This window comes from Alosa alosa, chromosome 13 (assembly GCF_017589495.1).
Source record: "Alosa alosa isolate M-15738 ecotype Scorff River chromosome 13, AALO_Geno_1.1, whole genome shotgun sequence".
In the NCBI taxonomy this organism is placed as follows: Eukaryota; Metazoa; Chordata; class Actinopteri; order Clupeiformes; family Clupeidae; genus Alosa; species Alosa alosa.
In genome coordinates, this window is record NC_063201.1 from 15,710,086 (window position 1) to 15,781,685 (window position 71,600).

Below are 71,600 nucleotides of genomic sequence, written 5' to 3' on the forward strand. Positions count from 1 at the left end.
ATTTGCTGATCTACTATCTTTTATGGCCTCTCGCTCTGACAATTTCATGATTTTAGGGGATTTTAACATTCACATCTGTTGCCCATCAAAACCTTTGGTTAAGGACTTTTTATGCCTTGTGGACTCTTTCAATCTTGTGCAATCTGTTATGGCCCCGACGCATCAGAAAGGCCACACATTAGACCTAGTATTGTCTTATGGTTTCAATGTTTCCAACTTAGAAATTATGGATGTTGGGGTCTCTGATCATTTTTGATTTTATTTGAATCTATTTTGTTTGGTCCCCTGTATCTCCCCTAAGTCCTATTCCTTTGCCCGTTCTATTAATTCCACCACAGCCACAACATTCTCTAATACTTTCATCCTCTCTCACTCACCTACTATCTCTGTTGCTATTTCCACCTGCTCTGACATTGAAAAATTAGTCACTCTCTTTAATGCATCATGTCTTGAGACCTTAGACTGTGTTGCCCCACTAAAACAAAAGCGTGTCAAAACTATCACCACTCCATGGTTAAATGCCACGACCCGCTCTGTCAGAAAATCTTGCAGGAAAGCAGAGCCCAAATGGAAAAAAGAGAAGCTTCAGGTCTTCTATGACCTTTTCAGAGATTCTCTAAAGACCTACCAAAACTCTGTTAAGGCAGCAAAGGTTGAGTATTATGCTCAGCTTATCAACAATAATGCTCATAGGCCAAAAGTTTTATTTAATACCATTAACTCTATTATAAATCCTGCCTCTGCGTCATCTACTCTTGCCCCTTCAACAGAAATCTGTGAGAAGTTCCTCAACTTCTTCATCGATAAAATTGACAAAATAAAATCTCAAATCTCACCTCCAGATTCGATCCCTCAGTGATAGAACTTTCACCTAGCTGCCTCCAACAGTTTCAGGCTATATCTTCCTCCCAGCTTTCTGAGGTTGTCTCCCATATGAAATCTACATCCTGCCACTTAGATGTTTTTTACCTGCACTTTTTTTAAAGAAGTTTTTACCATCATCTGCCCTCTTGTATTGGCCATAATTAATCACTCACTAACCAATGGAGTGGTCCCCTCAGGTTTTAAACGTGCAATTGTGCAACCTTTACTTAAGAAACCTAACCTTGAGCCCAGTGACCTGAAGAATTATAGGCCTATTTCTAAATTACCTTTTCTGTCAAAGATACTAGAAAAGGTTGTCCTCTCTCAGGTTTCTTCTTATCTGAGTGAGTTCAATATATGTGATAAATTCCAATCAGGTTTTAGATCTCTGCACAGCACTGAATCGGCCTTGCTTAAAGTCCAAAAAAGACATCCTCTTAGCAGTTGATTCTGGATCTTGCTCCCTCTTGGTGCTTCTTGATCTGAGTGCAGCATTTGACACCATTGACCATAACATCCTATTAAAACGAGGTTAAAGTTGGTCTCCAGGGTTCTGTTCTGCAATGGTTCTCTTCTTATCTTAGTGATAGATCATTTTCAGTTAGTTTAGGCAATTTCTCCTCTTCCTCTGCCCTTATAAAGTGTGGTGTTCCTCAGGGTTCCATTTTGGGCCCTCTTTTATTCTCTCTTTATATGCTACCCCTTGGCTCAATTTTTTTTAAAAGTATAACATTCAGTATCACTGCTATGCAGATGACACTCAGTTTTACCTGCCTGTTAACACTAATGGCATTTGTTCTTTGGAGAATATTTTTAACTGTCTCAGTGACATCAAATGCTGGATGGCAAGAAATTTTCTTCAACTGAACGAAAAGTAAAACTGATATAATTATTTTTTTGCCCTCCAAGTGATGTTTCTATCTTGAAAAATGCACTAGGACCTCTCTCTGCAAACTGCCACAGTGAAGTAAAGAATCTTGGGGTTTTCTTTGACTCCTCTTTAAATTTTAATAAGCAAATAAATAGTGTGGTCAAAGGCAGCTTTTTCCAGTTAAGAACCATTGCAAAACTGAAGCCCTTTTTGTCCTTCTCCGATCTTGAAACTCTTATACATGCTTTCATAACTTCTAGACTAGATTATTGTAATTCATTATATGCAGGCCTGACCCACTCCACTCTCAACAGACTTCAGCTAGTTCAAAATGCAGCAGCTAGATTATTAAGTGGCTCTAAGAAACGTGAGCATATAACTCCTGTGTTGGCTAAGCTGCACTGGTTACCTGTGGAGCACAGAGTTAAGTTTAAAATTTTACTTTTTGTCTTCAAAGCCCTCAGTGGTTTGGCACCTAGTTACATAGGTGACCTACTAATTCCTTACAGCACTCCAAGATCACTTAGGTCTTCATCTCAGAATCTTCTCTATATCCCCAAAACACGCCTTAAGACTAAGGGTGATGGAGCCTTCTCTGTTGTTGCCCCCCAACTCTGGAATAGCCTACCTGTACATATTAAGTCCTCTCCAACCATTGACTGCTTTAAGTCTAACTTAAAGACTTTCATTTTCTCCCAAGCTTTTAATCTACCTTAATACCCCCCACACACACACACACACTCTTTATTCTTTATTTTATTTTTGACCAATTTGTGTATTATTTCAATTATTTATTTATTTTCCCCCCATGTTATATTGTTGTTGTACCATTGTCATTGTTTTATGTTTGTTTGTAAGCACTTTGGTTCAACTCAGTTGTTTTTAAATGTGCTATAGAAATAAAGTTGACTTGACTTGACTTGACTTACATTTCCCATTATCATGAAATGTTTTGAAAAATTGACACACATTAAATCCCGTCTCCCTATCAACTTTGACCAGCCCCAATACGACTACAGAGCACACAAATCCACAGAGGATGCTACTGCCCTCCACATAGCACTCACACACCTTGACAAGAAGGGGACTTATGTGAGAATGCCTTTTATCGACTACAGCTCGGCATTTAACATCATCATCCCCGGCAGACTGGTCAACAACCTGCTTGATTTGGGTTTATGTATGTGGATTAAAGACTTTCTTTCCAACCGTCCACAGGCAGTCAGACTTGGTACACAGCTCTCTCCCAGTCTTATCATCAGTACTGGGGCACTGCAGGGCTGTGTCCTGTGCCCAATGCTTTATTCATTGTACATTTTGACTGTATTTCCACATACTCAACAAACACAATAATTGGCAGATGACACAACAGTGGTGGGTCTGATTTCAAACAGCAATGAAACTCACCGTGAGGAAATGAACAGGCTGAATGACTGGTGCATGGACAATACCCTCACAAAATAACTCGGAGACACCGTGTAAATAAATAGGAGACACCGTGAGGACCACACTCCTCTTGCCATCAGGGAAGAGGAGGTGGAAAGGGTTGGCTACTTCAAGTTTCTAGGGACTTACATTAGTGATGACCTCATATGGATAATTAACACCTCTGCCCTTGTCAAAAACAAGGGCAGAGGTGTTAATGACACTGAAGAAGAACCACCTGTCTGACTAGAGCTGCTCAGATCCTTCTTCCAATGCTGCATAGAAAGTGTCCTAACATACTGTCTGACAGCCTGGTATGCAAACTGCATTGAGGCAGATCGCAAAAGACTCCAAAAGATCATAAAAACATCTGAAAAAATAACTGGTCTTCCACTGCACTCTGTGGACGATGCATCCCATCCTTGTCATTCCCTGTTCTCTTTGTTACCCTCTGGGAGGTGATACAAAGCAAAGCATTGAATATGCGCACATCCAGACTGAAAAACAATTTCTTTGCAAGGGCTATCAGTGAACTGAACAAAATCAAATGTTAATGTTCAATAATGGGACATTTTGGGCAATAATGGGACTACTTATGTTTTAATGCTGCTGATATTTTATACTGATACCTTGACTGGATGCTAGGACAATGTGTGTGGGTGTGTGTGTTGTGTTCACACATCACAGCAAATTTTGTTGTATTTTTAGGTACAATGACAATAAAACCTATTCCTCCTGGTATAGGAACTGCACTACTCACAGCCATAGAACAACACAAAGGATTGTGAGCACAGCTCAGAAGATCTGTGGCTGTGAGCTTCCCTGTATACAGGACATTTATGATAACCGGTGTAGGAAAAAAGAACTGAGAGTCATCAAGGACCCAGACACCCCAACAATGGTCTGTTTCAACTGCTGCCTTTTGGAAAAATCATCACTTCGTTGGGTGTAAGACAGGAAGATGTCACGCTTGACGCCACAATTTGCCGGGTATAAGATAGAGCCCTTTGTGATAATTTTTCTTATGTTTTCATGGATTCTTTCTTTGGTCTAAACAAGGGACTATAACAGTAAATTCAGTTTTCGTGGACTCTCTCTCGCTGCGACCTTGAGCTCTGAGTCTATCCTCTTCCGCCTGTTCCCCCGTGGCCAAAGCAACATGGAAAGCCGACCTGACGCATTTTTCACCTCCACTCCTGTTTTCCTGGGCCAGCTCATAGTGTGGAAAAGACCAAGATCACAGCTGGCTGTTGGTACCACAGCTTGACCGATGTTTTTCCCTCTTAGGGTTTTTGTACCAATTAGTGTTAATCTAGTAGCAACTGAGTGTCCTTCTCTGATGTACCCTTGCTCAACTGTTTATTTATTTATTTATATTTATGTTGCGCGCCAGACACATTGTGTTTGTCGTGGCCTGCTACTGTATTTGCAAGGTGTAGTAATGTGCCCTAGTCCTGAAGATCATATGTTATCTCATATGTGAGATCATATGTTAGCAACAAGTTAACATGTAAATTCACATGGTAGACTGTTACTCCTAGGCCATAATGGTCTAGGCCTCAGAAATATTAGTTCATATTAGGTTCACGGTAACCCCTGCTACCCAGTGTATCCATATCGGCAGCATTCCTCTGATTAGTGTGCGTCTGCTTTGTCTTGATGCTTTATTGAGGGCCCCAATCCACCTGGCCAGTGTGGCCTGCAAGATCAGCTGTGCAACAGAGCTAAGGTAACTGCAGTAACTGCAAGTAAAGACTGCTGCCTTACTGTGAGCACATCCTAGTGGTGGAGCGAGTACTAAGAGACTCCTATTTATACACGTGTGGTTTAACTTGCTTTTAAAAGTTGAGTATTATACTGGTGTGAGAGTGTATCTAGATCACTTCCGGCTAGGCAGCCATCTGAAAGTTACTTATCCGTGTTATTTCAGGCCTCATAGCAACTACAAATTGACGGGGAATCTCAATGTATTGTTAAGCATATGTTACGTTTTCTTTTGGTTATATTGTGATGTATACTGTGTGTCTGTCCAATTGTTTTGCTTCTTGCTCACCCCTATCATTGGTTTTAAACAAAGAAAATAAATAATAAATACATAATTTTTTATGCTACTGCCTCTGTCTGTGTCCATTAGTTGGATAACTGGAGTGGGCCTGCCATATGCTTTGAAGGAGGCAACAGGTGTGCATAAGGCAGAACTCATCTGTGCCAATTGGATTTACTGATACTGTACCTCTAAGGCCTTTGACAGAGTCAATCACCACAAGCTATTAAAAAAATGAGCCAAAGGGGTGCCCCTGACAGCATTATAAGAATCCTGGCTTATTGGTATGCCAACCAGAGTATGTAAGTTAAATGGGGTAATACAGTCTCTGCCTCCTTTGGTGTAAGTAATGGGGTACAACAGGGGGAGCTACTCTCACCAGCACCCTTCAACTTGTACATGGATGAGGTATCCAATCAACTGACAGGCTCCAAAACTGGCTGTATGATTGTAAATCATTTCATTTATGCTGATGATCTGGCCGTTCTCTCTTCCAGCAGTGCTCGCTTTCAGCAGCTTTGTGCTCTGAATATGGGGTGAAATTTGATGTGCTGGATAATGCTAAAAAGAGTGCTGTCTTGATATGTAGGACAAAAGGGGACAAAGATCTTTGTTTTCCAGACTTCTATCTATCAGGACAAGTGATGAGTGTCTGTAATAAAACAACATATCTGGGTCACTACATTACAGATCAGTTATCTGATGATGATGATACAGGCAGAGTTGCATATATGCCCATGCTAACATGTTGGTAAAAAAATGTCCACGAGCACCGATGATGTCAAAATTAGACTATTTAAAGCATACTGCACTCCTTTGTATACTGCTCCCTTATTGACTAAGTTTAAAAGGCAAGGACACAGAAACTTAAGATTGCTTATAATGACTGTATGAGGATACTGCTCAAGAAACCCAGGTGCTCTAGTGCAAGTGACCTGTTCTGTAATGCAGGGGTCAACAGCACCTTCCAGGCATTATTGAGGACTCTGATCTACAAATTCATGTCACCTGAACGTCTCCCAAAACAACATTGTTGCGCTCAGTGGCCATACAGACGGAACAAGCTGATGACATCAACAACTCAGCTAAACCAAAACACTCTGTGCAGGCTGAAACAGAGATATGCCCAACCCCCCACTGTGGGGCCCTCTGGTAACCACCCGCTAGCCTCCACTGAAATGCAGACCTTGGAGAAACATAAACAACCAGCTCAACAATGCCCAGCCATGTCCACTGGACAAGATAAGATGGGTGCTGCTAAAATGACTCAAAGTCAATCACTGGCGTCAAATTCCCTGGAATCTCAGCAAACAAATGGATGTAATGAGCATGAGGAGATAGCACCTACCAAAGCTGCTGGGAGGCTATCAGAAAGGAAGGGTCATGTTGTAAGGGACTGTTCGTTATTTATTTAAGGGGCCACCGGAGGAGTTTTGGGAGCGCTAGTCAAAAAAGACGTGACCCTCCCTCGCCAGCAAGATTTTTTTCTATGACCCTCCAAAGTGATTGAGAAAAAACGCATGACCCTCCCCAACAATTTATTGATGCCTTCTGTAGGCTACTGTTTCAATTAGGGAGCTTCCATGCTACCACTCCTTCCTTGAAATGCCTTGAAAAGGCTGTCGTTTGCACAATTTCACAAATAATCACTGGGACCGAAACATAGGCTACCTGTCAACTTTTGCCGGGTTTATCACGTATTTGAACTTTTTTTCCCGCTGTCTTAGGAGGAGCTGCAGGGCCGTCGCGAACTTGACAGGAGTGAGGCCCTTTTCACTTACGTGCATGAAATCATGCGATAGCCTAGGCCAGTGGTTTTCAAAGTGGGGGCCGCGAGAGGGTGCCAGGGGGGCCTCAGCAAGTTGGAGGGAAAAATAAAAGCAACAAATAAATACATTTGAAAAATGTAAAATATACCTATTACTATGAGGGTTGTTATACAATGCCATTATAATAATGTGACGCATATCTGAACATTATACTGTATTTACTGGGAATAATAGTAGTGATAGCTCTCATATAGCAGAAAGCCCCAAATACAATTTTTATGCACTATATGCTACATCGCAAAGTGTTTGTGGCTAAAATAATTTTTAGGATTAGCTTAATGTATTTTTACATTTGCCGTAGTATTGTCGATGGGTTTAATAAGGGGGTCCTTGGCCAGATGCTAGTGGTATTTGGGGGGCCTTGTCTTGGAAAAGTTTGGGAACCCCTGGCCTAGGCTACTACACGTAGCTTAGGCCTACCTGTCAGTGCATTTTAATAGCAGGCTAATAGGCTACACCAGCTTGTCTAAGAGGAGGAATTGTATAGCCTATAACATTAGCTGAGTCACATAGGCTATTTGGCCATAATCCGTTTATCATAGACTAGCCTACATCACAAAACCAAACTAGTGTAACAAAGCACTTTAACAGGGGGAATTAATTGGACATGAATCATTGTGCTGAACGCTATAAGTCAATGAGCAATTTTCTTGCTTAGGGACCGTTCGGTATTTATGGAATGGACCACTGGAGGAAAATAGGGGAGGGTCATGTCTTTTTATTCTTTGTTGAGTGGAGGGTCACCCATTTTTTTTATTCTAGGAGGGAGGGTCACCCAACTTTTGTATTCATGAAAACAGCAATATTTGGGCCGTCGCCCATGGCCTCGCGTCTGATGGGCCTCGCACCTGGCCAAAGAGGACACTAAGCATTCATTCTTCATTAACGCCTATTGTAGCCTAAGCAAAAAGCTTAACGTGGCTTAATGTCCTAAAACAACAATCAGTGATCACCAAATTTCTCTCATTTACATGGATTTCTATGCAACGTCACGAAAACATGCGTGCAACCAAGAGGCAGAAAGCACCATAGAACAGCATAAAGCAATGCAAAAGGGAAAAATAATAAAATGAGTTTTTGTGCTGAAAACTGCACCAATTCAAAATCACGATGGTTAGAGAATGTTAAATATGTTCAACATCCCTAACGGCATGACGGCGGTTAACGGAATGCATGTCTTCGCCAAAAATGACAAAATACGATGTTATATTAATAATGCAAATGAACGGCAAACTTTGAAATATAATCTGAAATGCGATGTTATTATCATTGAGACAACAGGGGTATACAATAAAATCCGATTAGTTTACAGTAATTTCCCCCATTCATTCTCTATGGCGAGTCTTAACAATACACGTGAAATACTGTTTTTGTCCACTGGTTGTTTTGGCGCTGTTTCGCGTTTGCCATCGAAAACCGAATTAAATGTAGGCCTACCTGCAAACAATGTAAGAGGCCTATGCTGACTGCATCAGTGCTAAAAGTATTCTTAAAGGTTTATCAATTAATTGTTAAAGAAGCCCTATGCAGGTCTGGTTATTTCTTCGCTGTTTCTGGGTTTTCGCCTGATATGGGCTCAAGATTTTTCACCTATTATATAGCTCCCCCTGCAGCTTCGGTAGCAAGTGACTGCTACGCGAAACCCCCACTAGCTGAGCGAGCTAGCCATCAATAAACCAAGCTAAACACATAGGGCTCACAATAAAACGGTCGAGCAAACACATTGTTGAAGAGACTATCAAATCACAAAAACAAAGTTCACCCAAGGGTAGGCTACTTACAATTTCAACAGCAACAAAGCCATGTCGGAGTCCGTTTTGCAGTCTTCTTAGAAACTACAATCTGACTGCATTTTCGAGTATTTCCACCGAGTTACATCCGGATGTGTTTCGACCGCCACCAGAAAGTTGCATATTCGGTTTTTCCGCGGAGAAGCACTAGGGGAGATCGGGCACCCACCAAACGACCCAAAAAGTGTTGTAGAACCATCAGAGCGACTCTCAACCATAAGTCATTTTTGCTAAAATTGTTGCATAGGGCCTCTTTAATAACCATGGGCGGATTATGAACTTTCGGGCCCCTGGGCCCAGGTGTATTAAGGGCCCCCAACTTATTGTCTTATATGTGGGAGGGAGGGGGGTATTGGGGGTCCTCCCCCAGAACATTTTTAATTTGTTTGATGTGATTTCCTGTATTCTGGTGCATTTTGGGGAGGGCCAATACTAAATTCAATCAGATTCATAGTCTACATCCTGATTTGTTGATATTGAGGCAATGATTCCATGCAAAGGCTTGGGCATCAGGGCCCCATGACCCCTTGGGCCCCTGGGCCTGGTAGGCCTGTGCAGTAATCCATCCCTGTTAATAACTAACTAACTTCTATTTAAGTCATATTTATGGGACTTTCTGGGATAATTATTTCTATTTTTTTATTCAAAACAAAAAAACAAAGTTTAGGCTACGTAGCCTAGGCATACCTGTCGGTGCATTTTAATAGCAGGCTAATAGGCACCAGCTTGTCTAAGAGGGGGAATTGTATAGCCCAGTGGTCCCCAAACTTTTTCTTCCGAGGGCCAGCTCACTATGCCTGGCTCTAAGAGAGGCATGATGAGGCTATCGCATGATTTCATGCACGTAAGTGAAAAGGGCCTCGCACCTGTCAAGTTTGCGACGGCCCTGCAGCTCCTAGGAAAAAAAGTTCAAATACGTGATAAACCTGGAAAAAGTTGACAGGTAGCCTATGTTTCGGTCCCAGTGATTATTTGTGAAATTGTTGAAACTGTTGTGTGCGTGTGTCAAGGTAAAGCCTAGGCCTACTGTGCGCATATACTGCGCAAAAGCGCCACTCGCGCCTAGGCTATTTAATTTTATTATACGGCTCTTCACAATGCTAGTAGAACGCTCCATTGACTTGAATGGGATTTCCCAAAGTAATTACCGCTGCAAACATATAATTACCGCTGTCAATGGCAACGGGTTTTGTGCTTCTGATACGTCTTTCATATCACTACGCAAGGACTGGAACTTCATTCAAACGTGAAAGCAGACGGTTGATCAGCTGTGTTCTAAAGAATGTTTGATTCAAGTTCAGCAGCGTGTGTTGTTGCGAACTATTTGTTTCTCAGCAAATGCCATGATGAACGGTAACAAATAGGCTAGGTTATGTAGGCTAAAGTGATATCGTGGGGAGTTTATTATTTTGTTTCGGCAAGTAGCCGGATAATAAGCGGGATAATGTATAGAACGCCGGTCATTACTGTGAAAACTAGATGTACCGCATAGCGGTACAAAATATGACAGCCGCTCAGTCCTGGTCCCTGGTCACCAGACCAAGCGCAATCTTTTAAGAAATCAAAAAATAAATAGCGGGCAGATCAGGCTGGGTTCACCCACCCTAGTCCATAGGCGCCCGATATTGTTTAATTTTCCGATTGAGATATCCACGCTCTGGCTATTCTAGCCTAAATGCAAAAATGCATCAGGGAGTTATGACAAAACTGTAACTAACAAACTAGATCCTAATAGAAAGTTGTTAGCTTCCCTAAGCTACAGCTAGGCCTATAAGGTAGGCCTATTTACAACATAAATTGTCAATAGGCTATGCTGGCGACACAAATAAAATCTCCTTTGGAAACCAATGGCTTACGCCTTACAGTATCAAGCGGACTTAAACTGCCATATCGTGCGAAAAGTTGTAATAAAATTCACGCAGCTCCATGAGGAAAGCGCAAATGAACTAGCCACTTCTAAATGGGACCCACTACACAGCTTAAGGTGTGTTTCTAAAGCAGCCATAATGAAATGAAGGTGTCATTGTTTGGATACTTCACACACGCGTGCTTTTTAATCTCACAGACTACAACTACCAAGCTGGAATCAAAGCACATCGATTCCCCTCTCACACTTCAAACAAATAAACAGGCGTCTCAGTCTCACGCATGTATAGGCAAAACTGTATCAGACCGGTGTAACGTTGGTAAATCTTCCATTGCACAGAATGATTTTTGTAGCACATGCAACAAATGACGGTCGAAAGATACAATTACAGTGCTGCTATCAATTTGCTTGGTATAACCGCATTTATAGTTTTCTACAAATGCAATCAAATTGGCCTCCATCACTCAACCAACGCTAACGGTAACATTATTGTACCTAGGTCCTTATTGGTATTTTAAGATTAACGTACCTGCAGTAAAAACCAAGCATGTCCGATAAACATTCTCAGAGATCTTCCTATCCTTATTAGACGTTCTCTGCGGTAAACTACAGTCCTTGTAGGAAGCGTCCATTGTTTTTCCAACCCACTTTTAACTTCCAACAAAATTACGTCTCACTGCAACGATGCGCCATCTAGTGGACAAACGACTATTTATCGCCAATACTGGAAATGCAGCCATGATGATGAATACTTGCCTTTCTTTTAATCCTACTGAATTTGTAATTATGTATCGGCCGTTCTAATACCGATAGTATGTGCGTACCTGTGTGTGTGTGCATGTGTATATGTGTGCACCGCCATCTACAGGCCAATGAGTGTACAGTCACTAAATGTACAAAACTTAAGGTTACTCACGTAACTCACGTAACCCCGGTTCTCTGATAGCATGAGTGAGGTATCTCACTATGGGGACACGCCCCCTCGCGAGTTCCCCAGAAGCCATTATTTCATTACGCCAGCCACCATTGGCTGGACGACTGACGTATGCGACGTGGAGGAGGTAATTCTCGCCGGGGTTACGTGAGTAACCTTAAGTTCTCTTTCAAGCATTCATTCGGTATCTCACTATGGGATATCGTGACTCCTGGATTGCCAGACAAGCTTGCGATCCCCAACAACATCAGTGCGCCCCCGGCGTCCCAGTGCCTAACACTGAATGTGCCAAAGTCGGGGCAGTGACATCAAGTCTGTAAAATCTGACAAACGTTGTCGGGTTTGCCCAACACGCTGCCAAGCATACATCCTCTATGGGGAAGCCCTGAAATAAAGCCCATGATGTCGACATTCCTCGAGTGGAATGGGCTCAGAAACCCGACTGGGGTTGTAACCCCTAGTCGATATAGGCCAGGGCAATAGCCGCCACAATCCATTGTGATAGACGCTGCTTAGTGAGCGGTCTACCCAGATGTGACTTTGCACAAGACACAAACAGCTGTTCCGCTTTTTCTTAACTCCGCTGTTTGTCCACACACAACCCTGACCGGACAGAGCGCATTCAGCCGCTCCTGGTCCGAGGGCGAAAAGATGGGTTAAATAATAGTTCAATCAGCCGACCACGACAGTGACGGGTTGAAAACCTTCGAATGAACTGGGTTGGGTTTTAATACAACCCTCGAGTCACCCGGGAAAAATTGCATACAGGCTGTATTCACAGATAGGGCATGAATATAAACTACGCCGTTTAGCAGTAGCCAAAGCCACCAACAAAGCCGTCTTGAGTGAGAGCACTTTAAGATCCAACTGTTGTAATGGCTCGAAGGGAGGGCGAGACAGAACATCCAAAACCATCGGCAGATCCCATGAAGGGGCCAGTGGTTTAGAAACCGGGCGGAGGCGTCGAGCCCCTTTCATAAATTGACGTATGAGAGGGTGCTGGCCCGCTGTTTTGTCCCCAAAGCCTACATGGCAGGCCGAGATGGCAGCCAGGTAAACTTTGACAGTGGAGAAGGACTTGTTTTTATCCAGTAAGTCTTGCAGAAACGTGGGATAACGTCTACAGAGCACTGGAAGGCTATCGTCCCTGTTTTAATACACCAGTCATTAAATACACGCCATTTGCTATCATACAACGTCCTAGTTGATGACGCCCTAGCGCTCTGAATGGTCGCTATGACATTGCAGGGCAGTCCTGCAGCTGTCAGATTCAGCCTTTCACGGGCCAGACCCAGAGGGCCAGGCGCTCTGGATGAGGGTGAAATATTTCCCGTTAAGCTTGGGACAGCAGGTCCCCTGCGGGGCAGCGGCCACGGTGGGGAGTGGAGTAACAGGATTATTTCTGCTAGCCAGGGTTTCCCTGGCCAGTGCGGGGCTACGAGAATGAGTGCGAGGCTCTGTTCCCGCACCCTGGCGAGCGTTGGAGTGATCAGTTGCAACGGAGGGAAGGCATAGAGCAGGACTGGTGTGCCAAAGCATCTATCCCTAACAGGGCTTTCTGATCGCGCAGGGAGAAAAACATCGGACATTGCGCATTCTCCTCTGAGGCCCGAATAAGTCCACTTTAAACCGAATCGACCGTTCGAACCAGATTTGAGCCACCACATGGCTGTGGAGTTTCCAGTCTCCGTGGCGGGGTTGCCCCCTGGATAATAAATCTGCACCCAAATTCAATACACCGGCGACGTGTGTGGCTTTCAACGACAGGAGCCGTGTGCTGCTCCATGAGATCAGTCTGTGTGCCAATGTGTGCATATGACGAGACCTCAGTCTCTTCTTGTGTCTTATGCTTGTTGACATAAGCCACCACAGTGGTGTTGTCTGTTCTGACCAAGACATGATGCCCTCTCAGGATGGGCAGAAAATGTCTGAGTGCGAGCCAAACCGCCATCAGTTCTAGACGGTTTATGTGCAAAGATTGCATGTGTGAGTCCCACACCCCGTTTATCGACCTGTCCTCGTGAGTAGCTCCCCAGCCGCTCAGCGAGGCATCCGTCGTCACTACTTTCCTGTGTAGGACAGCACCCATCGTAGTTCCCTCTGTGAGGAAGAGTGGGCGTTTCCAGGGCCTTAGCGCTGCGCAGCAGGCTGATGAGATTGCGACAAGGTGATGGCAGTGACGCGAGGGATTCAATCCCAGCGACGCCACCCATCGCTGAACAGCCCTCATGTATAAACGGCCGAGGGGAACGACCACCAAGGCTGACGCCATGAGGCCCAGGAGTCTGAGGCAGACCCTGAATTTCACAGTAGCCCCCTGCGGGCGCTGAGGCATCGCGCGAACGCTTTGACTTCGTTCGCTGACGAGGCGCTCTGAATGAGACGGAGTTTAGAGACAGCCCTATAAAGGTGGTGATCTGACACGGGCGCAGCACGCTTTTCTCCCAGTTTATTCTGAAGCCTAGTAACAACAGGTGCTCCGTTAGGAGAGCCGTGTGCTGCTGCGCTTCCTGGTATGAGTGCGCGGCCACCAGCCAGTCGTCGATAACAGTAGCCCGACGGAAACCTTTTTCCCGGAGCGGCGCGATAGCCGCTTCGGTGACCTTGACGAAGACTATGGGGCTGAGCGCAAGGCCAAATGGGAGGGCAAGCCACTCGTAGGCCACACCTCGAAAGGCAAACCTGAGGAACTTTCTGTGGGGCGGATAGATCGGGAATAGCGGAACGCGATCGGTCAGATCCACTGAGGTGAACCAATCGCCCGGGCGCACGAAGCGCATTAATGCGTCGTTGGTTAGCATCCTGAACCTGTACTTTCTTAGGTATCTGTTCAGTGCACGCAGGTCCAATATCGGGCGCAAGCCCCCCCCTTTCTTTGGGACCAGAAAATACCTCGAGTAAAAACCGTGACGGCTTTGCTCGAAGGGGACTACCCTGATCGCTTGTTTGTTTAACAGGGAAATTATTTCCCCCTGTAGAACACGGGCAGATTCCCCTGTAGCGTGGGATTGTACAATCCCATTGAACGGGGGTGGGGTTGTAGCGAACTGTAGGCGGTAGCCTTTCGCTATAATCTTTATTATCCAGTCTGACTTCACGTGCATCCGCCAGTACTGGATGCGCTCGGTCAGTGGCGAAATGACGCCATCTAGTGGCGCTAACTGGCGCGACCGAGCTGGCGTGGGCTGCAACGCTAGCGTGCTTATGTTGCCCATCGTCCCCGGTGGAGCTTTGGCTCCTCCTGGTTGCGTTATTAGGGAGTGATTGCACGCCATTGCCACTGAACATGGCTCGTGACTTTTTGTGAGAGCTTTTTTGTTCATTTGACAATTTTTTGCATTCTTTTGACGGATACGCCCTCGGCCCTCGGCCTGGCTGCGCACCGAAACATTTATTTTTGAAGGGGGGCACTGGTGTGTGCTTGTGAGACTCTGTTGGGGCTCGAACTGGCACTCCAGGTCTCTTCTCCGCTTCAGTGGGCTGTGAACTGTGAGCGCCTCTGTGGCCTCTGCACGCCTCTTGGGGGGCAGTGAACATGCCTCTTTGAACAGGCCCAGGAACGGGGCCGGTGTGAGTCGAGGAGGGGGGAGCGTCTGGCTGGACCCGCCCCCCCTCGCCTGCAAGGCGCGTACTAGGCGCGCTTCTTCTTCCTCGCTCCCTGCGCGGGTGGGGGGTTTTGCTGACCTCCCTGTGTCGCGTTAGGGTTAAAGGGCTTTTTAACCCAGGCACCTTTGAGCTCGGGGGTCTTACCAAGGCGGTACATCTCGGTATCCGGTACTGCGGCGGGCGTGCCGCTGCCTCGGAAAACGTCTGTCTGGGTGCTTTGGGAGCGGGGGCTTGTGCCTTTCTGGGGAGGCACAGCTGCAGCGCTTCACCGTCCCGTTTCTTTTCCTCACACCGCTTTTGCATAGTGGCCACGGCTGGTCCAAAGAGGCCTTTGGGGTCCACGGGCACATCTAGCAGCTGGGTCTTCTCCTTGTGGGAGAGGCTGGAGAGGTTGAGCCAGCGAGCTCTCTCTTGAGAGACCATGAGGGCCATAGCCCGTGCTACTGTCCAACTTGATCTAACTGTATACTGTGTAGCCTACATAATCTGATTTTAACATGTACAGATATGCAGGCTATATTTAACATTTAACTTTTTTTTTCTATTTGGTCTGTTATGAAATCATGTATTGACCCCATTTAAGCACAGCTCAGTTTTAAGAAACTTGAATACATGCATGCTTAGCATTTTGTGAAAAGAAATCATTAAGGCTACATTGACAAACTCTTAACCGTGAGCTGCCTGTATATTCTCTGATTCTAATAATTACAGATATCTAGGCGATGTAAGCACAGCTCAGTTTTAAGAAATGCTTAAAGCCGAAAGACCATGTTGAATTTTGCTACAATTTATTATCAAAACCGGATTACTCTGGAACAGCTAACTATACACGGGAATGCATTACACCTTTGTGTTCGGTAAGGTCTGCTGTGTATTCTGATATATGGTTTGTCGTGTTGCGTAAAGTGTGTAGGCCTACGATATTCCACCGAGACGAATGGATGTGGAGATGGGCGCAGAGAATAATTATTAAATCTCTTGAAGTTATTTTTCTCGCAAACTGTTTATCCAGAAAATAGTGGCTAGCTAGCACTGTTTAAAAGCTGAGAAAAGGCTCTATCATGTGACACATGTGTGATGAGTAGCCTACTTCTAGAGGAGTTCAACAGAGAAGAATGGGTGAATTTGGACGCACTTCATATGCCTTGTAGTGAAGTGAAGCTGAAGCGCTGCGCAGGAGACTGCGGCTTACTGGTAGTTATTATATGTAGGCCTAACTTCAAATCAGCGCGTTTTATCCTTATAGGCTAATGCACATTACAAGATCTGTACGAGATGATCCGCAGTCCTGAAGTGAGAAATGATTTAACTCTTTGTGTAGCGCATCTGAGCACTTTTTCCTCATTTCCACCTGAATATTGGTGGGGACATTTCAGTCGTAATTTGACATTGGTGTGGACACGTCCTTCGGTCCCCACGCAAATCTACGCCCCTGCTAAATACATTGCACTGCTGTTTTGGTTGTCCCAACCTTTTAGATGATAGGCAAGGACTTTTAACACCCGCACCAACCCGACTCGTCATGACGTGCCTTAGCACTATGGTTTCCATGCACACCATATTCCGGTTTTATTCGGAATAATGCCAATATTCAGATTACACATGAGTCAATAAATATAGGCTAGTTGTCACACCAAGTTTTTGTTTTATTGTTGTAGGCTAATATTGAATGATTTCACAAATAAAGCCGTGAAAATTTTTACGCACAGTGCGTACAGGATTACGCCTGCCGGCGCCACTGGATGCAACAACTAATGTAAGAGGCCTAAATGGGATAATTTCTGACATTACTATATGATGCATTATTTCTGATATTATGATGCATTATTTATGTTGTGAAAGACAATGTGAAAGAAATCAATAAATTACACATGCACGCACACATTTATCATTTAAGATAATTGGGAGCAAGTTTCACTTTCGCTATTGCGAGGAAAATATGATACAGTGTGGAAAATGAAGAAACGTTCCCTTTGAATATCGGCTCCAGAAAATAATGGGGTTTCCTTAGCCTCCATATGCTACACCTTTCCAACAACATTTGTGAGAATTGGACCGTAGCTTTTGCGATATTGTTGACAGCCTTACCAGTGTCTCTGTGTGTGTGTGTGTGTGTGTTTATCTGGTCCATCTAATGTTCCACTGAAAATTCATCATCGAATGACACACTTCTTAACGCCCATGGAGGGTAGCGCCAATTCCCGTCAGTGACGCAGATTCCGACTCGGAAGAAAAACACAAACAATCTCGCACAGAGGGCTACTGCCGCTGATCATAGCCACACGGAATCTTTATTTTCATTCTACTTTCAATTAGAAATCATCTCAAGTAAGTCAGTTATGCCTTTTTGGTTTGTTTGTTAATTCATTTGTTTGTTTGACTAGTAGACCTAGGCGTTTAGCTTACTATCGAATGAGTTTTTTTTCTGAATAATAAGTTATCACTAGTGGCGTCTGTTGATAGTGTGACGTATTGCGACAACGATTATTAGGTGTAGTCTATTGTGACAACGATTATTAGGTGTAGTCTATGTTATGCTTTCTCCACACGTAGCTAGCCGGTTATGTTCAAAATCGGGTAGGATATATTTTTTAACAATTTATTTTGTAGTTTATTTGTTAGGTGGGGAAATGTAACGGTAGGCTACGGCATTAAATAGGTTAGATCTATGACCTGTTAGCGCAGTCAAGTTGAAAGTGCGCCTGAACGAAGCCACATAAGACATGCATTTAGGAATAAAGGCATTTAAAAGAGATGCTGACAGGTTTTTCGGAACGTAGGCTATTGATATTCTGTCTCACTTCCAATAGCATGGCCAACTCTGCTTCCTCCACCAATGGCTTTGTGGTGCTCACTCGTGTGTTCCACCAACGAGGAGCCCAACATTTCACTTCACTCCAGAGTGGAGTCGTTTCAACTCCGCCCTCTTTTCTTGGGAAATTCCTTAAAGGGGAACCAACTGCCATGGGGGTGAGTTTACAATTACTCAAATTCCAAATAACCCAGATGACTTAACATTAAAAAAAAGAAAAAAATGTTTGAGTTTGCACACAGCTTACAGCAGTCACACTTCCTTCATTTAGCCTATAAATTGTGATGTAATATGAAGGTATATTTTTTCATGTATAGATAGATAGATAGATAGATAGATAGATAGATAGATAGATACTTTATTGATCCCCAGGGGATACTTCATATTACATCACAATTTATAAATGAACGAAGTTTAAAAAGAAAAACACAATATATCAGAGGGATTACTCGAATAATTAGTAAGAAAAAACAACATTTCTAATGTAATTTCCTGTTAAATTAAATATTTCATGGCACTTTTGCCTGCATGGCCACCAGATGACGCATTTTCACTGCTTGCTGTTACATCCAAAAAAGGATGAAGTGCAGTGAAATGCCGCCATCTAGTGGCCTGAAATATGTAATGTAGCCCATGTAGCCTATTTCTCCTCACTGCTTAAGCTAAATTCTGTTATTCCTGCTGTATATATCTTGTACCAAAATGTAGTTTATTATCTGTAACGTCCTGGCTCGAGGACGAGACAAAAAACAAGGGCACACGCCACACCGCAGAGAAGGTTTAACAATAATTTATTGAGAGCGTTTAGCATAACCAACCCAAAATAATTAGAAACCCTGAATATGTTAGTAGAGTCAGTGGTGTAGGCAATGTATGGATGCACTGAGTAAATGTAGTGGTGCTAAATAAATTAAAGAAAAGAAATACCAAAACCTAACAAAACCCAGACTCAGGTCTGCTGCTGCCACCAACAACCCTACGCCCGCTCTCTAACCCACAATGCCTTTTAAAGACACCCTGGACACCAGGTGTCCTAACAATTAACCAATTAAAGGTGCAGATGAGCAGGCCAAGCTGATGAGGACGCCATGTACTCGTCACATTATCAAAGTGAAATGCTTGCTGCCATAAGTCAGCGGCGTAGTTTAACCACATAATTGACGTTTTGTTTACATGTGTTGAATGGAAGTCAATGGGAGCCGGAAATCGGTAAATAGCGGTGACCAAAGATTATTTTTCCGGCGGTGGGTAAAGGCCCTCTCCCTACTCAAGTCAGGACGGAGGATCAATCAAATAACACAGGGACGTTGGAAATGTTTTTTAAAAGGGGGTGTGGATCACATAAGTGAGGGTCGGGGGCAATCTATGCCAAAATGAAACACTGCAATCAAAACTCTTTCTAAAAATGTAATTATTGCAACAGAACTACACACATGCACCATTTGAATTACACTTTCAAATCAACAGCAACACAGTGTTTCGTTTCTATTTTTATTCCCATTTTCTCAGACACTTTCTGCAGTACTCAACTAAAGAAAAATAGAATCTCACTTATCAATACAGTATTGTAAGTGAATGTACTCTAAACAAATGAAAAATGTAGCAACAAAACAAAAGTAACAAGAAAAAAAACATTACTGGAGAAATTGCTATAAAAATAAACACATTTTTTTTTCTTGTGTGTGTGTGTGTGTGTGTGTGTGTGTGTGTGTGTGTGTGGTGTGTGTGGTGGGGGTGGTGGGTTGTGTATCCTGCCTTTTGTCCAGATCTGGCCACAATATAGTGGAAAGTATCACCTTGTGTGCCATATCCAACTCAATGTCTCTGCATGCCCCTTCCAGTGCTTGCAAAAGAGGCATGCAGGTATGTGGTTGGTGGTCATATACTTTTTTCATTTGCCCACTGAAAATAATTCTTTGAAATTGGTCTACTTGTCAACAAGGTTAACCTGGAAATTTTGAAAATTTTAGAAATAAATAGTATGGGTCCCCAGCATGTAACTACTAGACATATGCTAACTTGCACATGTTGGGCAATTTGAATAATCAGCACAATTAGCATAAATTAGCATAATTGCATATATTGACTATATATATATATATATATATATATATATATATAGGAACTGCTTCACCAATTTGTATAATAACTCTGTAAAGCCCCCCGCAAGGAGATGGGGCAGCCGGTGAGGCGGTCAACCCACGTGTTGGGATGTGTGATTCCAATAATAGCACAGAAGTAGCACAATCAATGCCCAAGTACACACCAGGAGAGTCAGTCGTGCACCCACAACTCTACAAGTGGGAACTGAGCTACCCCATTAAATAGCCCCCATCTTTTATAACAAATTTGTCCATCTTAGGATGATTGGGTCACACAATTCAGTCAGGTTAACACAGACCGGTTAGCACTTTAAATATTTTTACAACATAAATTAACAAATTAACAATTAAATATAAAACACCAGGAGAACAAATCATGCACAAAACATATGTGTGTTATAAATGCAGATATAACCAAAATACATTAAGAAACAATACTTACGAATACCACAAACACCCCTGTAGCACACAATGGACCAGGAAGTGTTGTGAGTAAATGTATGTGTTAACCAGATTATAGGCAATATACAGACAATACAACTGAAAGATGAACTAGTGGGTACCACACTATGTTATTGTTAATGATAAGATTGAAGTGGGTAATGACATTGTAATAAGTGAATGAATGTGTGAAATTGCGGCAAACCAAACAATTGGTTTGCTGCAACACCTAACACCAACACTGAAACCCGCTGTATAACCCCTGAATAACACATAGCCCATAGAACATGCAACAACACACAAAACATTTTACCATTAAAGAGACACAGTGACGAAATGTGTGCGTGTGTGCAAATGAATAAACAGTCTACTGTCTGCACTTGGGTGCAGCGCGAATGAGACGGTAAAAACGGTAAAGTTCAGTTTCTCACACAGCCCATAATCCCAAACACCATAGCGCCCCAAACAAACTATTTAAAAATTTACACTCTGTACACAGTAATCAGATTAAGGCCCCCCTAGCCCGAGAGGCTGAAGGGCTTCCTAGGTTGGTCTGCAAGATGCAAAATTAAGGCGTCTGGTCTGGTGTCCGGGTGTCCTAGCACATCAACATCCTGTCACTTCTTGCTCTGCTCAGCCTTCATCACTTCTTGCCGAGGCAGAGTGGTCAGCATGTCATCCTCAGGACCAATAGCACAGTTGATGCCTCTTATATCAACTGGCGTTCTGCCAGTTCTGTGGCAATGGGCTCAATCTGGTCCCTCAAAACTGTACATGTGCCGGGGCCACTGAATTCTGCAGCAGACATCATGTCAAGACGGAGTCCAAGCCCAGGAGAGTGGAGACTTCACCCTCAGGTGGACAAGGAGATCTGGTCTCGCATAGGCAGGGCAGAGGTTGACCTGTTCATGACCAGGGAGTTGACACATTGTCAGCCCTTCTTTTCTCCTTCTCCCCGAGGAATGACGGCCCTTCTCTGGGTTCGGAAGCCATGGTGCAGTCATGGCCCCAGGTTTAACTGTATGCCTTTCAGCCATTCACTCTGCTCCAGCCTCTCCTTATGCAGGGTGCAGGCTGTGAGAGCTCCCTCTTCCGAGAGACCTGTTGTCTGTTGGCGAGCAGGACCCTGTTCCACCCCTTACCGGTCGGTAGGGCTCAGGTTGGTGACCTGGCCCCTGTAAGGGACAGGTTCTTGGCCTTAGTTTTGCCAGAGCCTTTGGTGCAGACAATGCAGTACTCCTGTGCGAACAAAGGCAGTTTACTCTTACCTATGGTGGGTGTTTATGACTTTTGCTGAAAGTCTTCTGAACAGACATTTGCTGTTACTCAGGGAGGCATGGTAGTAGCAGCAATCAAGGCAGTTCATATCACAGAATATGTGTTTAGCAAAGAGGGCTGCTCCCTGATTGTCCAGTTCCTTAAAGATGCCCATAGGTTCACAACGGTACAGATAGATAGATAGATACAGATATTCTATCAATGCCGACCACCTCGAGAGATGTGAGTGAAATATGCACACCATTATCATGGTTATGTGCATCTTTTTTGATCAACATGGATTGAGACAATAATCCTTATGAAAACCTTTATTTCAACCTCCTTTATATAATGGTACGTTTGGTAAACCCCCTTCCCGATGTCCAAAGACACATGCTAGTGAAATTAGCACTGTGGGGTTTTATCTCACTTGCCCTCCCATTCTGTGTTGTTGTGAGTTGCTGGTTTGAGTCCAGGTGAATGGACAGCTGAGCCTCGCGGTTTTATGGAGGTTGCATTTATATCCAGCAGTTATTCCACCTGCAGTGATAACCAACAGCAATGGCACAGCTGCATGATAGTAATTTGCAGCAAAAAGCACAAGCAGACCTCAAGAAATTTGATCAAATGTTGTGTGTCATTATCACACAATTGACGTTTGAGCTCTCTTGATTGTTAAATGTTGGGATACTATATTAAGCATTTACATACTCTTAGAACTGACTCCATCACAATCTGCCCAGATTAATCAAAATCAAAATATCCATTTTAACATTCCTTAGAAAATGTCAGAAATGGATTCAGCATCCTCATTAACCTCTAAAACCACTCCAATATTGTACAAATTTGCCAAACAGTTAATGCTAATGTATACTAATTATGTAAATTATGCAAATTGCCCGACATATGCAAGTTAGCATCTGGCAGTATATGGTGAAGACCCATATTATACATTTCTAACATAACACTATGGTGTATTCAAAATTTCTAGGTCCACAATGGGGCTCTATGGCCTGGCAAGTAGACTAAATGGGGAGTAAAGGGGCGAATACTGAACTGTACACAGAACTGTCCGCAGTCCTCGCAGATCCAAATGTAACCCCTGCTAATAACCAACAATGAATTTTGAAACTTGTACTTTTGCAATTAACGTCAACAATGAGAAGTTAACATCTGTTCTTTGATTTTATTTTTCACAGACGGTTCAAATAATGATTGGTGTGGTTGTATTTTTGTTTGGTATCGTGACGGCATTTTATGCATCAACAGTATCCAGTCACACTGGTATCATGTTCTGGGGAGCCATCATTGTGAGATTTTTTTCATATAATTATTTTTCTTGTAGTTAAGTAATTATTTCTGTTTGAGTTAAATCCTTAAGTAACTTTTTGTAAAAACTTCTAAAAAATATTGTAAATCTTCCAGTCTATTTTTGAGCAAGTACATTTTGCATTTGCTTTCCTAATACCAGATGTATGTTTATGTTTTTTTATGTGTAAAAACATTCTGTCTTTCAGTATATCATTGCTGGTTCTCTTACTGTTAGAGCTGTAAAGATGCTCAATCCTTGTTTGGTGAGTACACAATGACCATTCAACACTGACTGCAATCAAAACTTAATGCAACATTTAAACTACATTATTTTGCCACTACTCTCAAAGCTTTCAGATATTTCAGACAGGAGTTTGCAGAGAGAACTTTCAGTTATTTTCACTGAACTAAGTAAACAAGCCTGGCTTAACACTGAGTATTAATGAAAGTAACAATATATGAGTATTTGTTAAGTACATTTTTGGGGGCTTTTATGCCTTTAATGATAGGACAGTGGAGGGACAATGATAGGAAGCAAGTGAGAGAGAGTTGGGGTGGGATCCGGAAAGGACCACAGGGTGGTAATCGAACCCGGAGTCGACGGCGTACGGTGCAGGTGTAAAGTGTGCTGTCATGAATTTCAGAAACTCTGTATTCTTGAATCCTCTGGAGTTCCGAGATAGCTATTGAAATGTTATTTCATAAAATATCTACCCCCAAAAAAAAAAAAAAAAAATGTAGGTCAAAAATCATGATACAAACCGAATCATGAGTTTGGTGTATCGTTACAGCCCTAAAAATGAAAGGATATACCCATTAAAATGGTTCAATTAGTGACAAAAGGCACCGTAAACGTGAAAATACGAGGTCTAACCCAGTATAAAAATGGAAATGGAATTATCTCTCAAATCAATGCATGCTCCGTGCCCACCTAGCCTAGCAGAGCTTTTATTATATGAAACCTTTTCCATATTGTAGGCAGAGGACATAAGACGTTGACTGAAAGGATCTATCAAAGACTGTAAATACTGTTTCTCTGCTCGAGTTTTTAACATAGTTCAAAGAACGTTCCGAGGACATTCCCGGAACCAAAGATTTGACCATGAAGCAACGTTCCGGTCAAGAAAATATTCCTGAATGACAGTGAGGGAATGTCTGGGGAACGTTCCCTTAACCGAAAATTGTTTGCTGGGTGGTGACTTTGAGAAACAGAGATCTACATGTATGTGAAAAATTGCCGGTGTTCTGTCGATTTGGGAGAACTTCACAAGAAGTGGACTGAGGCTGGAGTCTCCATCAAGAGCCACCATGCACAGACGTGTCCAGGAAATGGGCTATAAGTGGCATATTCCTAGTGTCAAGCCACTGAATCAGAGACCAGGTTAGCGCGTCTGAGGGCTAAGACTGGTCCAAACTCCTCTTTTCACATAAAAACCGAATTTGCATTTAATTTGGATATCAGGGCCCAATCAATGTCCCAAGAGTCTGGACGAAGAGTGGAGAGGCAAAAAAAAAAGTTGCTTGAAATCCAGTTTGATGTTTCCACAGTCAGTGACGATTTGGGGTGCCATGTCATTTGCTGGTGTTAGTCCACTGTGTTTTATCAAGTCCAGAGTTAATGCAGCTTTCTACCAGGAGATTTTAGTACACTCCATGCTTCCATCTGTTGACAAGCTTTATGAAGATCCTGATTTCCTTTTCCAGCAGGACTCGACACCTGCCCACAGTGCCAAAACTGCTATAACTTAAGATATAATATAACTGCTTAATTGGCCAGACAACTCGTCTGACCTGAACCCTATAGAGAATATATGGTTGATTGTCAAGAGAAAAATGAGGGACACCAGACCCAACAATACAGATGACCTTAAGGTTGCTATCAAAACAACCTCGGCTTCACTAACACCTCAGCAGTGCCACATGCTGATTGCCTCCGTACCACGCCACATTGATGCAGTAATTTCTGCAAAAGCAGCCAGAACAAGTATTGAGTGTATGAATGAACTATAGAATATATGAAAGATCTACTTTTTGAACTAAATTAAGGGGTAAAAATGAACTTTTTCATGATATTCTAATTTTTTGAGACCCACCTGTATGTAAGTTGCACCACCATAGTTCAAACTATCATTTTTGGAAACAGCTGTGTTGTACTTGTAAGTTGCTAACATAATAGCTAACTATGCTTTTGGGAAACGCACCCCAGTTCGACAGAACACAATCCAATATATTGGACTGAAATAGACAATGGTTATTGTGATGTGATTTTTATTTTTTATATTTTAGGTGAAAGCATCACTTGGGATGAACATCTTCAGCACAATAACTGCAGGACTTGCTATAATTCTGCATAGCTTTGATTTTCTTGTCCCAATGTACCCTTATTCATACGATTGTTATGGAGATGATTATTATGACAATTGCTATATGAAGAACGCATACAAGGTATGTAGCATTATAAGTTGTATATTATATTTATATTAATATACAATAACCTTGGTCTGTCTTACGATCGTTGTATGATATTGGTTTCCCTACAATAGACCAGGACATTAGGGATTGCTGGAGTGACGCTGGTGTTGTCAGTGCTGGAGTTCATTGTTTCCATCTGTGTATCTGCATTTGCCTGCAAAGCCACCTGTACTACTACTGGGGTGAGAAGTGTTCATGGTCCAATAGCACTCATGCTGTCAAGTTAGTAAACTGCACATTGAGTACCTCTGCATGTTTTGTATGTAATTTTGCAGCAGGTGATGTACATTTCAAACCAGGTGCCACCCTTTGTCTCCACCTCCCACTTCTCTGCACCTCCCCTGAATACTTCAGAGGTACTGAGGAGTCCTGAACATTTAAATGGAAAGATCATTATGACTGACCCTTATAATATACAGATGCATATAGATCCCTCAGCTAACTTCTCATGTGTTGCTTTTCCAGATGCCTCCCTTCCAAAGCAGTGTGGTGCCTCCTGCTTATCATAGCAGTGTTGATGGCCTGAAGGTGGGTAGATCTGAAGATCTGCCCCCCGAATACACCCCTACCCAAGAATAAGACCTATGATGACACAAACAGATACAGGGGGAGCTTTATGTTTAAAACTAATTGTGACCTTGCAGATTGTTTTTATGCTTTCATCATATTCGTGAAGTGTGCATGTGTATATAAAGCCATTTCTGGATATTCACTATCAAATGTATCTATCCAATTTAAACAGTAGCTAACCAGCATATACTCCAAGTGGCTGCATTCCTTAAAAAATACTTGTCAGTTCTCAGTATGACCAAACAAAGATCTCAGGATGACTTGTTTTGTATGCCTATAGCTTTGATATAAGGTCCTAGATTCAGGAAAAAAAAGTGCAAGAGGAGTGATATTGATTGTGTTATAAAGTTGTCTTTTGCACCCACATGGTTTCATTCAGTATTTTGAAAATATGTTGAAACATATGAACATGAATGTATTAAGGATCAAACAAGGTGTGGTTGTGTTTTTTGTCATTTTCATGGGACTGAAATGGTATATGGGGTAGCTGGTAGGAACTTGAAAATCTGTGTGGGAATAGCTCAATGTGTGATCATTTAGTGTACAAAGTTACCAATGTTCTACATAGGAGCCATTGTAAATTCTGTTCCAATCCAGCCATGCACGCTCTTACGTTGACTTGTATTTCATTTCATACAGTGCCAGCGCCACACATGGTACAACGTGGTATTACAACAGAGCCTGTATTTACTGTGTGATACTGTAGGTGATGGGAAACTGAAACTTTTTGTTTTTTTAAGACTGACCTGACTCAGTTTGGAATTGTGGTATCAGTGTGTACTGTTGATTCACCACTGTCCTCTCTGAGAAATTGTGAGAACCAACCTTTTAGAGAAGAATCTTTTATCTCTATAACTAAAGGCTGTATATGTGATTTTAAAGCATCATGTCAGGATTTCCTGGTAAAAACTCACATTGGTTGGAAACCCAGCTACACAGCTACTGACTGAAAACATTGGCCATAAAAATGTTGTTGGGGTCATCATAACGATTCATAATCCAAAAACAAAAGGGCCCCAGAATGTACTGTAATGTAACGTGTAAAACTGTTCTCTGTTCTGCAACTAGCAATGATCACTGTAACGTGATGTGTTGTCTTAAGTAAATATCGACCAACACGCAGCAACTGTGCATATTCTGTTTAATTTATCCACATACACACACACACCAATTTCACCTTGCACACAGGCCAAACTAGTTTTACTCTGCACATACACATAAAATCTCAAACATATTCTGCTTTTATCTTACGCTTAACCCACACATTTGTGCACTGATAACATAGTAGACTTCAGGTATGCTCTATTATTTTCCCAGCAAATACACAAATTCTTTGTGCCCAAGAGACTCAGTGCCTCACAGTTAAAATAAGTCAATAAATAAATAAAGGGACTAGCAATGCAAACAAATAATACATAGTTAGGCTAAGGGGTAAAAACACAAAACAAAATAAAATAAAAACAGTAAGGCTAAAGGGGTAAAACATAGCAGTAAAGTGAGGTCAGACAATAAAACATGTAATAAAAAAGAGAGAAAATTAAAGAATAAGAAATGAAATTAGTAGCTAGTGAGATTGGATGATGGAGCCAAAATTGTGGGAAGGGGTGGGCTTAGGACGACAAAACACAAACACAAAAAAATCAATATTACCTAGCTTGAATTGCTGCAGCCAACAGCCAGGGATGTGCAGTATTTCTGATACATGTATTTAAAATAAGTATTTTAAATACTAAATAGTAATTTGTCATCTGTATTTTATTTTGTTGAAGAAAATGTATTTTTGTAGTTTAAAAATATTGCCAAATATTTTTGTGAAACCAATAGCCTACTTTTTGTGATGTGATGACATCATAAAAGTGCAAAACAATGAATAGCCTCTGGTGCTGACTTAATAATTTGTTGTGATCATATTATGACTTGTTGTGATCATATTATTGAGATTCAGGAAGGTGATTCAGTGCAATATGAGTAACTTGTACGTTGCTCACATATAGTGCACTGCCTCTATACCAACCAAGTTTCTCGAACTTTAATGATAAGTTTCTTGAGAACTTTGATCATCAATCGGAACACAGGGAACCAATTATGTGGTTGCCCTGAGATTCAGAAAGATGCAGAGGGGTATTTCACAAAACCTAGATAAGGGATTAAGCTGGGATTTTTCGGTTATCCTGGATGAATTTAGCCTTGACTTGGTTTCACAAAAGAGATGGCACATAAGTTACCATGGGGATTTATTCTCTGCACCTAGCCTGGTCCCAACCAGGCTAACAGCCAAGCTAAGCTAATTTTAATGGTAATTATGTTGTCTTATTGGTTCAGCTAGCCGTCATTCAAATCAGACCTCCATGCTCATTTTTAAGGAGCTTTATTCCATTTATATACTATTTGCTAAATGTATTTGCTCGCAAAACAAAAAAGATTGTCTAAGAATGGGGGTAGAGGAGCGCTTCTTGGACTCTAAAGTTTGGTTAAGTCAGAGGTGCTCTTTGGATGGGAAAATAAATGCCAAGAATCAGGAAACTCCAAGGCACTCTCTATTGAAAAAGTTAAAAAGCCTTTATTATCATGGCTTGGTCAAGTTAACCTTCTAAAAAACTCCAACACGTTTCGGCTACATGCCTTCTTCTACTCCCAGAACTTATTATTTTATTTGTGATAGCCTAATAATTATTAACATAGCCCTAGGTACTCGTTGTTTACTTCTTTTGTTGATAAACGTTTGATGAATAGCCTACTTTAGTGGAGGGGCACGTTTTTGAAGGTGTTTTCAACTATAATATAAAGGTGCAGTATATCTGTGCATCTTTGCAGTGGCAAGCGCTTTCTTAATGACATTGTTTGCCGAGACAAGGAAGCACTCACACGTGGGTGCATCGGGGTGCATACGTTGCACTTCCAGCCTGTCAGAACCTTGGGGTTCGCGTTCCTTACAGCCTGGTCATCGGACTCTCTCAACTCAAGAACAAGCCTGGTCTTTTCCTGCTTTTAGCCCAGACTGATGGATTGAAGGGGCAGCTGGAGGATGTTCCTTCCAAAGAGGCCCGTTTCAGAGAAGCACCATGGCAGCTCCAACCACTTTCTGATGAATGTTTAGGCTTTTCCATCCATCTTACTTGCGGTGGATGAGGGGATCTTACTCATTTTCAGTGGCCACATCACCCTCCTGTAGAGAGTAACTGATAGCACCTGACCTTGTACTTCCCTGGGAGTTGGCTTTGGTCGATCTTTGCCAGGCTTTCTGAGAGTTGTTTCAGCACAGTTCTCCCCATCTGTTTGTCCGTGAGCTCTGCTGTGTACTGCCTCCCCAGGCTTTTAATGGGTTGCTCTTTGCAAGGAGTGGGATTTTCTCTCCACCTACGACGAAAATGGTGCTGCTGTTTCTGACTCCTTCTGAGAGACAGACTCCGTGATTTTGATGGCTTGATCTTCATTCATGCCCACGACATCAACTCGTCCATCCTTTTCAGGAGTCTTGATGTGCATGCTGCTGTCTGAAGGAGGCTGGTGATGTCATCCATGTACATCCTCAGTGGGGGTAGCCTCTGCCCAGATGGTAGCTTGATCCCTCCAACCATCTGTCTTGCTCCACCGAGAATCACCTCAAAGGCTGACAAGAACAGGATGGGAGAGATGGCACACCCCATGACGCTTCCTACTTCTACTAACTACTACTACTAACTGTTGCCACCCGGTGGTAAAATCTTGGAGGGCGAAGCACATCTGCAGGTCATTGAAGTAGGATGCCACCATGTTCTTTACACAGGAGGGCATATGGAAGAACTCCATGGCGTAGTTTATCAGCTGGTGTGGAACTGATCCGTACGCATTAGCAAGATCAAGCCAGACGATGTGCAGGTCTGTCTTCTCCCACTTGGCCTTCTGGATCTGGTCCCAGATCATTGAAGAGTGCTCTACGCACCCTGGAAAGCCCGGGACTCCCGCCTTCTGGCAGTTGGTGTCGATGTAGCCATTTTCAAGCAGGTAAGTGGTCTTCATTTTGGCCAGCACTGAGAAGAAGATTTTTTCTTCTACGTTCAGCAGGGCAATGCTTCTGAACTGGCCGATGTCTTTCGCTTCCGGAGTTCGCTTCCTTGGGGAGGAATACCGCTACAGCTCTTTGCCACTCGGATGGGATGAGTTGCTTTTTCCAGCCAGTTCTCATGAGGTACCATAGTAGCTCTAGTACCTTGGGACAGTTCTTATAGAGCTTGTATGGGATTCCATTGGGGCCTGGTTGGAGGTCACTTCGCCAAACCTGTTCTTGCAGGCCTGGTATAGGATGTCCCCAATCTGGTTGAGCTTGGATTCTGCCCCTCCTCGCAAAGATCCCTCCAGTGTCTTGACCAGGTCGGTATCCAGTGTATGCCATGCCTCTCGTTTGCCTTTGGCCATTTGAGCTTGCCTCGTCTAGTTGGTTTCTTGGTCTCTGCTTTTTGCTCTGTCCTGTGTGAGTTGGTGGTGACTGGGTCTTGGTACTCACGTGGGGGCTCTGCCTCCACCAGTGGGCCTTCTTCCACTGACATCTATGCCTTCTGCAACGTTGGGTCCATTGGCTCTGTGGTTTTCGACCTGGCTTTTGGTCCCTCTTGTCTTTCCCTTTCTATCCTCTAATATAGGTTTGTAGTCTCATGAATTTGGTATACTGTTTCTGGCCAGGAACCCTCCCAAGGTTGTTAATTGCCACACCCCTGGGCGCATTGTTTAAAAAATGAACGTGCAAAATACCAAAACTTTGCAGGGGTGGAAAACGAGTTTTACGCCATGCGCCAGTGTGCAAAATACAGCCCATGATCTGCACCCGAGAAACATGCAAGGTGCAAAGTATATCTCTTCACCAGTAGAGGGCAATGTTTAATCAATATTTTGCAACATCACACAACCAGTCCGCAGGGGAACCTGATAAGCCCCACAACAACCAACAGTGGTGCAAGAAGATTATTCGGTTGAGTGAACTTGTGAGGAGCATACCACTGAAGAAAGCAGGCCTAACACTGTTGTTCTGAAAGCTATCCATTCTATGTCCATTCAACGTGAGATCCTCAAATGTAAGTTTGTGAGGATTTGTTGTCTTAACTTGAAAGGGTTAGGATTATAAATGCTGGATGACATTAATAGATAACATTAATGATTTAGGACTCAATAATTACAGTACAGTAGCTGGATAACATTAATGATTTAGAACTCAATAATTAATAACCACTTAATAGGGTCATTAAAGCAATGAGTGTGCATTATACTGTATGTTACAACATAGTTGTAAGAATGAAACTGGCATAGTGTGGGAGGAGGGGTATTTAGACTGGTTGAGCATAGAAAACTTGCCTGTTCTCTCTCTCTGTGTCAGTGATTATCATTTATCAGGCTGTGTCACTGGTATTATCAGAGCAGATTTGTGTTTGCTACACATTGCTACAAAAACCTTTAGTTGGTGGTGTTTATAGACCCTTTCAACAATAAAAACAAAAACAATGCTTGAACGTTCTATTTGGGCCCCAATCTACTTCCTCTGCATTAAGATAACATATGGAATGTTAAAACGGAAGTCTTGTGGGGCCAACTATGATGCTGATAATGGAACTCTCTTGAAAGGGTCTATAAGATTACTTCTAGGAAGGCAGAAGAATAGGATAGATATAGATTAGATTCAACTTTATTGTCATTGTGCAGAGTACAAGTACTGTACAAAGACAACGAAATGCAGTTTGCGTCTAACCAGAAGTGCAAAAAAGCAGAAAAGTGCAAATGTAATATACAAAGTTTAGACAGGTGATGCACAGACAGAACAAGAAATATAGTGCAGTGTAGACAGTAGTATACAGTTGGTTTACAGAAGTTGGTTTAGAGTAGGCCTAATATAAATTAAATATAAATATGTGCAGTGTATTAGCAGTTACCTTATAAGAGCAGAATAAATATGTCTATGTAATATGAACAATGTATGAACAACATGTACAGATATGTGCAATGTAGTAGCAGCATAATAGTAGTAAGAATAATATAGGTATATGTAATGTATTAAAAGAATATATTATAAGAAAAACAGAATAAATATGGACATTCAGTATGAACCATATAGACAGATATGTACAGCATGTAAAGCTATGTGCAGTGTGGTAACAGTACCATTGTAGTGCAGAAACAATAACATTATAAGAGTAGTAAGTGTATATGCATAATGAATAGTATGAAGAGCAGTAGATGGGGATGGGGATGTCCGCCTCCTTGTTGTCCCTGTCAAGGTTGCCATGGTCATGGACACCTCAACAGGCACAGGCAAGGAGGCATTGGGCAGGGGGCTTAGTTGGTTGGTTGTCACCGGGATACAGAGTAGAGTGACAGCCGTAGGAAAGAAGTTTCCTCTGAAACTGCTGGTTCAGGTGCAGAGAGACCTGTAACGCCTCCAGGAGGGGAGTGGGGTGAACAGTCTCTGGTTGTGGTTGATAGGTAAATAGGAAAGGGTTTAAATTGTAAGTTCTTTCAGCATTTAGGAGAAAGCTCTATTTAAATATCCACAGTATGTTTTTTTTTCTTTCTGAAGAAAAACCCAGAAATACTGTACAGCTGTGCAATGCATAGTGTGGCATATGGTTAAGCTTCAAAAAAAGCTTCATAAAACATACAAAATTAAAAGAAATGTGCTCACAGTTGGTTGATTTAGGCTCATGCAGCATCCATCATCAACAATGGCCAACTCTCCTACCAATGGTATGGTAGTGCTCACCCATCTGTACCCTCAACAAGGTATTGAAAATGACCTTTCACACCACACTGGAGTTATTCAACCAGCTTCCTCTCTGCTCAGAGGGTTCCTAAAGAGAGAGCCAGCTGTCCTAGGAGTAAGTCTGTGATCTCAGTGTTCAAGAAGTAACAAGACCTTAACATGTTTTGCTGTTTTGCACTTTCAGGCCTTACCTGACATGACATGCTACCCAACTCCTAGTACAGGCAATAGTCATCTAGCGACTTGACTACTGTAATGCCCTCCTGACAGATCTCCCAACCTGCACAGTGAAACCTGCACAGTGAAACACTTGTAGGGCGGTGGTAGTGTAGTGGTTAAGGAGCTGGGCTAGCGTGCAGTAGCCTGAAAGTTGTCGGTTCAATTCCCAGCTTCCACCGTTGTGCCCTTGAGCAAGGCACTTAACCCCAAGTTGCTCCGGGGACAATGTGATCCCTTGTAATATAGCTGACATATGTAAGTCACTTTGGTCAAGAAGTGTCTGCTAAATGTAATGTAATGTAATGTAATGTAATGAAACCCCTGCAGATGATCCAGAACGTGATGGCGTGCCTGTATGGCAAGTCATTTTAACATTTAACAGCTAGACTGGATATGTGTTACAGATATCTGTACTTCAGTTATTCCTAGTCAAAAACGAACATTTCAGATATCCAAAAAGACATTCTTCCTATAGGACAAATGACGTCACTTTTGCCATTCATTTGTATGGTGTTTATCATTACACTATGTGAATTGCGGATATCTGAATTGTAGATATCTGTAATTCCAGTTAGAGATATCTTCTATTTGATTCTGACTATAGTCAAAACTCCAGTTGATAGTCATAACTCCAGTTGAAGATATCTTTAATTCACCTCAATTCAAGATATCTACATGTTCCTTTTCAGATATCTTAAATTAAGTTTGACTAGGCTTATTTAACTTTTATTCTGCCTAAACTGAATTACAGATATCTACAATTGTCTTTTAAGATGTGTGATGAGTTGAATGTCGTTTTCAATTATGTGATTGCAGATATCTGTAATTCAGTTTTGCCTAACATTTAAATGTTAAAAGGGCTTGCCATACACGTTACTGTGCTGCTCACCGAGCTACACTGGCTAGCCACCTGTATCAAATTCATATCACTAATGCTAATGCTAATGCTTGCATACAGTAGTCTTCGGTTCTGCACCCACATACTTGAATGCCCTTATACAGGCATATGTTATCTCCTCCCGACCATTGCGCTTCTCTGATGAATGATATCTGGCTCTGCCATGCACCCTTACACTCAGGGTAATCCAAACTTTTCTCATCTGTCATTCCCGTGGAACGCGCTACCAGTTCCTACCTTCAAAAAACTCCTGAATACATAGGCTACTCAACCCTGGCGTTTTAGGAGGCTGTAACCGATATTTTTTTGAAACCGGGTTCCGAAGTGGGATTTTTTGAAACCGACTGCAAAGCCGGCAATTTTAATGACAACATAGCCCCACCCCTCAACTCAGCCACCGCAATCGACCTGACACTCTGCTTGTCAGAACAAACCAAACCATTTGTTTGTCATATTAAAATGTTTTTCCCTGTCATGATTTATGTGCACACGGGATCAGCCTTTTGTGGCTAAGTTAGAAGCACACCGTTAGTTTAACTTAGTTAAACATTAGCTTACTGCAACCTATGACTAACGCATGTTAATGTTCTCTCCAGTGTAACGTCCTCCATACCAGACCTAATGCAAAATGTAAAAGCATTTCAAATTCTACATAGCAGTCACATACCTTAATAATGAACTTTATTTCACCTCTGTGTGTGGACACGACTTTTTTTATAGTTAAAGGTGTAGTTATAGGTGTGAAAGCGGTAAGAAAAAAGACACCCGTTGGTTTCATGTAGACGTGGCTTAGGCTACGTTTACACGTGGCCGGCTATTTTCATAAACGGACATTTCACCCTCTCCGATTTCAAAAATAACATCATGCACACCTGTCAGTTTTCAGAAAAGTTTTCCTTTACACTAACCCGGGTAGGCCTATATGCCTTTAAGAGCATGCCAAACCTGTATGTGGCAGTGTAACGAGAAGCTAAAGCCCATGTTAGCCAATCAGAATCCCGAAAATATCAACAACAGCAACGAATCGAATTCGTTGCTGTTGTTGATATTTTCGGGACAACATCGAATTCCTCTTTCTCTTTTGAACTGACTAAAAATCTCTGCCTCGTCACATAAAACTCCGTTTGCGGGTTGATAAAACCTCCGTTTGCGTCTAAATGACTAACCTGATTCTCGCCAGATGAATTTCATTCCGCCTAGCTCCGCCTAGCTCCACTCACATCCATCTGGGATCGGTTCCTTTGAGAGTGATTTCGGCGCCAGATTGTATGGTAGAGCCAATCAGGATGCATGGCGGGAGTTTCATAGATGTGACGTAGCGTAGAAGCGACTGTGAGACTGTTCTCAGTGTCACAGGTTGGCTTCGATGTGAGTGGTTGAAGTAGCACGTCAATAGATGACGGACAAGTGGCTTATCCAATCATATGCAAGGATTTTTTGATAAGGCCCAGCCTTCTGAAGCACCACTCCAATGGATCGATGGATTAGTGGAGCTAGGCGGAACAAAATTTATCTGGCGAGAGTCAGGTTACTAAATTACAGGGTCAAACGCAGAAAAACATCACCGGTTGCATCGTTTTCGTTGTCGTCTAAACAGGGCCTGACACTTGACTCTTTAGAACAGGGTTCCCATGGGTCATGGAATTCCAGACATGGAAAGTGAGGGAATTTTATCATTTCGGGGGCAAAGTCATGGAATATCATGGAATTTTGTAGCAGTTCAAAACTCACTTGCCAAAATACATTAATACAAATACATTTCAACTCAGAATTGGTGTATATCTGATTATTAGCTTAAAGCTTGCTTGAGTAGTTGTGGTTAGTCCAACTTTGTTTATTCAATGCCCATTTATTCATCTCCCACTCTAAAAAAGTAAAAGATTCTTGAACGCTATGCGACTGTTCTAAAATCTTTGGTCTGTATATTGTACAATTTATTATATAGAAGGTCATGGAAATTCAGATTGTTTTTGTCAGGGAAAAGTCATGGAATTTTACATTTGTTTTAGAGTGGGAACTCTGAGTGTAGTACTTATTCCTGCATTAACTTGTCCTTGTCATACTGTACCTTGATTGTTTCCCTTTTTGTAAGTCACTTTGGTTAAAAAGCCTCAGCAAAATGTAATGTAATGTTTTTTTTCTCCCACACAGACAGTTCAAATAATGACAGGCATGGTCATATTCTTGCTCGGCATTGTATCTGCATTTGTTGGGACATTATCCACTTACTTTGGTATCATGTTCTGGGGAGCCATTATTGTGAGATTCAGTCATTGTGTTATTTTCTTAATTTAAAAGTGTATTCTTTAATGCAATTTAACTTGTTTTAGTGATTGACATCTGTAATATTTCTACTTATTATGCTATTTCTTAATAGACTCTGAAACCTCTGATGTAAAACACTTTTTTTTAGCATTTTGTCATAGCCGCCTCTAAAAGGATATGCACTGCAGTAAACAGAACATCCTTTCTTTCAGTACATCACAGCTGGTTCACTCACTGTGAGAGCTTCTAAAGAGCTTAATCAGTGTTTGGTAAGTATTGAATTATGAATCCCTCTGCACTGACTGCATTCAGCTATGGTAATATTATGACACATTCTAAAATGCTGTAATTGTATGTATGTTATCATGAGAAGACCCCGATAACTTGTCAATACATGTTAAATGTTTTGTAAAACTTAAATTAATGTGATGTGCAAGAACATTTGTTTTAATTTGACTTTGATGGTAAACAAACTTGTAATAGGCAAATTGTTCACCTAGCATAGATATACATCATAAACGTATCGAGTTGCTACCGAGAAAACCAGCCATGCAACTCCAAGAACGGCAGCCGACAAATATCGTGAGAATCGGAAACATTACCGTAAAATATAAATATATCGCAACTCTAGAAGGTGCTCTACAGTCGCCAAAAATACCTAAACTTGCATAGTGTATGTTTAAATATTTGAGACATTCGAATCTGCCACAAGCTATTAGGTGTAGATTTGTGACTTGAGTAATTTAATATAGGCTAATTTAATGCAAATAAATCACAAAGAAGGTTACAAATTTGGTGGCTGAAATCATAGATATTATAGATACCGTATTGTCTGTTCAGTTCTATTAAGTGGCATACGTCAACGCGGCCGCCATATTGATGGGGGCAACACCTTACTGTCTATGGGCAACACTTGCCGGAAATCACCTGTTTGATTTCCAATCAGAGGCACCAGTTTGTCCATTGGCCTCCATTACTGCCCGATTGTTGCCCCCACCAAAAAGGCGGGAGCCCAATGCGGTATCTAGGTTTCTATCTATGGCTCAAATCTGAAATGCAAAGCCTATGATGGTTTAGAGTGGCCTGAACCAGTTTTGTTGTTTTGTGCAGGTCAACGCATCACTGGGGATGAATATTGCCAGCACAATAACTGCAGGACTGGCCATAATTCTACACAGCTTTGATTTCATTATCCCAATGTACCCGAATTACAGCTGCAGTAATCATTATGATGATTATAGTTGTCTAAGGAACAAAAACATTTTCTTGGTCAGTATACAATATATTATACAATGCATACTATGTACACTATACTGTTTACTTGAAACTTGACTGTTTATACATTATGATGATAACACTGAACAGTTTAAGGATCATTATGTGTTGTTTCAGTTCTGACTGTATTGTTCTCCCCACATCAGAGCAGGGTATGGGGGATGACTGGTGTGTTGCTAGTGTTGTCTGTTCTGGAGTTTATAGTCTCCTTATCTGTATCAGCATTTGCTTGCGAAGCTACCTGTTCTTCTAACATTGGAGTGAGTATAACTGCAGACATTTAATTGCCCTGCTCAGTCAGATGTAAACCGAGCCTACACATTACACATGGCTATTTTTGTGTGTGTTTGATTCTGTAGCAGGTGATATATATTTCAAGCCAAGTGCCACCCTCTATTCCCACTTCCCACCTGCCAACACCTCCAGTAAACACCTCTGAGGTACAGAATCCTGTTAAATATTAAGTTAAATGAAAAAAAGAGAAAGAAAAAATGTTTTAACTGACAAAATTGGTTGTGGATCCCTCAGCTACCTGTGTCGTGTGTTGCTTTTCTAGACACCTATCTGTCCAGCCAGTGTGGGGCTTCCTGCTCACCTCAGCAGAGCTGACGAATGGGGGAATGGCAAACCTGAAGATCCTCCCCCAGAATACACAGCTACTCAAGACTGAGTCAGACAACATGTAACAGGAAAGAATGTGTTTATCATGCAAATATTAACCTTTCAACTAAATCTATCAATGAATTAGTATGTATGTATGTATGCTGTGCATGAATGTGAGTTTTCATACTGATAGTCTACCCTTAAAGGCACAGTCGTCGATCGTACGAGATTTCAAGCCCAACTAGCGTGCTCCCTGAAATTAATGCAAGTAGATGGCATTGAAGAAAGTATGTCAATACAAGATGTATTATTATATCAGAAATGTATTAGCAATTGACATCAATATACATAAGGCAACACAGCACTGGTAAATCCCAAGATGTATTTTTCTCCTTTTTAAAGCATGAAAAGCTCATGAATCACTACCACCTCCTCTTGGAGTTGCTAATTCTTGTTTTGAGCTTCAAATTCAATTCTATTTACATTTGTTGATATACCAGACTCTTTTATTCAAAGCAATCTACAGAACATATAGGCATGCATTTTCATCTGTAGCCTGTTTGCCCTTCTATTCAATTATCTTGCTGCTGTTGTTAGCACCCTCACCTTCACCAGTTGCTCTACCAGACGAGTGGATGTATGTAAAATTAGTATATATTTTTGCAAAACTTTATATCGCTGAAATATTTTGGTACAAATACTGCAGTATAACACCTGTTGCATGATCATTACATGTCATACAAATAGTAATTTCCATGTCTCTTCTCAGGATAATATTATGGATAATATAATTTCTATTTATAAGACTGATGACACAGACTACCTGTGTATGTTTCAATAGTGTAGTTTTACCTGAAAACATCTGAGGTACATGACTTGAAAATGTCAGCATTAGGAAATACGACAATAAACAGTAATTTGCAATGGAATCTCATAATTCTGATGAAATTCCATCTTCCTCAAAATCTAATACAGAAATTTTAAATGTGGTCTTTCTGAGACGTTTCTTTCCTTTGCATTTTGCTTTTTTCATTAAAGTTGAGAGACTTTGAGAGAAATAGGCTGTTATCTAATGTGCAAAGACGGTTAGGAACACAAATTGACCCAGTCAGCCTTACTATCTGGCTTCCTGTTATCAATGGACTGCAGCTGCTGGGGGAGTGAGGCCTAAACCATGGCTTTTTTGATAAGGACATTTCCGATTCAAAGTGTGGTTGCTTATAAAAGTTGTGGACAGCACAAATCCACTCCATCCATTAGGTTGAAGGATAAGGTTTGAACCAAAACATGAAAGCCCCAAACAGGCACAAGGACAATTTCTGTCTTTTAGGCACTGGGGAAACTGGACAGGAAATAACAGCAACTGAGAATAGGTCTCAAAGCAGCTTTTATTGACTTCAAATGCCATTCATGAAGGCTTTGGGCTCTATTTTGACGATTAGAAACGAGGCGCAAAGCTTATTCGTATCTTACACTTAGTCAGTGATGAATTTTGCGCCATGCACCTCACTTTTATTAAGCCTTGTGCCCAGGGGTGTGGCAGAAGGTGTGGTCTGGCGCATGATCCAAGAATCACTATCTTACACCCTCTAAAAATCATTATGCCACTGACCAAGAAAAACCTGGTCTATAGAGAAAGGCACATGTAAAGCACAGCTGAAGACACACTGTCACAAGATGTAAGCAGCTCTTAGCAAGCAGTCCCAAATAACTTAACTGCAGGATAAATAGCCTTAAGATTTTTATTCAGTTTATTCCAACATTATTGGGGTAAGTGTTGCTTTTTTCATGTTTTCGATGATAACCCCTTGTCAGTCAATAGTGAAAGTAATTAAAGCTGATGTCGGCAAGTCTGGCAGATTGAGGGGCCAAAATGAATGTTTTCAACTCTCACGCCCCTCCCCCACTACCACCAAGCACCCTCCCATCGAGTTTGTGCGATATTATAACATGCGCGAGGGGGGATGGGGGGATCTGTGGTGTGTGCACGAACTGTGATTGACAGTCAGATCTCACACATCCCTGCACTGATTGGACCAGAAGAACTGGGAGCTGTATATTTTTGCAAAACAAATAACAGGCTCTAGGTGGAGGTAGAAGCGTTTTCTTTCATTATACACAGATACACCTATCTCAAAGAAGTTTGGAGATAGGTGGAATTGAGCAACTGATGTTTCAGCATTGAGGACAGTCATGCCTTTTGACATGAACCCCGCAAAATTTTGCCTTGATTACCGGTGGCTGTTTCCCCAGAAAATTTCTAGTGGTCTCAAGAAAAATGGTAGTCATTGTGTCATTAGATATGAAAGATGCCTGAACCAGAGTTAATTTCAGATGAGTGGGAGAGATAATAGGATATAACCTAATAGGCTCAAAAGCATAGATCTAAATAAAGCAAACCTTTGCACCACATTTTAATAGACCAGGTCTTTATTAGGTTTTTTTGTGGCGTGGTTAAACTGGTCCAATATTTACATAGCGTAACTCTGAAAACAAATGGGTTAGACTTTCTTATGATCTAAGTCAGTACATCAAAAATACAAATCACAATAAATAGCCAAGTAACAAGTCTATTAAAACTAAATCAAACAAATATCCAGCACTCAGTAAAGGTGTTTTTTTTCACTATGTTCAATAACCTAACTGCATTTTGAATTGGAGATCTAAAGATTATCTTTATAATTCAGAGCCAAAGTTGCCCTTAACTAGAAATGGGAAAGTCATCATGAGCACACAAGTCCTAATCAGAACTGAAATGTGTTACGTTTTTAATAATAAAAAAATAATAATAACGACTTATAATTGCACAGTGTTTTCCAAACTACAGTGCTAAATCTATTATTGCATAATTGTGTACATAATCTGTTTAATTGTTACAGGGTAAGGTGAATGGGAGCTTGAGTTTATCAGCTGTAGTTAGAAGTAATCACTACCATGGACACTTGCCTGAAGTGGGCCTATTAAAATCTGGTCACCATGCTGCTCTATTGCAGTGGAGCTGAACAGTTGACTCTGTTTACAGTATGTTTCTAGACAGGTATTTTGTACCAACAGAGATTACAACCTTTACCATCTTTCAAGCAGGATGAACTAGGTGATTTTATAATCATTAGATTAGAGTTGATACTGAAAAGTTCACCTTACATATTTTCTATTAGCCTAGGACACATATAGGACATACAAAATTAACCAGCAGTTAGGCCTTCTTCTCATAAGAGGGAAATATTTAAGATTACAAAAATAGCTGATGTATGCAAATGAGAGTTGTTATTAATACAGATGTACAAAAATATTATTCCATTGTGTACAAGCACAATTAGATTCTTTACTGTTGATGATTACCGTTGATACTCAATTGGACACTGTAGGTATGTTTTCAACCTTACCTCTCTATCGTCCATGCATTACTATCACTTCTGTGTGTCTCCTTACATCAGCAACATAACAGAAAATCTGTTGTCTGTTATCTCCACAGACTTACAAGAAAATCATATCAGCAATACGCACATGCACATAGCATACCAGCAAATGTTAAATTCTGAAGGGTAACATTTTTTATATATTTTTATACATTTTTATATGACACATTCACTCTGTTCTAAAAAGTTTGTGATTTAAAGCTATGGTTTATGATTAATTTAGAAGAAAAGTTTTTTGAAGACACGTTTTTTTCCCTACATCTTTTCTTTGCAATCCACCAGGGGGCAGTCTCCTATCAGTGTCATGTGCAGGAGTAGATTGTGTTTGGTCAAATCCCACATAAATCACCCTTTTACTGACACATGACATACTGACAACTTAAAAGGAATACTGCCGCATCATAGTCATCCTTTTCTACATTCTTGTTTACCTGCACGGGTGCTCATTGAATAATGCAAGATCTTTTCATGGCTCACTTGGAAAAAAGACTTCTGTCTCAATGTGACTATCCTGGTTAAAATAAGGATAAATACAAATACATAAAATCTTCACTAATCATGAACCCCTGTCTAGCTTTTGCTGGCTACAAGGTCATCTTAAGACAGAAGAGTTTTATTTATTAAATTCTGTATGAATGTCAAGCCTAGTAGTACAAACTAAAGTTTGTATTAGAATAAAGAATGGACTACAGGAACTACAGGTCTCTGTGAACTTCAATAGTTTATGAGAAAAAAAGTATGTGTAAAGATATTTTAATTTCATTCTTCAATGTTTATACTTACAAATGACAGTTAAGTTGCACTTGATTGTTTACTTTAGAGTCAGTCGGTTTTCTGTTTTCTAGTTCTAAGTACAGAAAAACACAACCATTTTAGGGCATTGAGTAATTAATAGCTCACTAAATACAGCAGACAGAGATTATGTTGAAAATATTAATATTCTTTAATTACTCATAGGTAGACATGTTTTAACAACAGCAATATGATCAACCACACTGTAAGCTCAGAAAGACATTTTGTTGTAAATTGGCTTCAAATGTTTCTGTGTAGGAAAAATATTTAAAGCCTTCTGGTCACATTTCATCATGATTGTTCCAAGATTCAAAAAAAGTCATCAAATGAATACTAAGTGAAAGATGGTCTTCAATCAAACTTGGTTCCACTTCATTTCCCACAAAAAGCAACATTCTTGTTTATGAATTATGGCTATCGTGTGGCATGTGGGAGTATTGAGCTAACTCATCAATGTTTGCATTTAAAGTCCATCATGTTAAATTATCAAACTGATTTTGCTTAGTTAGTAGATTAGCTTTAAGACGTTGCACTTTGTATAACTGAAATGAATTATGGCCCAAAATGTAATTTGATAAACAATATTCAGATGATTTGTAAATTCTCTAAAATGACGATCCAAATAAAGGTAACCCCATTGCTTAAGATTTCTTTTGACTTATCATGAACTGACTGACTTAAATGAAAGTATAGCTCAGGTATAATAGCTTTTCTTTGATGAGGACACTAAGGCAGATTTCTTAGCTCACGTAATCCACACATACTGTGCACATATGCACACACATACATGCATGCACAGACAGACATTCATACATAAATACAGTCATCCATCCACCCATCTGTGCAGACATACACACAGTGTACAATTTATTATCAGTCACTCTCTTGATTATTACTGAATAGTTCACATTCAGTGTTAATAAAACCTGAGGTTTTGAGACTTCTATCATTTCTATTTCTTGCCTACGATTACAAATAGGACATTTGTTTGGCTATCTCAAAACCTCAGATTGCATTTTTCACTGCAAGTTTGAAATGACCACTGCACATCAACTAGTTAAGAAATCATTGACTCCGCAGTACAGCATATTGCACAAACATGTTAATTTTTAAAACACAAAACAATGTGTTATTCTGTACAATATTTACAGTATTTCTGTGCTATGCTCTTTTGTTGAAAGGTACTGCATCATTGTACATTTATTGGGCAGATGTACTCTCCGAGATTTTGTCCTTTCTTGTAAACAGAGATGACAGGCTTTCTTTGGAATTTTATTTTTCATAGTTTTACTTTTAAAGTTGCACTTCAATTTTCTATTTGACACTATAAATCCACGCAAACCATTTTCCATAGATTCAATTTATGGATCTAACTGCTCTGGTTTGTATGGTTAGCAGATTATACTGATTAGTACTACAACTGACAGGTATTTTTTAAGATTGATTTGCTCATATTGACCACATTTAGTTATTAATATTGTAACATCAAGTTAACAGAATAAACGCATCCCTAGTCTCCCTCTCTGGTACCAGTGAGGGGAGAGGAAATCTGGGGTTGAAGAGAGCTGGAGACTCTCAGTAAACATGCTTTTCCTTGACTAAGCTTCAAAGACAGTTTCTACTTTGGATTGCACAAAACATCTTTTGTAAACATTCAACTCTTTAAAATGCTTACACAGCACGTTTGTTTTAAAGTACTAAATAATAGGCAACAGGATCTTATCTTCACTGTACTTCCCGAACAAAGTGCCCATGGTACATGTGTTAGTCCCCACTAAACTCAATCACCTTCTCTGCCAGAATTTCTTGGAAAGTTGAGAGCTGTTTCATTTGCTCAGTCTGCATGGAGTGCCTTCTCATCAGCTTTTTCTTCACCTTAAATTCATGGCCTCGTTTGGGCGAGGCCGGCGCCACGGGCAGCAGGATCTTGCTCCCTGAGTGGACGGGGGAAGTGGCTTTGCCATTTGTGCGGATGTCGGGAATGGGGCGCTGGGGGTTCACGTTGAGAGGGGGCAGGAAGCCAGGCCGGGTCTGGGAGATGTGGTCCAAGAGGAGCGTGCCGGACCCTCTGCGCTCCAGGAGCCCTGGCTGCCGACGCCTCATGGTGATCGGGGACACGGAGTTGGGAATGCTTTCCAGAGACTCCCTGGAAGAGCTGACCAACAGGGAGAGCGGCGAGGCATTATACTTGCGCCGTTCCACGGACATCCGCCCGGAGTCTGGCGAACCCGGAATGGACTCCGGACACAAATGTGTGTCCGATTCGTAGTGTTCCATGCGCATGAGTTTGGGATGGGCCAGCCCACGGAGGGCTACTGGGAGCGGAGGCGCGGCCTCCTGCGACTCAGGGGCAGTGTTCCTCCGGTACAGTATCTGGTGCTGCTGGACCTTATCCGCCCAGGACGAGCCGCAGAGGCTGGCGCAGTCCTCCGAGCATGAGCGATCAATGACCTTCGTCAAGCACGGATCATGCGTCTCAATGCTGTGTCTTCGAGACAGCAGGGGTCGTCCTGGACCCGAGATGGACATGCCGTTCATCGCTGCGATCACCTTCTCTTCTTCACCCTCGACTTTCTCCTGCGTGGCGCCGCTGAGCACCGAGGGCGCCACTAGCCCCCAGGGCTCTGAGTTGAGCCTCTTCAGGAGTTTGCGCGGAGGGGGTCTCTTCTCACCCGGCAGTCGGTTGGAAGGTAGCGGTAGAGCGGCAGTCAGTGCGAAGCTGAAGATGCCGTCCTCCTCCTCTGCCGCTGAGGGCGAGTTCACCGTGCGGATCTCCACCTCTGACGGGGACATGCATGAGACAGGCGAGAGCTTGTCCACGACCCCCGGCGAGGGCGGCGAGTTGAGGTACTGTTTCGTTTTCTTGGTGCCTGAGGGGGACGTATCAGTGGTGATGATAATGACCTCTTTGCCCTTGGCCTTGCAGACGTCCAGCAGGATCTGCAGGGTGTCCCGGTCACCCTTGTTGATGGCGTGCACCAAAGCAGACGAACCCGAGTAGTCCTTCAGGCTCGGATCAGCCCCGTTTTCCAAGAGCAAGGCAACCACCTCCTTCCCCGCCTGTCCTGCGCACGCGTGCATAAGAGCAGTTCGACCCGATTTGTCGGGGATGTTCGGGTCAGCCCCCTTTTCCAGGAGGTAGCGGATCATCTTTTGCCGAGTCTGATCATCTTCGTAGCTGGCCAAGCAGGCGGCGGCGATCGGCGTCTCTCCTCGCTCATTACCCTCGTTGATATAGGCTCCGCCCTCCAGCAATAAACGAGTCAGTCGCATCTTGCCTTGGAACACAGCCTTGAGCAAGGCATTACCCTCTATATGCAGAGGTCCTCCGTCCCCCATGATGCCTCTTCTGTCTCTCTCGTTGTCCTTTGCGACTCCTTATAACCTGGAAGGGTCTTCAACACTCATTTGGCATTCTGAGCGAGATACCAGATGACCTGAACAGGGAAGATAAAATGACACTGCTGACAATACAGCCATACAACCTCATGTTTATATGGACATTGTTTTGTGTGTGTGCTGCAAGGAATAATCATAAAGGAAGTCTATGTTATCAATCCACTTTGCGCCTCCTAACAGTACACTATCGGTCTTGTTATGTGTTGCCTCTGCCGAACCGAGGAGAGGATCAGAAGTCCATGAGACGCCTTCCTGAATAACAATAAGACTCTTGTGTCGTAAAGAACAGGGTGGGAGTTGACAGGGTTTTGGGTGGGGAGACCCGCGCATATAGTGATAATGATATGCTGACACCATTGCCTGGAAGGACAGGAAGGTAACACGCAGTAGGGGCTTATTTAATAACAATGGCACAGATAAAAACAATGATCACAACAAAATAAATAATAAAGCATGCTGTTGTGCATAATGTATCATATCAGATGTGTTATGATGTACTGCATATATCTACCGCTGATCTATAACAGAAGACTGTTTATACATGGTGAGACTGGTTTATGGTGACCTGTGAAATGGGGCATACGATTTGCAGTCCAATGCAGAAAGTGTAGAAAAGACCAATGTCATAATAAACCTTCTTTGCAAATATTGATGCATGCACAACTCTAACAGCTGCAAATGGCTATTCCTGCCGTCTCTTATTCTAACAGTGCACATGAAATAGCCTTTAAGCTATTCAATCAAATATCACTATTGTGTCTAGCAAAACTTCTGGGTTGTTTCGGTTGGCTTTGGAGTCCAACAAAGGACTCTTGTCTCCAATATATCAGTGTGAATAATGGATGGATGGAGGGATAGAGCAGTGATGGTTACATAACATTTTCCAAATGGCCTCAAATACTGTATATAATGAGTCAGATCAAAAGGGCTCATCAATTTAAATTGTGAAATCATGACATACTGTATGTGCACTCCAAGAACACAGGCAGCACCTCCCTCACCCGCGTTTTGGAATAGACCTGTCCAGAAGTCCTTGCCTCTTGTCTAATAGGCATACATGGCAATACTTCACACAGTGGACTTGTTTGACCTGCATAAGTATGCTGTTGACTTTGGGCGTCTCGAATCTGCTCTGACCGCCAAACAGTCTGGCAATGTCCTCAGCAGAATGCTGATTATGTTGTTCGTCAGTGTGAAGGGCTTTGCAGTCTGCTAAGGCAGGGCAACCTCACTTGTTAGCTACTGTGTGTGGGATCAACAGGACAGCTGTGATAATTCTTCTCTAATTATGCTTTCAGACCTGTCAGGATGACCCTCTTGTTATTGCTTCCTCTTCGGTAAACTAAGACTGATGGGAGGCCATTAAAGCTTCTAGCAAAATCATGCACTTCCACACAGAAAGTTTATGTGATGCTCACCATTGTAATATTATGTGCAATATATTTGACCTTGTGGCAATGGGACCGCAGTACGAATGAGAACAAAGCAACATTATGTAATGCATATTATTAAAGTCCCAGAGGATATTTTAGTATTCAACAACATTAATTTCAGACAATTTTTGTACTCATGCTATTAATTGCAATGTGAAGAACAATCATATTTAACAAGAAATCCCTGCTGAGATGTTAATATTTTGGCATGGAGTCTGCTGGAATAAACACTGATAGCCACACATAAAAGGAGCAGTCAGTCACAGCCTCCTTAAGCATATAAAAGGAGAATGAACATGGTGTTTATACCAGGTAGCTGAGTTTTAATATTTAATGCTTCTTTTGCATGTCGATTGACTCAGACTGCCAAGAACTCTGTGATATAATTTATACATGACATGTATTATTTATCTAAGTTCTCAACAGGGCAAATGTAGACTGGCGCACGTCCACTGAAGGCATCCGCCAATCACCCACATGCTGACGCTCTCTCGTCTCCAAAATCCTATCACACAGAGCCCTGTGGTTTGAAACCTGTCCATCAGTGACAAGACATCTGCAGCTTTCCCCACACAAACACGACCTCGCAATGAAGCAAAGCATGAGTCAGTGTGTGGAAGGTTTGTTTGTTCCCAAACCCAAACAGGGCTGATGGTGTGTACTGTAATATGCCATGATGTCCATGTTAGGCTTTTCAAAATGTTGCCATGATCTATCTACATCTCTTGAAAAATGTCTTTCCCACAAATGTTCATGGGGATAAGGCATACATAACAGATTGCTAATACTTTAATTCTAAATTTAGCATATTCTGCTGAGAGGTGTCATAGATAGTAGTAGTATTTTTGTTAGCCATGTGGCTTTTGTATGATCTATCCCCCTGCACAATAGATTGTATGCCTGACACTTTCCACCCACTGAGTAACGCGGAACAAGATTTGGGGGCTGTCTCTTCACAGGGCTGCCTCATTAACAATTCACTGTGATTCTGCATTTTGGCATGCTCAATCCCAACCCCAGTGTGTGCTGCGTACACATGAAGAGCTCTTTTCCAAAATGCTGTAAATCTATTTGTGAAAATATTAATAAGTCATGTTATTTAATTGTGTATTTCAGGTAATATCAATAAAAGTGCAGTTGTGTTGTTTTGATTGAGTAAAGAGATACATCAAATAACAGTAAACCAATTACAGCTCCACAATTACTTGGAAAATAACATTTAAAAAAATATTTACTGTATGAAAATGCATTAAAATGGAGGATACAGCGTTTTGGAATAGAGCTCTTCACATTTTGTGCATACTGATGTCTGCAAATGCTAAAGAAATAAAGCTTGATGGAAGTTTAGTATGGCGGTGGGTGGTTGACTGCACACCCCATCAGAAGGTGGCAGTCAGTATGCATCGCCCACCCCCCCTTCTCTCGCTCGCTCTGCACCATAACTTCCTCTAAGTCTGTGAATGGAGACATCTGCTCAAGAGCATGAGTCATCACCGGAAAAAGCAGAAGATAACTGTGAAAGCAAAGCGCTTATATGAGAACATGGCATGATCCACAGGGTTGCATTTTTGTCAATTCCATTACAATGTATGGTTGCATTTTTGTCAATTACAGTAAAATGCATGCAGAGAAATTATGCATAAACAATATTCTACTATTATACTATATATATATATATAATGTGTAATGTCTAGTGACACAGTCCTGTTTAACCTCAGTGGCTCTGTGATGCTGAACTAATGGCTGTGTCTGTGGATTTCACTGAGGATTTCTCTGATGATGGCAGTCTTCTGTGGTGTGGTGTCTGTTCACCCTGCTTGACCTTTCCTGCTCGGCACATCAGGCGAGGACAGCAGGCCATTTGACAGCAATCAGGGGAGTATAGCCAGAGTGGTCAGATCTTTACTGAGGGATTTGTGTAGCCTATATGGTAGGAAATGAGGAAAACCCTCCACTATGTTTACAATTTCACATTGTCTCTAATAGCATTGTAAGCATGCAGCTTCTGAAGAGGGTGTTTTGCTCAAGAATGTGGTTGATTTTATGGCAACTATAGATTGTCTCATTTTTTCCTCCCACAATCCCTTTCATCCAATACTCCATCAGGCTGAAGAAGTCAAATCAATGGGCCTCAATCCCGGTCATTACTGCGAACCCTGAAGCCAATGATTTGGCATTTGCACACAGCCCCAGCCACATCATCATCACCATCACCTGTAAATATCTCAGCCTCTGCCATCTCTGCCTTGCCTGCTTTGCTTGTCTATCTCCAGTGCTTTCAGCTGTTACGCAACAGGGGACACGTGTGACTCCCGAAACCAATGTAATTTGTCAATGCTGCCGGAGGGAGTGGGGGGTTAAGGTGAGCGGACAGACGCATACGTTACAAATTAGCAGTTGCCCTGGAGAGGCTGGAGGAGCTGCTGGAGCTGCGGCCTCCAGGCTAGCTGCCACTCCGGAGTCCACCAATTGTGACATTTGTGGATGGAGCCTTGATGGGGTGCTGGAAGTGTCAGTGGTGAGCTGCATGTGTTGCTTCACTCTGGACAAAAGTGACCCACTTCAAAGTCTTATAACAACCACCATTTTATCACTGACTTGCAATCCCTTCTTACGGCTGTGGTTGAATGGATGGTGACACATTATATTATACCAACTGGGGTTTTGGCTCCCCTTGTCGCAGAGAGAGAGGGGGGCATGGTGGCTGTTTCCATAATTACATTAGCCTTTTCAGCGGTTGGCCTGCAGAGAGGGCTGAGACTTGATAAGTATTTGCTTTTTTGTCTCTGTCAAACACTTGTCACTGTTCAAAGCAATCTATTGTCATGTGGATGTGTCATACAATTCTAATTTGGAGGTACCCATGCACTCTCACACATCATTAAGCTTGTCGCAAAAATATCATGATCTGCTGCTATCAAAATACTAAATGTTTCCCTGTCTCCCTCAATGCAATAATATAAAAGAATGGCATTATATGGTCTACTGGTATTAAAGTGTGTTTACTTATTTACCTCTCTGTGTGTTTATTTCTCTTATGTGACGTTTTATTATTGACATATAACAGTTACTATATATCTTCCACTTACAACCAAGTCACAACATGGTTGTATAAATCCTGACTGATATTGCCAAAGAACATTATGGACGGTAGGACACTGGCATTGCCATGGACCTGTAGATATTTAGTAGAATGTTTGTGTAAGACGTAAATCATCCTTTTATACAAGGCTACAGATATGCTGAATGACCGCAGAGGAATCATACACAGAATTGGGTGCTGTGATGTCCACGGTTAGTGCCGAGTGTAGTTTCGCCGGTTGCTGTCCGTGGTGCTGATATTGTTTCTATGCACCTAGAGTGTTTGGCTGAAATATACAACTGAAAGGTCGCATGCCATAGCAGAAGTGACTAAAATGTGTCAGTAAATCCCTGACGTGAGATTTTCTAGTTTTTTTCTAACAATAAACCATAAGTCAATAACATCGCTCTTTTTTATGGGCAGATGTATCAATATGACCATAAGCCTACTGCTTATTTTTTCACATTAGTTTATTCATGATGTAAAATGTGCCGCATCCGTTGTTATATTAGGTTATACACGGTTACTTTTCCTGTGTGGTTAACAACATCTCAGCTATCTCATTCTCTTTTTAAGAAAACAATCCACGTCCACGAAACATTCCTTTGCTATCCACACATTCTCGAGACTGCAATGATTCCCTAGACCTCAATACCGCAATGAACGAGCGAGGGTTTTTTTTGTGCCCCTGTCACTTTCTCAGCTCCTGTGACGGATTTGATCACAGAATTAAACATTTTGAGGGGTGTCTAAATATAGTCTCTAAAAAGAGGGGAATACACTGCAGTATTTAAAAAAAAAAACTCGGAAAGAATGTCGGCATACCATAACAGTGCTACTCTGAATTAACAGCAGAAACGAGTCGCATTCAGAATCTGCCTTCGCAAGACTGTATAAACATCCATTTCAAAGTACACATATTTCACGATTATTTTGCACTGACTTACATGTTGATCGAGGCAGAAAGGCAAAGTGAATGGATATGCTAACAACATATTAGTTGTGACCATAAATAGCAGAGCGAAAGCAAAGTTCACCTACAATAAATAGCCTACTTGTAGCCAATTCGTAAACCGAATAAACAGAGATAGGCTACAACTTGCTTCACTAAGACCCAATTCCCATTGTTACAGCAGGCTTTCGTCCGACATGGTCAATATTACATTAAGCCATGTAAGAAGGATAGTCCAAAAAATACACAACTGGTGCAATTCAGTTGAAGCAATGTAGGCTTCTCTGTTCAGTGTTCCAGTTGCAAGCGATTAAAATGTCCTTACCGTGCCTGTTGTGCGCTTTTCTATATTCCATTGGCCAACAGTTTTTAATCTATGTCTGTACAGATTTATTTCGTTTAAATACCACGCAGGTATTCCTAGCTGGAACTGCTCTAATAATCTTGAATCCCCTCCCCCCAAGTCTATCGCGACTACGAGTTTAGGAGACGGGCGTCTTGGCGGGGGTGGGGAGTGGGCAGCAGCATCGTGGGAGTGAGAGGTGATGCGCTCCCTTCTCTGCTCCAAGAATAATCATGGAGATGGACACTGTCCGGTGGCGCATTGATATCCCATGCGTTAGAGCTCAGTGACGGAAAAGCAACTGCCAAAACAGGTTTTAAGAGACATGCCTGGTTCGTCGCCCCACTGAGGAAGCCCATATAATGGGAAGAATATTAGACTACCAATCCAGTTAGTAGGCCTAACGCTGTTCATATGTGATAACAGTGTAAACTATATACCGATTCCAAGGTTCATGGTCACCAATAATATATTTGCATAGTTGGTAGCCTACTTAAGTTAAGTCCACTTGGCATTGTGTCCAACTTAAAAGCTGCAGTGGCTACAAGAAGGTCTCCTCACAATTCATAATGATGAGGGTTAGCAACAAGATGTTACTTTGTAAGGGTGAGGGCTAGGGTACCTTCATCATGCAATCTAGTTCTGTCAAAACCTTCAGCAAGGATTATTGTAAAATAGAATTTGAAATGCAAGCTGACTGAAGTTGACTATGTTTGTCTTAAAGATGATAAAACGTTGAAGGGCCATTTTGAGTAGGCTCTGTCTATTCTTAGCCATTCTTGAGTGCAATGATGGGATTGTAAAGGTCAAGACCATCACATGTAAGGCTTACTTACTCAAAAAAAAGTACAATGCACATCCATTTTCCTTTTGTCTATAGTGTTGACCATCTTTAGAACACTCATAAAACAATAATAGCCTAGGCCTGATAAAAAAATAAATAAAAAACAACTGAGTAAATATGGCAATGAAGTAGTGAAACATCACAATCTTTGGGAAATTCTTCAAAACGAATAAAAAGTAGCCTATGGTTACATTGAAGATTGTAGGTAAGCTCATATCAGACGCTAAAGAGTGTGGGCAGGTGGGGGGCAGTCCATAAATACTAATTTGGTGACTGTTGCTATTATGGAGCACAGTTTCTATGGCAACTGATTCACTAGATTCCTGCAGAAGCGTTCCCACGGTGACATGCACATGCGTCTGATTTCCCGTGGAGGGATCCATAGCATGGTGTCTTTGAGGGCAGATTGAGGTGGATACTGCTCTTTTAGAGTAACATTAGAATAAGGAACTCTGTGCAGGTGTTCATCTGAGCCTAATGAGGACTTTTATGATAATACCTTGTCTAACTTAAATGAGGCAGGCCAACACATCTCAAATCACTATGCACACTATTTGGTGAACTTTTAAACCGATCTAAATTAGTCAAGCGTTTCATAAAATATGTGCAAAGTGATTTAAGATATGGTTTGATATGAGGATGATGAATTATTCTAAATAACAGTATTTGAAATTAGGATGTTATTCTATGATGGTTGCCATAATTTATCAGCATAGGCTTATATGTAGGGTATTTTGGAAGCTGTAGACATAGGATGCTAGCTCTTTTCAGGCTTTGATATTATTTGGCCCTGTAACATGTAGCCTAAGCTGGCCTATAAAAGTGTCTTAAACAATGAATCACAACAGGCCTAGGCTATAGGCCACAGTTGACTTAACATGCAATACTACCCTCACCCTAAACCTCTGAAATAAAGCAGTTTAATTGAATTTACATCTCCAAATCCATTTTGCATAAAGAAACAACCTATCTTCAGAAATCCACTCTTCTGTGTAAAAATACCATATTTAATCATCAAACATGTCCATTCTTCTACAAAAATGCTATTTGTCTAGCCTGGGTGAACCCAGACGAACAGGTCTGTCTGGAAAAGAGCCCATTCCAAATCAGCAAAAACCCAGGATCCACATGGGTCCACTGTGATGACAGACAGAACAGTGCTTTCAACACAACCAATGGCTGCACTGATGGTCACAGGGTTAAACAGATATGGACGAGTATTTTAGTTTAGTAAACAGTTTAATTTAAAACCTGCATTTAAAACCTTTCTTTACAAGAAAGATATGTTTGGTAAGAGTTTAATGCACCAATTTAAGTTTACTTTCACTGCTGGTTACGCCCCTGCAAGTCAATGGAGCCTTTCCATACCCACTCTCAATCTCAGTTGAGATAACTCTAATAACTCTATTATAAGTACACTCATCCAAGAAAAGCGAGGGTATTGTCATTTGTTCCATCCATCTATCTGTCCGTCTGTGTCTGCCAGTCTATGTGTGTGTGTGTGTGTGTGTGTGCATGACTTACAGTACTGGTCCAACTTATTTCTGACTTTTAGACAAGATACAGTAGAGGAAAACTGGAATTTGGTTTCACTTTCTTATGAGGGGCAAGGATCTGCACCTAGGTCACCCGACTGTTCTTGTTAAAATCATAAAAAAAATTGAGATAGAAGACTATTCATATTTCATAGCTGTAGCCCCAAATGCCCGGGCCTAATGCACCCATTGAAAAAAAAAGGACAGTGCAGATGAGATTACGTCAAAATACCAACTAGATATTAGCCTAACATATATGCCTCTTGCAAAAATATGTAGACAAATATTTGGTGGCGTCATGGAACTGACTTTGGGAGAAACTTCCTTACAAGGAAACTTTCCATGGCAAGGAAAACTGTAGGGCACTACATCTCATTTTCACTGTTTTTTTCCCCATTCCCATTGCAAGGGCACTTCATGGTGTTTTCTAACATCAAACTTCATGGTTTATTGTTTTAATCAGACACCTGTAAGGAACCCCAAGTTTATCCGACAGTAAGGACACCTATCACTTTTTTTCCACCAGAGGGGAATCCATCAAGAAACCTCCCTAAATTGATGCAAGCAGAGACACCCTTTATTTGACTGCTTTCTCGCATGTAGTACACTACAACGCTGCATGCATTCAACTGCTACTGTACAGGAAAGGACACACTGGAACACTGCCATATAAGGGATGCATAGAGGGCACTTGATCAAAGGAAGAGCACACATGCACTGTAAAAAAGGAAAAGTCAGCTGTCCAATTTATCAAACCATTTTACATTAGTATGAAACGACACCTTTTTGTGCTCAAATAGTGGATAGTAATTGGATCATGTAAGGTAAGCGTGTATACTGGGGGAAAATTGAAAAGAGGGTGTGTCACAGTAACTAAACCACAAAACATGAAATTAAACAAACTCATGTTTGTCTTTCAAACACATTGTTATTACGGTGAACTGACATATTTTGCCACAGCAATGAATTTATCCAACAGAATCATGAATCAACTATGCTTTGTTCCCACCATGAGTGCTTTAGGTATTGAGCATGCACAAAGTATCAGTGGTTCCATGGAGTTATCTTCCTTTAACATTGATGTTACAATACTAAGTACATCTGAATGCTCTCAGTACATGTTACCTGTGTAACACAATGATGTTGAAATTACCTGAATATTTCATGTAAACTTAACATAAACAATTTCATTGGAATTACTTGCTCAAATTGAGTAACTGCAGCATGAATCATGTATGTGTGTGTGTGTGTGTGTGTGTGAGTGTGACAGAGAGAAACAGAGAGGGGGGTGAGTGTGTAGCATAACTTGTTCTTTGTATAACTGAGACAACCTTACAGGTGTACAGGTGTACAGCTTTCATGGAAATATGACTTTTAACCTTCTCTGGTGTTAAGGACACACTAATAATCAAATTCCAAGTTAAAAGCAGGTAATTTAGGGGGCTTTCTACAGTATGTTGTTTAATAAGGGTTAAAAGAAAAGGCTACATTTAGGCTTTCAATATTGCATTTTTATTTTACACAGCCAAAAATTCACAATTGCAATCCTAGAAGGCCTAGAAAACTAGACTAGTAGTCAGGAAATGGTTGGTGTTCTGGCTAGTACACTGAATTATAGCCTATTCAAATGTGAAATCTTGTGATCTGTTGCAATTGCAGCTGCAGCTGCAGCAAGGAGCAACCCAACTCCACCAACTACTGCTATTGGAACTAATGTTTCAGCACCTTTGTAGCAAGGGGGAATTATTTTTTTAAAGGAACAGAAACTTTTCCCTCCGAACGAACGAAGGCAGCTAGTGATACCCCAAACTGTCTATGGATATCCCACGTACCTACATGTTAATAAGGGATGGATTTTGGGACTGTTTATCAAAACTTCTGGCAAGATTCTAAAATAAAGTGTGACAATATATCATTTAATCATGCCGTGGTGACACATTCGACACGTTTATTCATACCTCGTTAGCGATCCAGGAACTGCAAGTAAGCTATTATTATGCTAGATATCGTTAGCTAGCATAGCAGAGATAAGTTAGCTTAACCAGACATTCTCTGGCTTAACGTAGCGTAACATTTTATATTAACCTATCTAGTTATCAAAATGCATAAGCTTAATTTGCAACTTACAGTCAAGTGTCTTTAAATAACGGTTGGACGAAATATGGTCAAGCAGCAAGTAATGCAGTGCAAGGTACTTCATGTTTATAGCAGACGTTTCCGTTTCCGCTGCTGTTCAGTCAATGTAGCACTACTTGTCTAATTATGGCCATAAATTGCTTGCTTGCAGCCTTACAACCTGCATAGAAAATGCTTCGACTGTCCCGTGCATGTCATCGACTGCTATTATTCGATATCATTACTTCAGTCTGTGGTAGTATCGAGAGCTCTCTAGCTAAAGTTAACGTTAATTGTGCAAGCAATGCCAATGATATGTTTGGGCACATTATCACATTGACTGGTATACTAAATTGATAGAATCATTAGTCAGAAAAAAACTGATGCGTTAACTTTTATCGTTAAGCATCACGTTTCCCAGGAAGTCCGGACGGAGACAGACAGAACTGTGGGTGTCTGACTATTGTTTTGTTGCTGCCAGGCGTCACCATGACGGGACGAGGGCGTGGCAGAGGGCGGGGTCAACTGAGTTTCAACATGGAAGTGGTCGGAATCGGAAAAGGAGAGAATCTACCCCCGTCCACCCTCCAGCCGACTCCACTGTTTCCTGTGGGTTTATGTCTCTAATCTGTGGTCATTGCATAGTACAATTCTTGTGGTATCTTTATATACATTAACATGACACAAAATAGCTTGGTTTTGGTAACCTGACTCTCACCAGATGAATTTCGTTCCGCTTAGCTCCGCCTAGCTTCACTCACATCCATCTGGGACCTCTTCCGTTGAGCAGATCTGCACCAGATTTTATGGTAGAGCCAATCAGGACGCAGGGCGGGAGTTTCATAGATGTGACATAGCGTAGAAGCGACATTAAGACTGTTATCAGCGACACTTCAATGGATTGATCCCAGATGGATGAGTGGAGCTAGGCGGAACGAAATTCATCTGGCGAGAGTCAGGTTATGGTTTTGGTGACCTAACCTCTAAATCGTCACTGTCCCTCTGAAAGATGAGATATGGAAGTGTACAATCTACATTTCACCTGTCCTCACAGAACCAGTGCTGCATTTTTCGCTGAAATCTTTGAAATGTCACTGTACACAAATGATCTTTATGTTTCACTGAACAGAAATTATGGTTTGTCTACTCTCCGCACCTCTTGCAGCCCATGGAGCACAAGCCTGTTCCCTTAGTGGTGAGTGAGGAGGCAGAATACATGCTAGCCCTGAAACAGGAGTTTAGGGGGGCCATGAAGACCTTGCCCTTCTACATCAAACCAGCCGCACCAAAGAAAGGTGAGTTTGCTGTAAGAACAATTTGACATGCACACCTGTGCCACAGACCATAACTTCCCTAGTCTCACACCTTGGCACATATCTGCTCGTTTCTTCATTCAGTTTACTGTAAGTCCTTTTCTTCAAAACTGTTGGCATCATAGCCCGAATAGTGCTGCCTCTGTGTGACAAGAATTGCCTTATCAATGTGGCATGCGCGGGGTGTCATGTGCCTCCCATATGTGACAGTGTGTAAATGTGCACAGAGCAGTAGCCTATGCCATATCCCCTCGACAGATTTATACCACTATATTAAATGTAAGCACGGCCTCCACTGCCTTCTAACCCATTCCATACTGGTTTCACATTTTTCTCCCCTTGATATATTGGCAAAAATATTTTTTTCAAAGCAGTCTTTGAATTCCTGTTAATTAACTATATGTCTGATCTCAAGTGTATGCCAGGCATAGTACTATGGGCTAGGACCTTTAATTATGACAAAGCTGGTAAGGGGATATTAATTTCACCCTCAAAATGTTTGAATAAGGAAAAATAGCCACACTGATATGAGCAAATTCTTTTATTGACTCAAACTATAGTCACAATGTTTTCTATACTATACTGATCCTACAGAGGAAGCTGGTTTGATGCTCATTGAGCTCAATGCAAATCAAACCAGCCAATAGGCTAACTGAAATAACACCATGACAATCTCTAGGTATGGTGAAGGGTATGTGATGATGTGGGGCTATTTTAATTCCAAAGGCCAAGGTAACTTTATCAGGATGCACAGTATTCTGGATCCATGAAATAACTGGCCTTTAAAAATATAAAAAATCTGCCTGTCTCTATGGGAATTTAACATAGGGGTGGCAATACTTATGACCCCTGTATTTTAAGGAAGAACATTTATTTATTTATGATACATTATTCATTCACTAAGAAAATTGGTGTCCTTAAAGGTTAGATATTTCCTCATTTTTCACTTAAGGCATTAAGATCAATTTCCAAAAGATGATTTTATATTCCTCTTTTCAGTCAACTTTAGCATGGGTGCCAACACTTTTGGCCATCACTGTAAGTCTTTGTAAAATGAGAGGTATTGGGAAGCCCAGCCCAATTCTTTTGGTGCCTAAAGCGTGCCAAGCAAGTTTTTGAAGACCACTGCTTTTGTTATGCTTTTTCTCTGGTTAATTTGCTGTCTGCACTCTACACTCTTCCTCACTTTGATGTAGAAATGTTAAATACTTTGGCCTAAGCTGAATATGATGTTGCAAAATTTGTTCTGAGGACAGAGAGGAAAGTTGTTCACAAGTCAAGCCAAAAAAATCTACTTTTTATAGAAATGAAGAAATCGTAGCTGTGTCTGTTGGAACGGTTACTTCTACATCTTCCAATACAGATGACAGAATACATGCCCTAAAATGTATGTTGTACATATTCTGTTACATAACTTAAACTGAGTAATGTATTCTGACTACTTTGGATTACAACATTGTTGTCTTACATTTTATTAACTGTAGATAACACCGTTATGTGAGACGTTGAGGCTGTAAATAGCCATAGGCAAATGCAACAACAACCCACGACTCCGCTTTATAGTAAGGATAGATTGACATATACAGTAGGCCTATGTGCCTCTGAAACATTATTAAAGAAGAATTCTGACGATCGGTTCTACCTAGCTCGAGTTGCAGCAGCCAACAGCTAGAACTACAGGGCAGGTACAGTGCTACACTCTGGACTTACCGACAGTACTCAGTGACCTCGAGAAACTGAGATCTATGTGAAAACTCGCCAGAATTCTCCTTTAAGCTCAATGTGTCAAAGAACCTGCAACAGTGATGTTTTGTCTAAAATCACTAAAAATATCACTACCAACACTAACATTGCAACCTAAACATTGTTTTCTTAAAAACAGACTGCAACAGTGGAGCCTAAGCTAAACAAAAGTAAATCTGTGAAGAAGGAGATAAGACCCTGCTGACCCAAAATCAATGCAGATTATTGAGGCCTTTTTGAGGTCTTATATTTACATATTTCAAATGTGAATATGTTGGCTAAAGTGCATGTAGTAGTGTAATGACCAAACTTATTAGGAGAGGCACTTGATCGATGGTTTAAAATCTTCTTTTGGGTGCTGATGCCTGCTGATGTATATTTCTTCTCTGACCCGTAGACGTGGAGCGCTACTCTGACAAGTACCAGTGCAGTGAGGCCACCGATAACCCCTCCGAATGGGATCCAGGTGGGACACTTATTCACCCATATCTCCCCAGAGTCATTTGGGAAACAATCAGTGCAGTAAATAAAAACAAAGTGCATAATTACACATTCCACACAGGAAGCCTGAGCGGAATCAATTTCAAAAGACTGTCGAGATTGCGCGGCAAGCATGAAATGACTGCATTAATTAAATAACAAATCACTGTGAAGTGGTTATTGATATGGTAATAAGCACCTCCAAAAAAAGTTTCGGGAAACTAATTAAAAATGTCATGTGTCTTAAACCGTGTCAAATGCTCACAATTACCCTGCCTGTCGTGTCTGCTTATGCCAGATGCCTGGGCTGAGAAAGAGCGGGGCTCTGGAGCAGCTCAAGACTGAACTTCCCCCGGCTTTGTGCTATGAAATCAGCCGCAGCGATGCAGCAGCGGCAGGCTGAGGAGGTGTATTAAGAGGCAGCTGTTTCCTGGGAGATTTTTTTGTTTGTCTTATTTTTGTTTCCTCTCTCTCTTACAGACTGGAGGCGACTGCCGAAAGAGCTACGCACCCGAACAAAAAGACTCCAGAAAGAGAGTAAATCGTTTAACCTTTTTATGTTTTGCTAAAGCTCTCACCAGAGCACAGTAGCATTTTACACATTTGATGTCATGCAAGAATCCCTTGATTAGGAATGTGAAACAAACATCAATCTCTAGTACTTCAGGTGACAGATGGAGTGTCTCGTAGAGATTGCAACCCCCCCTGTGGTGGCTGAACAGTGCTCAGTAGCAGGGTTAGGTAGCATTCTGAGCTGATGCACAGTCTCTCTGACTCATCCTCCTCCCTTGGGAAATCAATAAGAAAGCACTTTGCTGGTTATCTGACTCTCTAGCCTTTCTGTTCTGTCTCTCATCTCTCTTTCTCTCTCTCTCTCTCTCTTTCTCTCTCTTTCTCTTTCTGTCTCTCTCTCTTGCTCACACTTTATTGCTCACTTATCACTTCTTTTTATGTTATGACATGCTTTCTTCTGTCTCTTATGCCTGTCTTCCTTCATTTCTATATATTTGTGTCTTTGTGATAAATCTGCTGGAAAGAAACCCATATGAGAAGTGAAGCATTTACATATGATGTTCTTCTGGTACTTTATTCCCCCTGTGATTGATTTGGCAGTTCATTAAAGGAAGACTTTTTCTGTGTAGTCATGTGGGTAGTGCCTGAAATGGATGTCCTCCCCCATAATTCCTTAACTCATAAATCTGCTTCATTCCAGAAAATAATGTCCCATCCAAAAAAACAGTCCAACCTCGAATAAACAAAGAGGAGATTATCCAGAAATTAGAGGTAGGACTGTGTCATATGTTCGCCTGTTTTCCATTCCATATATTACACAAGCTTCTCTTATTTCAGAAGGGTTTTCGTCACAAGGTTCCATGCCAATTATAGATTGTGACAAGAATGCCAGAATATGACCTATGCTGCTTATGTTCATTTCATATTTTTACAAATTCGGGTTGCTTCTGTTTTTGTTTGCTATACTTCATTCCTCAATTCTGCGTACAGAAGTTTTGATTTCACTGGAGTGATGTAACAGCTGGCTTGCGCATCAGAAACTCAGATGATCTGAGTTAAGCTCTCTGGATTTTACGCTCTTAACTTTGCTTGCTTTTGCTTTTTTGGGGGTGATCCACACAGACTCTGGAAAAGAAAGAGGAGGTGCACAGCTCAGACGAGGAAGAGGGAGAGAAGAAGAAACAAGAGGGAGAGGAACAGGAGGGTGAAGAGGAGTACGACGAGGAAGAATTCGAAGAGGCAAGTCATTTTCTCCTATACACTCCTCTCACCTCTTGCCTTATGTTTTATCCCTCTTGACTAAACTGCCTGTGGATGTCTACACATTTCTTTGTCTCACACCAACAGGAGACAGACTACATCATGTCCTACTTCAGCAATGGAGAAGAGTTTGGAGGAGACAGTGATGACAACATGGACGAGGCCATTTACTGATTGACATGACTGATGGAGGACAAGAGATGGAGATCACATGAGAATGGACAGATCACTGTGTCCTCCTCATAGGCTGCCTGGCTATGTATTGGTCATCGTGCAGAATTTTACTGTATTTGGTGGAAGTGTCATTCCAGTCGGACAACAGGTGTAACAAGCACATGAAGATGATGAGTTGGAGGAAAGGCTGAGACTGCACACTCTTCTTAGCCATCACTCTGCAGCACTCCAGCTTTTATCAGAAACTCTTTTTTTTCTGCTCCTTCTTAAGAGCTTTTTTTGTATTTTTTCGACTAAATTACCACACTGCCAGTGTGCATTAGTGCTCTTCGTGAACATCTTGGTAGATGTTTCAAATGTTACTGATGGTAATTGATGTGACCTGTTTTTTCCTCAATATTCTGTGTTTTATAAATTGAATAGTTGTATGGTTTTGTAAGCAATTTTTGTATACACAAATAGTTGAGACTTTTTAGAGTTTTAATGTGCTTTGACTTTTTTTACAAATTTCTCTGAATGTTTTGTTTATGTAATGGCTCAGAAAATGTTAGAATTTTAGGAAAATATATGTATGTGAAATAAGAATGTAGATGTCCCACCATGTATATATGATGCCTGTCCTTGGTATGGAATGATAACAATGGCAATAATAAGGATATTAAAAGATTTAATATGCACTGAAATAATCATTAGTATTTTGTACCCTCACCATACAAATGCAGCCCTCCCTCCCTCTCAACATATTTTGCGCCTTAGAAAATTAATGAATTCCATATTTTTTTAAGGAGTTAATGATGTTAGAAGCCATGCAAAGGTCTCGATGTGTTAAACCTTTGAATGATGGCATTATCTGGACATGCTTCCTTTGCAAGTGTAATTTTTCAAAACCAAAGGTAGGAAGCGTGTTACCAATAGGGGAAAACAAACAGTGCCTTTACACCACAGGGTAGTGCTCGGCAATTAAGCATTTTCATACACTAAATGTCAGGTGTGATTTTGTTAATTGTGTCCCCAGATTGGGAAGTACCGTTATCTTACTTGCTATTGGGCTTACTCAATGGAGTGTCTGTTGAAATACAACAGGTGCAACAAGCACATGAAGAAGCACATGAGTTCTTATTCCTTTGTATGCGTTGAACATCCAGTAGGAGCAGGACAGCACACGTCTCTTAGCCATCACTCTGTAGCACGCCAGCTTTTATCGGAAACTTTTTTTCAGCTCCTTAAGAGCTTTTTTTGTATTTTGGACTAAATTACTGCACTCTCCGTGTGCATTAGTGCTCTTCGTGAACATCTTGGTAGACTTGCTTTTCAAATGTTACTGATGGTAATTGATGTGACCTGTTTTTTTCCCAGTATATTCTGTGTTTTATAAAGTTAATAGTTTTATGGTGTTGTAAGCTATTTTTTATACACAAATAGTTCAGAGTTTTGAGATTTTAAATGTCTTTGACCTTTTTACCAATTACTCTGAATGTTTTTATTGTGTAATGGCTCAGAGAATGTTATAATTTTAGGAAGATATATGTATATGAAATAAGAATATAGATCCCTTTTTCCATGTATATATGATGTCTGTCCTTTATATGGCATGATAATGGCAATAATAAGGATATTAAAAGAAGATTTAATATGCACTGTAATACTCATCGCAATAAGACAAGATTTAATAAGCATTGGAATCCTTTGTACCATCACAATAAGACATGTAGCCCTCCCTCCCTCTAAACATAATTTGTACTTTAGAAAAATTAAATTATAATTCCATATATATATATTTTTAAGGAGTAAATGTTAGAGGCCATGCAAAGGCCCTGCCGTGATAAACCTTCCTGAACGATGGCATTATCCGGGAGAAAAGCTATTGGGCATGCTTCCTTTGGAAGTGTAATTTTTCAAACCAAAGGTAGGGGGCGTGTTACCAATAGGGGAAAACCACACAGTTGTCGACCTCTTTTACAGTAAAACAGTGCCTTTACACCACAGAGTAGTGTTCGGCAATTGAAAAGAGGTGTAATTTTGTTAATTGTGTCCCCAGATTGGGAAGTACCGTTATCATACTTGCTATTATGCTTACAAAATGGAGTGTCTTATCACAAATGTTCTTATCACATGAGAAGCATATGAAATGTTACAGGTCTGAGCTTATTTAATAGATTTTGTCTCTTTAGGCTGAATTTATTTGGGAATATCATTTACATGTAATAGTAATAGTATCTTATTGTAATAGTGAATTTGAATTTTCCCTTGGGGATCAATAAAGTATCTATCTATCTATCTATCTATCTATCTATATTAGTACAAAAATATTTTCATGTCCAAAATATTGCATTTCTGCAGTAAAGTACAGTACTATACAGTGCAAAGCATTTTTTTCATGTCCAAAATATTGCATTTCCTGCATAAAAACTGCAAATAATTCCTCAGAAACTGCCGTTTTTATACTCAGAAAACTGCAGTTTTGACACTTGCAGTTATTTTTTGTACGGCACACTTGGTGAATATGTCAAATATGGAACTTGCAGAAAAAAGACGTGCAACAGTGTAGTAAGATAATGTTTGCTTGATGTTCAGTCATGCAAGGTTCAGTCCGTTTCTGTAACTGCAGAAGAGAGCCATGTGCTGAATATTCAGTTTCATACTGAAAACAAATATAGGAAATGTGCCATGAATTGTGATTGGACTAAATTAAACTCAAGTGCATGGGTTGTGTCACTGCACAATAGTCCATGAGGCAGTGCTGAAGTATGTTGTGTATGTGTGTGTTGATGCTTCTTGTGTGGGTTTTGAGGGTGGGGGATGTTTGTGTGTGAGTGGGTGAGAGGTGGGTATGGGGAGTTCTATTCCACTGTTGCTATGGCTTGTGCTTACATAGCTGTTGCTAAGGTTGCATTTAGCTCTGTGTGGTAGGTCTTAGGTCTACCATGCTGTGCTGTGCAGACCAGAAAGTATAGGCCTGTTTCAGAGTGCCTGTCAAGGAAAACCATGTCTGACAAAATGCAATGGGAATTCTTCATTCATTGGTAGAAATTGAGGTGATTTTTGTATTCATTGCTGATTTATTGAAGGTCATCATCTTGGAGAGAAAAGTCCCTCTGGTTAAATGCATTGAAAAGTGTGGCCACACTTATACCTTTTCTTAAAATAGTTATATATATATAGATATAGATATATAGACTTATTCTTGCACTGTTGCACTGTTGGACTTATTTGCACTATCACCATGACCACTATCACCATTGCACTATCGTGACACTCACTCACACTCAATCATGACACTCACTCACTCACACAGAGCACCTTACCTTACCTTACAGTACTATGCACAGAGAATCACAGGCTCAGTCCCTGCCTCAGTCATTGCAAGCCCCTCTTGATTGACTAATCACCACTATGTGGATACTGCTTTTAGAATTGATTTAGATTAAGTGTTAGTTAGTATAATTTGTATTTTAGTATATTTACCCAGGTAAAAAAGTAGTATACTTTAGTGTGGTAGAAATATGATTAAAGTACATGAAGTATAAAGCAAGTATGCTTACACTTTTTGTACTTTATGTAAAGTATGTTTAATGTGTACTTTTAGAAAGTATACTTCAAAGTAGATGTTATTAAGTTCAACTTCAGTGTACTAAAATTAAATATACTTATTGTGCAATATTCAAAGTGTTTTTGTAATGTACTTTTTAAAAGTGTACTTTGTTGTTAGTGTATTTTAAATGGTAAATAAGTTTATTTAGTTTAAGTGTATTAAATTGCTAATACTTAGAGTTGTAATATAGTCTACTTATGGAAAGTATATTTTTTTGGTAGGCCTAATACATTGTTTGCATAGTTTCATAGTCATCTCACCTTTAATAAAATACTAATGTGTGTAGCTTTTAGGCCTGATATGTCAGCTGCATGGATGGCAATGTGCAATAACCTAGCCTAGACACACTGATCTATCAGTTTTGGTCATCAAATAATATTTTTTCTTTTGTTGATTTTGTGTCTTAGCAAGGTAGTAGCCTATACGTTTGTGATGTAGTAGAGGTTGTGAGAGGATGAATGTGGCATTTTGTTAAATTTATAGGCAACACAGTGAAATGTAGGCAGTCCAGTTGACCAATAACATGGTTGTTTGAATTTGAAATGGAGTGGGCGGATCTGTGCAGTTTTCGAGCAAAACGTGGTGTGAGCAAACATTTAAGTTATTTTATACAGTCTATGCTTGTAACTTTATTTGCAAGACAGATGGACTGTAGAGACCAGAAAATGCATACGTTTACGGTCCGTATAAGGTTACAGGTTTGTCCAAATTAAAGATACCATAAATTCTAGCCATGCCAGAGACGTTGGTCCTACAGAGCCAGAAGGACTCGTCATATGAGTTAACAAGGGCTGAACCCAGTTGGATCTAAAGTGCCAAGTTATTCGTTATCAGGTGAGTCCCAAAGCATATTGTTAAATGATTCTGATGTAGCTTACTCTTTATGACCTTCGGTAGTCTTTGGAGAAGTTAAATTGATGGCTTAGCAATCTTTCAAGAGTTTGTTTTTATCCTTGCTAGTACAAGCTAGCAATGCCAGATCACGTTAGTTAATTTAGCTAACGTTAACGTCATAAACGTCGACCAGATCCCTATCAAGAAGAAAACTAACGTTACATTAGCCTGCTTTGTGTTTGTGGGATTATTGACAAGCGTTTGCTAGCACTAACGTTAGACAAACTATGATGGAAGAAAGTGTGTTCTTTATTAAGCAACGTTTGCCTAAAGTTCACCAATGTTCTTTAATATTATAGTGTAGGCTAAGTTAACTCACAGAAAGGAGGATGGTGCTAGGCTAGTCACACTTCACATTCATTAGGCATGCTAATGACATTGTAGCTGTTTTTTCTTTAATCGTGGAGACATCTTTTAAAATGAGTCTACAGGACAAATTACATGCATTTTATGAAGTAGAACGTTTTTTTTCCACAATTGATATTAGAGGGGGAATTAAACCTGGTGTTCTACTAAGTTAGTGCTATGAAGCTTAGGCTACATGATTGATATTATGCCTTGATTTATGCGATAGATTTAGATTTTTTTTCATTATTTGTGTTTGACAGAGCATTCAAGTTCATTTCATGGTAGTGTTTGTAATTTACCTAGTTTTAATCTGTAGCCTAACTATGTTTTTACAGGTGTTCCTGGACAGTTTTGAAACCGAGATGTCTGAACGCCTCAAATAATCAGCAGTAAAGGTAAATATTCTTCATCCAGGACCTTGTCCCATTACTCTTAAAGCATAACTCAAGCCAAAATGCAACCTAGGGTCTGTTTGTGAATGTACCTGAGTCAAACTTTCGTTTGAAAGCATAATTAAGTCAGAAGCGCCACCATTAAGCTAGACTGTATTCACCCCTTGCAAGTGACGTCACGTTTTGTTCGCGCCACAGCAAAATAGCCTAGTGGACGGCAAGAACATGAATCAAATCAATGGGTTGTAATGGGACATATCGCACAGCTAGGAGATTATAGTGAGATTTAACCGTAGTAATGCCCTTCCACGACTGTTGGCTTATTGTTTGGAATACAACAACATCCCATGTTCTTGCATAGATATATTTTGGTTTGTTTTCTTTGTGTTTCGGGAGTATTTCAACCACAATTGCATGCTTATCTCCTCAGTGTATGAAGCACAGCAGCGGTTGCTATAGCAACCATAGACTCTGAACAGGACGGCAGATAGCACTTAGGCAAAGTCTTTGGCAAGATCTGAATGTAAACAGATAATACCGTTCAAGTTTTTTTAAAATTTCCTATTTCTTTCAATTCTTTAACTTAAGACATGTAAGAAGTATCGTTTATTAAGCTGGGCAACGCATAAAACTGACGAAGTTACATTAGCCCTAGCACTATGAGCTACGATAAAAGTTAGCTAGAATAGCTAGCTTCTAAGTGTGGCAGCTAGTTATTATTTCATGTTCTGATATGACATTCTTAACGTTTTGACTATGTTACAACTGATAAAAGCAAGACAAATAAAGTAACCATATCGCTTTGCAATATTTTAGTCCAGAAATACTTATGGGTGTTCATTTACCATCATGTTAATTACAGTAGCCTAACGTAACGTTATCTCCCCTTGCTGTTACCACCAGTTTTAATAACTTTACATTTGCGATCATGACCCATTTCATCTAACAACACCACTGGCATCTTCTTTGACTATCAGACCCCAAACAGCAATACATTGAACTACAAAGATGTTATAGTAATGGTGTTCAGTTAATCATAATCTTTATGACATAATGTAATTTGCCGTCCGTCTCCCATCTTTTTGCCGTCCAGCATGGAGCCGTCACGTGACTTAAGTCACGTGTCTGCAAGGGGTGAATTGTCGTTTCTGGGTCAAATGCCATTTTGAATGGGAGTCGTAGGGGCAGAACTATTTTGATACATGATGATTTTGATTCATGCATCAAAATAATAGGCTAGTGCCCCTACGACTCCCATTTAAAATGCCATTTGACCCGAAAACGATAATACGGTTGTATTGGACAAACAAAGGAATCTAAGGTAATCAAATGCAGAAAACAGGGTGGTTGCACTCATATCGGTGCCAAAGTGCACAACGCTTTAAGGAAAGACTAGGCCAGGTCTACCCATACCAGGATGGCAAACAGATGGTGTCAATACCAATTTGACCCATAAAAAGTAAATGGCAAATAGGTACAGATAATCTGTATTAATCTCATCATTGCCAATGGATTTCTGTGTAAAATATTGTTTATCTTGTAAAATGTTGTCCAACTTCTTTCTGTTCACAGCCAACAGAGACAAATTCTCTAATACCAAGGTCAATGCATTTGACTGCTGTCCAGCCCCGGGTTGCCACCGAAAACTTTATGCATCTTGGACTGGAAGATGGTGTGCTAGTAAGGAAGCTAGCTACCACAGCTTTTGCCACCACATCTCAGTGTTGGGAGGGAAGTTCACTCACTGCACAACTCTACCAGCTGTACCTTTCCTCCTCAGCCATGATCCGTAACCACCATGGTTTTCTTTCTGGGCCAGAAGACTTTGCAAACAAATAAGCAATAAATGATCATGCATTACAAATTTAGCCATGTTAGACTGTTAAGTTGTTGGCTTGTGGGCTGGGTCTCCAGTAAACAATTTCAAGCTTAGAGGGCAAATTCTCTCACCTAGGAGGGTAAACAACTTTTGTTTTTCATGAAATCTGCATTTTGAATTGATGGTCTACCAATGAGGCTGTAGAGTATCGCGACACAATAGTGGCAAAAAGCACTTGCGCGATGAAACATGCATTCGGGTGTATTATATTATATATTATTTCACACACATAGATATTAAATGTGTGCGCACAAATTCTCTCTGCGCGTGCGCACTCAGAGGAAACTGCTCCCCAAGCATGGAAGAAAATGCTGCGAAATTAGGAGGAATCTGACCAGCGCCAAACAGCCACTTTCGAAAAAATCTATGCATGTGAAATAATATAATACGCCCAAATGCATGTTTTATCGCGTTACCACATCCAACTTGAAAAGATATGCTCAAGAGATCCATAACTTTCAGAATTTTTTTTTACTTTTGTTATGAATGAATATTATGTTTTGTTTTCATTCATGTCAATAAAATGTTTTTCTCATAATAAAAGTGTAATTTGTCATGTAACAGAATAGGTAGGAGAGTACTAATAGTACAATTTTAAATCACACAAACATTTTACTTAAATTGTATGCCTTTATAATGCTTAACGTATCTTAAGACTATACTTTTATTAACATAACTGCAAACTTTCAAGGCACTTATTGTAGTCAGGAAGTACATTTGAAGTTAATTTAAAATATTACAGAAGCATGCCAAATGAATAGAAATGAGGAGGATAAGAGTGTATTCAAAATACACTACTACACTATTATTAGTTATACTGTAATGCCTTTTAAGTACATTTCCAATACACTTGGGATGTTACAAAATTGTACTCTTGACGGTGTTTGAATGCTCATAAAATCTCTTTTTTGTATAATGTACTTAAGAACACTTAAAGTTTGAAAAAAGTTGTTCCATTTTAGCACACTAATTACACTCAAAGTATAGTCAAGTTGGTATTAAGTTGAACTTAATACATAATTCAGTACACTTAATTACACTTGGATTTGACCAAAAAAGTACAAACGGTACTTAGTACACTTTCAAAAAGTATACTTTTAATAGTTTTTTTTTTTTACCTGGGTAGTATATTCTTTATCTTCTACTGTCCTTACTGCTTAGTTGTGTTCTTATATTATATACTTTTAATTACTTTTTCTGCTGTTAGTGAATGTGTGTGTGTTGTCTGTATGCTACTGAGACCTTGAATTTCCCCTGGGGATCAATAAAGTGTCTGTCTATCTATCTATCTATCTAAATGTTATCATTGCCTGTCAGAAATTGGAGCTAACGTGTGCCAATTCATTGAAGGTAATCATCATAATGAGAAATTAAAAAACAACATAAATTCACTTTTCAGTTAAGGTTCCTCCAGTTGTTCAGCCATGTTCTTGGAATTAGTGGTGTCAGGAAGTTGGTAGCCCTCCCTCGGATGTCCCCAAGCATGCTGCCGGTGCCCAGCTGTCCACCTTGGATATTTCTCCTCAGCCAATGCCGGGACCATGAGTTCATTCTCGCAGTCTGTCACTGCCCACTGCCCCAGCCTACACTGACAAAGGCCTCACTGACAAAGCCCTCACTGAAGATCCGGAAGAGCAAGGTGAAACTCTGCCAACTATACAGCAGTGTTAATCGTGCCATAGGAATGTTCCTGGAAGATTGACGTCACTTTGTCTGTGCTCGCTGTGTCTTAAAATAAATCCTCAGTGTGTACTTCTCTGAACCTCATAGCCTACTGGGAAAGGGAAAATGCAGAAGTAGGAAGTCTTCAGAAGTAAAAGGGTAAGACAGAGAAAACAGCTCAAGGCAGTTTTCCTAGCAAGAAAACAATTCCTGTCTGCTAGCAGAGCAGACAGTTTCTGATAATGTCAGGCAAATTAAAGGTGCAGAGGTTGGGATGTGTGATGTTTTTGTGAAGTGTTGATGGCAAGGTTCTTACCGCTATTACAGTGTACAAAGAAGATGCTTCTCAACTATCTGATTCCTGATGAAATGTGCACTGCACACAGGTAGGAGTGGTGTTTTGGTAGGATAATCCATTCAAATGTATGGTTTTCAATGTCTGCCTTTAATGTGCTTCAAAAGCCTGAAAAAAAAGCCTGCACATTGACAGTTTCAATGATTTCCAATGAGAAAGAAAATAGAACGCATGGGTTATTGTTCAAATTCTTGTTAGGCAGGTACCTGAGTTGTTTTTGTGCACTAAAGTTAAAAATAATTTTAACATTGCACATTGAAATATAAAGGTCAGCTGATCTGGAGATGAAGAAACAGGGGGAAATGGGATGCATCCATCATTCATTGCTCTGGCATTCTAGAAGCCTCACTCAGCAGCTTCAGGAGCAGGGCTCACTCCAATAAGTCTGCTAGGAATAGCATAGGGTCGTTATTCAGGGAAGTGTGGTCCTTTAAGCAGTGGAAGATTACCACAATCCCACAGCTCTGAAATCAGATCTAAGAGTATAGGTCAAATGGAAAGTGAAATTTAGTGCACTATGCCTGGGTGAATTTCAATTTCAAAGAACTTTATTTTTTTGTTTGCACCTTGACATGAAACATCAGTGCATGTAAAGTTCACCTACACACACACACACACACGCACACACACACCTCATACAATTCCCATATAGCATGCACATGCAACATACCATGCACAACATACCAAGCACATACAACATAACACACATACAACATAATACACACCACATTACATTAATTCTGACATTATTCAACATCTCAATTTTGTACTCATTGATGAGCTAGATCAGAGCACTCTAGAGTCTAGGGTGATACTCAGGGTAAGAGTTCAGACAAGCATGACAGTTTACAGTAAGTATAATGCACTTTGTATTTGTGAAACTTAGTCAAAGAGTGGCATTC

The 71,600-nt window shown here is 41.0% G+C and overlaps 4 protein-coding genes and 1 pseudogene across 15 annotated transcripts; 3 read left to right on the top strand and 2 right to left on the bottom strand.

Annotated features, from left to right (window-relative positions):
• Positions 1-12,804: 12,804 nt before the first annotated feature.
• Positions 12,805-15,662, bottom strand: LOC125305781 (annotated as a pseudogene).
• A 1,750-nt stretch (positions 15,663-17,412) lies between these two features.
• LOC125305920 (membrane-spanning 4-domains subfamily A member 4A-like) lies at positions 17,413-27,317 on the top strand. Of its 4 annotated transcripts, none has more exons than XM_048260984.1 (9): positions 17,413-17,558; positions 18,041-18,200; positions 19,809-19,905; positions 23,042-23,152; positions 23,360-23,416; positions 25,440-25,598; positions 25,697-25,807; positions 25,904-25,981; positions 26,091-27,317. In XM_048260984.1, exons 2-9 carry the CDS (start codon positions 18,067-18,069, stop codon positions 26,202-26,204), a joined length of 861 nt encoding a protein of 286 aa, XP_048116941.1. In that variant the 5' UTR covers positions 17,413-17,558; positions 18,041-18,066; the 3' UTR covers positions 26,205-27,317. The 4 variants fall into 4 exon arrangements, with proteins under 4 accessions (XP_048116941.1, XP_048116940.1, XP_048116943.1 ...); XM_048260983.1 differs by having other exon boundaries at positions 17,416-17,558; positions 25,901-25,981; XM_048260986.1 differs by lacking the exon at positions 19,809-19,905 and having other exon boundaries at positions 17,416-17,558; positions 25,901-25,981.
• Positions 27,318-31,130: 3,813 nt separating this feature from the next.
• LOC125305765 (membrane-spanning 4-domains subfamily A member 4A-like) lies at positions 31,131-39,168 on the top strand. 9 transcript variants are annotated; one of them, XR_007195460.1, is made up of 8 exons: positions 31,131-31,243; positions 32,844-33,034; positions 36,188-36,295; positions 36,450-36,570; positions 37,412-37,570; positions 37,723-37,836; positions 37,936-38,016; positions 38,133-39,168. XR_007195460.1 is itself a non-coding variant. In XM_048260702.1 (8 exons), the coding sequence occupies exons 2-8, from the start codon at positions 32,861-32,863 to the stop codon at positions 38,244-38,246; spliced, it is 807 nt and encodes a 268-aa protein (XP_048116659.1). In that variant the 5' UTR covers positions 31,131-31,243; positions 32,844-32,860; the 3' UTR covers positions 38,247-39,168. The 9 variants fall into 9 exon arrangements, 7 of the variants coding, with proteins under 7 accessions (XP_048116659.1, XP_048116662.1, XP_048116657.1 ...); XM_048260702.1 differs by having other exon boundaries at positions 36,514-36,570; XM_048260705.1 differs by having other exon boundaries at positions 32,844-32,939; positions 36,514-36,570.
• Positions 39,169-39,789: 621 nt separating this feature from the next.
• Positions 39,790-51,782, bottom strand: LOC125305764 (ankyrin repeat domain-containing protein 34A). The gene is made up of 2 exons (XM_048260699.1): positions 51,582-51,782; positions 39,790-45,827 (listed from the first exon to the last, which is right to left on the bottom strand). The coding sequence occupies exon 2, from the start codon at positions 45,727-45,729 to the stop codon at positions 44,155-44,157; it is 1,575 nt and encodes a 524-aa protein (XP_048116656.1). The 5' UTR covers positions 45,730-45,827; positions 51,582-51,782; the 3' UTR covers positions 39,790-44,154.
• Positions 51,783-55,722: 3,940 nt separating this feature from the next.
• Positions 55,723-62,965, top strand: polr3glb (RNA polymerase III subunit GL b). The gene is made up of 8 exons (XM_048261839.1): positions 55,723-55,961; positions 56,575-56,702; positions 57,259-57,388; positions 59,547-59,615; positions 60,110-60,166; positions 60,843-60,913; positions 61,265-61,381; positions 61,490-62,965. Exons 2-8 carry the CDS (start codon positions 56,583-56,585, stop codon positions 61,574-61,576), a joined length of 651 nt encoding a protein of 216 aa, XP_048117796.1. The 5' UTR covers positions 55,723-55,961; positions 56,575-56,582; the 3' UTR covers positions 61,577-62,965.
• Positions 62,966-71,600: the final 8,635 nt, after the last annotated feature.

Coding starts and splice junctions, on each gene's coding strand:
- polr3glb (XM_048261839.1), top strand. CDS start 56,583: ATGACGGGACGAGGGCGTGGCAGAGGGCGGGGTCAACTGAGTTTCAAC. Junction 56,703..57,258: donor AGCCGACTCCACTGTTTCCT/GTGGGTTTATGT, acceptor CACCTCTTGCAG/CCCATGGAGCACAAGCCTGT. Junction 60,914..61,264: donor AGATTATCCAGAAATTAGAG/GTAGGACTGTGT, acceptor TGATCCACACAG/ACTCTGGAAAAGAAAGAGGA.
- LOC125305765 (XM_048260700.1), top strand. Junction 36,296..36,513: donor TGTTCTGGGGAGCCATTATT/GTGAGATTCAGT, acceptor CCTTTCTTTCAG/TACATCACAGCTGGTTCACT. Junction 38,017..38,132: donor CTCCAGTAAACACCTCTGAG/GTACAGAATCCT, acceptor TTGCTTTTCTAG/ACACCTATCTGTCCAGCCAG.
- LOC125305920 (XM_048260983.1), top strand. CDS start 18,067: ATGGCTTTGTGGTGCTCACTCGTGTGTTCCACCAACGAGGAGCCCAAC. Junction 18,201..19,808: donor GGGAACCAACTGCCATGGGG/GTGAGTTTACAA, acceptor CCTTTTGTCCAG/ATCTGGCCACAATATAGTGG. Junction 23,153..23,359: donor TGTTCTGGGGAGCCATCATT/GTGAGATTTTTT, acceptor TCTGTCTTTCAG/TATATCATTGCTGGTTCTCT.
- LOC125305764 (XM_048260699.1), bottom strand. CDS start 45,729: ATGGGGGACGGAGGACCTCTGCATATAGAGGGTAATGCCTTGCTCAAG.